We start from the raw sequence: 70253 nt of genomic DNA, 5'->3' as shown, positions 1-70253 counted from the left end.
TAGGGAAAGGATGGCATCACCTGTGGAGATAAAAGAAGAGGATCAGGGATGGAGCCCTGAGGAGCCCTTAGAGGGCAAAGGGAATAGAATTTGCTGGCAAAGAAGGCAGAAAGCCAGAAAAATACCCAGGAGAAGAGAAAATATCGTGAAAGGACGAATGCTCTGACCACATAAACCCTCCTGAAACGCCACCAAAATGTCAGTAAAGGAATAAAACAAGAATAAAGCCACAAGAACAAAGAAAGCAAGAGAAGAAATAAGAGCGGATGAATCTAGAGCTTAACAACATCTGGAAAGTTGTTAACAGAAAAGAGAAGTAGCAACTAAGGTAGAAGGCAGCAGCAGTTGTAGTCAGAGTATGGGGTTCAAAGGAAAGATTTTAAAGTGCCTGGATGAGGTGGAAGAGAATAGGTCCCTGGGGATGAGGAAGACAAAGATCTAAAGTCCAAGAGGTCTGGGGAAGGACAGGTTTTCTGCTAAGAGGTGACATCTCTGAGAATGATGCAGATGATAGCAGGTATGTATGAAATCTGTGATGCCATTTACAGGATACAGACATGTAGATTACATGGAGCAAAGAGTTTATACATTATAGAATATCTGTAATACATGTACTATAGAATATTTATATACAAACATAACGTTTCTGGAAGAACACACACAAAGCTGTTTTTAAAAATTTAGACCCTTCTACATCATAGAGAGTGTTTATCATGGACAAAAAGGATCCTTTTAAAATAAGGCAAAAGTTTTTCATTAGTTCCTCTTGATAGTTTTCATATCAGGACTGTAACATGTTTCTTAGTTATATTTTACATTACATTTGGGGTATTGTTTAAGTTTATAGATTCTGAAGCTTTTGAACACAAAAGTTCCTGTACACCGTCAGTGGGATCTAGTCTAAGAACAACAACAAAAAGAACAAAAACAAAAACAAAAACCATCCAACAAACAAAACCCAATCGTGCTTTTCTTGGAAAAAAAAAAAAAAAACCTATTGTTTTGCTTGTTTCTGAGTCATCTTAAGAGCTTGAATTGATCTTCCATTTCTAAGGTAATGTTCCTTAGAGTGTAGGGTAGGGCAGTTGAACAAGCAGAGGACTCTGGTCCAGGCTTTGTCATTAACTATTTTCATGATATAGGCTGGGCTATTTAATTTCCTCCTCTGCAAAATGGAAAGGACACTCTACCTGCCTCACAGGTTGGATGTGAGATTCCAATGATATAATGTGAAATACTTTAAAAACTACAGTTATACAAATGAAAGATTCTTACTTTTATTTGCTGCTTTTAAACTCTCCTCCTTTCCCCTTTTCTTAAAATTCATACCTTCCTAATGGTTCCAGAAGTGATGGCAGGTCAGAGAGCCTTCTGAGCTAGTCCAGCTACCCAGCTGGTCTGAGATAAGAAACTGGGGAAGTTGGAGAGAGGTAGAACTAACAGCGGAGCACAGAAGAACTAGCAAGGAAATATTGGTTCAGAGTCTCCTTGTGAGAGAAAGAAAAACTGAGGCAAAATGCAATTTCTCTTCACTCCCATAAGAGTAAAACAAATTTACAAGATCTCATTAAAACAATGAGAGACAAACAAGTTCTGAAAATTTCTTGGTGAGTAAGGAATAACAAAGAAAATGAATTGTATGGCACTCATTATTAATTATGTATATGTATGTCCATAATGTCATTGATACGACCTTTATTTAGTGAGCTTGTTACAGAGTCCAAGCTCATACTGCTCACCCCACAACAGGCCAATAAACCAAGAGATGAGGTGCTGGGGCAAGGAGTAGTGCCCTTATTCGGAAAGACAGCAGACCAAGAAGATGGTGGACTAGTGTTCCAAAGAACCATCTTGCCTGACTTAGAATTCATGCACCTTTTATACTAGAAGGGGAGGGGGGGTGGCTGTTTGTTGTAAACTTCTTGGTGCTGGAATCCTTTGTTCTTGCAGCTGTCCATGTAGGCCTGGTCACAATGTTCCTATAAACCTCTAACAAGACGAATGTTATTCTCTGTTCTGCAATTTTTTATCTTGAAATGATGGAAAAAGTGTTATACCTTTAAAGGTCAGAGCCTTGAGAATGGGCTACCATTTCCAGCTATAGGCAACATTCTTTTACAAAGGTGCAGAGCCAGCATGACTAAGCACAGGCAACAGAGTACCAGGGTTAGAACTAAAGGAATAGGTCCAATACGAAGTCAGGTTTGTTCTTCTCTGTTACAGGCTGTTTTATATTAGTGAACATTTTAAAAAATGTACTTTTTTGAGCTTCCCTGGTGGCACAGTGGAAAAAAAAAAAAAAAAAACCTATTGTTTTGCTTGTTTCTGAGTCATCTTAAGAGCTTGAATTGATCTTCCATTTCTAAGGTAATGTTCCTTAGAGTGTAGGGTAGGGCAGTTGAACAAGCAGAGGACTCTGGTCCAGGCTTTGTCATTAACTATTTTCATGATATAGGCTGGGCTATTTAATTTCCTCCTCTGCAAAATGGAAAGGACACTCTACCTGCCTCACAGGTTGGATGTGAGATTCCAATGATATAATGTGAAATACTTTAAAAACTACAGTTATACAAATGAAAGATTCTTACTTTTATTTGCTGCTTTTAAACTCTCCTCCTTTCCCCTTTTCTTAAAATTCATACCTTCCTAATGGTTCCAGAAGTGATGGCAGGTCAGAGAGCCTTCTGAGCTAGTCCAGCTACCCAGCTGGTCTGAGATAAGAAACTGGGGAAGTTGGAGAGAGGTAGAACTAACAGCGGAGCACAGAAGAACTAGCAAGGAAATATTGGTTCAGAGTCTCCTTGTGAGAGAAAGAAAAACTGAGGCAAAATGCAATTTCTCTTCACTCCCATAAGAGTAAAACAAATTTACAAGATCTCATTAAAACAATGAGAGACAAACAAGTTCTGAAAATTTCTTGGTGAGTAAGGAATAACAAAGAAAATGAATTGTATGGCACTCATTATTAATTATGTATATGTATGTCCATAATGTCATTGATACGACCTTTATTTAGTGAGCTTGTTACAGAGTCCAAGCTCATACTGCTCACCCCACAACAGGCCAATAAACCAAGAGATGAGGTGCTGGGGCAAGGAGTAGTGCCCTTATTCGGAAAGACAGCAGACCAAGAAGATGGTGGACTAGTGTTCCAAAGAACCATCTTGCCTGACTTAGAATTCATGCACCTTTTATACTAGAAGGGGAGGGGGGGTGGCTGTTTGTTGTAAACTTCTTGGTGCTGGAATCCTTTGTTCTTGCAGCTGTCCATGTAGGCCTGGTCACAATGTTCCTATAAACCTCTAACAAGACGAATGTTATTCTCTGTTCTGCAATTTTTTATCTTGAAATGATGGAAAAAGTGTTATACCTTTAAAGGTCAGAGCCTTGAGAATGGGCTACCATTTCCAGCTATAGGCAACATTCTTTTACAAAGGTGCAGAGCCAGCATGACTAAGCACAGGCAACAGAGTACCAGGGTTAGAACTAAAGGAATAGGTCCAATACGAAGTCAGGTTTGTTCTTCTCTGTTACAGGCTGTTTTATATTAGTGAACATTTTAAAAAATGTACTTTTTTGAGCTTCCCTGGTGGCACAGTGGTTAAGAATCTGCCTGCCAATGCAGGGGACAAGGGTTCGATCCCTGGTTCGGGAAGATCCCACATGCCACAGAGCAAGTAAGCCCATGTGCCACAACTACTGAGCCTGTGCTCTAGAGCCCATGCTCGGCAACAAGAGAAGCCACAACAAGGAGAAGACTGCACACTGCAACGAAGACCCAACGCAGCCAAAAATAAAATAAATAAATAATTTTTTTAAAAAATGTACTTTTTTTGGCTTCATCCTGCCATATTTTTGTTCCTGCCTCCACATTCCTCATGAAGTGTTTCAGTTTGTCAGCCACATGTTCTCTTGGCATGGTTTTCAGGAACATAAATTTTAAGGTTGGCAAAAGGATACTGTACCACACCCTATCCATCTGAACATGATTATGATGCCACAATATCACTTATTTTCATAATAAAATGTACCATGCTTCTTTTTATTAATAATTCAAGATGAATAGAAATATTGTTATTTGAGTAGAGCGCCACTGTTGTTTTTCTTTAGAATGTTAATTTCCTATCTTGCATTTCCTTCCTCACAGATAAATACAAGGAATATTTTTCTTCTTGGAAAAAGTGAGCATTCTTCAAAGACAAGTAAAAGATAGACCTCAGTGTACATGTTTAGCATAACAGGCACATGTAGTCTATGAAAATTCAGAAATGTTACTTCTTTCCAAACTATGTTTAATGATGGGTTGCATAGATCTCTTGAATTAGAAACTGTGTTTTCCTACATTTAATAAAAACTCAAATGGCTGAGGCTTAAACAAGATAACACTGAGTCTGGAGGTTGGCAGTTTCTAGTATTATTTCTGTGGCTCAAAGGTGTGAGGGCCAAAGTTTCTCAGATTTTTCTTGGCCTTTCTCTCATGATTATAAGATGAATGCTGTGACTCTAACCATCACATTCAAGTTCCAGGAAGGATGAAGGAGGAAAAGAGAAAAGGCAAAGACCAAAAGGCCAAGCCAGCCAAATCTTTCCCTTCTAAAGACCTTTCCTGAAAACCCCATTTACTTCTCTCTGGCCAGGATGGTATCACGTGACCTCCTAGCTGCAAGGAAATTGGGAAATACAGGTTTTTGTTTTTGTTTTTGTTTTCAGCTGGGTATATTGCCACCTCCAGCAAAAGCAGGAAGGAAGAAAGGAAAAATAGTTACTGGTCAAACAACTGGCAGTCTCTACCACATCCTTTTCTTGGAAAAATATTACTTTATTTCAAGATCATGTCTGCAACCCAATGGTTATTTCTTAATTATAAGATCAATAAAGAAGAACCTTTACAAAATTGCCCCACTGCTGCTTTCAGTCCCTAATGGACTGAGTCATAAGTGCTGGTTTGAATTTCTCAATGCTATTATATTACTAAAGCTAGTCAGTTTTTCTTCTCTTGGGGGAATAGCTTCTAATGGAAAAATAAAAGAATTTAAGACACTACATATGCAAAACTGTAGTAAGTGGGTCTTAAGATGATTTTTTTAAAGTATATTTTCACGGCTCATTTGTAATACAGCAGTTTTGGGGAAAAAATAACTACCCATACATTAGAAGCAAATCACCCTTATGACCACTTCAGTGCATATAGTAGTTCAGTAGGAGAACTGGCTTTGAAATTAGACACACCTGTATTTGCAATATGGGTAATTTAAAAAGTGTCTGAGGGGCTTCCCTGGTGGCGCAGTGGTTGAGAGTCCACCTGCCAATGCAGGGGACACAGGTTCGTGCCCCGGTCTGGGAGGATCCCACATGCCGTGGAGCGGCTGGGTCTGTGAGCCATGGCTGCTGAGCCTGCGCGTCCGGAGCCTGTGCTCCGCAACGGGAGAGGCCACAGCAGTGAGAGGCCCGCGTACCGCAAAAAAAAAAAAAAGTCTCTGAAGTGACCTGCCTGTTTCTGCCCTTGCCATTTACAGACCATTCTCACCCAGCTGCAGAAAGACACTAAGTGATGTCAGATCACGTCACCCTTCTCAAAACCCCCAGTGGCTCCCCATCTCAGTCAAAGAAGCCAAAATCCTTACAGTGGTCTCCAAGATCCTCTCCTTCTCTGTACCCACCTCCCCCCGCCATGTCTTTCTGACCTCATTCCTGTGTCTTTTCCTCCTCTTCTCTCTCTTCCAGCCACCCTGGCCTCCTTGCTGTTCCTCAAACATCTGAGCACACTTCGCGCCCCCCTCCACCGCCCCACCGCCCCACCGCCCCGGCCGCGAACTCAGCACTGACTCTTCCCTGCCTGTAGCCCTTCCCCCCCTGATATCCACAGGGCTCACCCCTCACCCTTTCAGGGCTTTTTTGAAGATCACCTTTTCTAACAAGGTCCTTTAAATTAGCAGCACAAGCTTTCCCTCATCTCCCTTAATTTTCTGTATCAGCTGCATTTATCACCACCATCTTTTTATTTCATTTCATTTCGGTGGTAGAAGGGGGGTAAAATCTTTACTCCTAGTCCAATATTTTCTTTTAAATTATTTTTCTAAGTAATACAGTAAAAAAAAATATTCAAACAGTTCAAAAAGTACACAGGAAAACTAAGTCTTGAGAATTTTCTGGGAAGATAGTAATGGTAGCAGTCTAGTGTTTGAATCATCCTGTATCCTCCCATTTAATGACAAGAACAAAACTCAAAACCCTCAGCTAACATCTATAATAAAATCAGGCGATATAAAGAGCCACAGATTCCAAAATGAGAAAACAAGACCCTCGTGGTGTCAGGAAGAATATGAAAGGAAGTACAGAAGCCAAAGGCAATTTTGAAGGCCCTGGGAATCCGAGAACCCTAAAACTACCATCAGGTGTTCTGAGAATTGACAATTGAGCAGGCTGTTCTGAGAACAGCAGCAGAAATCAAGACAGACTCTGCGAGCTCCAATATGCAGTTGAGTATGATGAGACTACAGAAAGGTCTGATAATGCTGAAGTGGTCTGGGGGCCCTGAAATGACCAAAGCACCCTCCTCCCAAAAAAGTCCCACCTTCCCTGGTGGTCCAGTGGTAAAGAATCCACCTTCCAATGCAGGGGAATGAAGTTTCGATACCTGGTCCGGGAACTAAGATCCCACATGCTACGGGGCAACTAAGCCCACGCGCCACTACTACTGAGCCACACGCCTCAACTAGAGAGTCTGTGTGCAACACACCCCAGAGCCTGTGCACCACAACTAGAGAGAGAGAGCCTTGCGCACCACAACTAGAGAGAGAAAACCCACACACCACAACTAGAGAGAAGCCTGCGCGCCGCAATGAAAGATCCTGCGTGCTGCAATGAAGATCCCACGTACCACAACTAACACCCGACACAGCCAAAAAATAAAAATAAATAAATAAAATAAATATTAAAAAAAAAAAAGTCCCACATTGAGGAGAAACTACTATGAGTAGGGATAGCAGAGGCAAAGAAAACAGGAGATCCAGAAAAAAGGTGGTGGGTGAGCAATGTAGAAAATCTCAGAAAGTTCAAGCCCATATTTTTAAAAAATCACATCATACAAACAACAGAGTTGAAAGCTGTTGGGGGAGGCCATCTGACCCAGGCCCTGAGAGTCCATGCACATTCTTGCTAGGTAGGCCAGAAGGCAATGTACTGACCACTCTTTACCTGGGCCATTTTCTCAGGGTTTTGTTTGCCGCAAGCAACCTTGAGGGGTGAAGTAATGTCTTCCCCACCTCCACCCCAAATTACAGTCTTGTTCCCAAATACTATAAAAGTGGGGACTCCCCCAAGCTCAGTGTTTCCCTCCTATAACATAGCCCACTGGGTATGAAGGCATCCATGGGGGTCCCTCTGCATCTCCCCCAAGGAACTTGGAGCCAGCACAAATGACGAGCATGCTGACACTTCAACTACTGCTTTTACCATTAGTAACAAAGTCCTTTGTCTTTGATATAGGAGTCTCATGTCTTCTGTCAACATCCATGAAACTGTGACATGCTAACTTGTTAACTTATAAATATGGTAAAATCCTAGACCCTGTGCAGTTCTTGACAGAATCTAGAAAATCTGTCCTGGGCTCCTTCTCCCTTGTAGGAGTACAGTACAACTCATTCCACTTAAAATATGAGCAAAGGAAAAGGATCACAATTGAATCTCATTCAAAGTGTTTTTCTTGTTTGTTTCGTTTTGTTTTTTAAATAGGAGAACCAGAGAAGAATAATATCAGTTTGGACAATGAAACCATATCAGAAAAACATACCCACAAAAGGAAAGAAAACTATAGCTATCATAATACTTCAGAATTAGCTAAAAGAAAATGATAAAAACTGTAAAGGGAAATGTAAATTACAATGTGAAAAACTCCGAAATAAAGTGACTGAAAAAAGATTTTAAAAGAGGAGTAAAAAACCCAGGAAACATCAGAAAGAAAAAGTCATCTCAAAAATGAAGACTAGAGTGAATAAATACAACAAATAATGTCTTAAAATGAGGAAAATGTGAGAAATAGAAAAGAATTGGAGGGACCTCCCTGGTGGTGCAGTGGTTAAGGCCAATGCAGGGGACACGGGTTAGAGTCCTGGTCCCAGAAGATCCCACATGCCGCAAAGCAACTAAGCCGGTGCACCACAACTACTGAGCCTGCTCTCTAGAGCCCACGAGCCACAACTACTGAGCCCGCACGTCACAACTACTGAGCCCGCACGTCACAACTACTGAAGCCCACGTGCCTAGAGCCCATGCTCCGCAACAAGAGAAGCCACCACAATAAAAAGCCTGCGCACCGCAACGAAGAGTGACCCTGGCTCGCTGCAACCAGAGAAAGCCTGCGTGCAGCAATGAAGACACAACGCAGCCAAAAATAAATAAATTTATTAAATAAATAAATAAGCAACAAGGATATACTGTATAGCACAGGGAAATATAGCCATTATTTTGTAATAACTTTAAATGGAGTAGAATCTATAAAAATATTGAATCATTACATTGTATACCTGAAATGAATATAATATTGTAAATTGACTACAATTTTAAAAATAATAAATTAGTAGTAATATAAGTAGTAAATAAGTAGTTCAAATATTATTTCTAACAAAATAATATTTAAATCATTTCATATCTCACTTAAATAAAAGAATGTTTAAAGTTAAAAGTTTCTTGAGTAATATCCTGTCCTCTGACACTATCACTTGAATACCCTAGTTTACAAAGAGCCTTTCCATATACGATTACACCAGTTCTTCCTACAGCCACCCAAGATGGGTACTATTCCCATTTTTAAAGAAAACTGAAGATTGGTCCTGAAAGCAAGTCCCACACACTGCCCATGAAACTGAGAAGAAACAGAATGGGGAGTAAATCCTTAGGAAGCAAGTTACGTTTTGAACGTTACAATTTGTGGATTGTGTTTCACAGGTTCTCAATAAATTGGAAGGGAAATGCTTTTAATCCATGTGTACTCATTTTGAAGTAATTATAAGTAAAATTAAAAACCATATTCATCTACTTACTCATCCAAGTCTTTGTTAAATACCTACTGTATGTACAATCCTGTGCAAGATATTAAGGACTAGAAAGATGAATTTTTAAGTTGTGCCAACTCTCAAGGAGTTTACAATCTAATGATAGTGACAAACAGTTTAACACAAACTTAGGAAAGGAGTTTATGAGTGAACATTTGCTCTTAATTGAGAAAAATCACCTCATTTTTTAATTTAAGGCATAAATTGCCAGTTGGAAAACACTGCTATTACATACAACTTTATTAGTTCATCGTTTTTAAAGGAGGTTTATTGTTTTTAGGAAAAGAGAACTCTTACCCAATCACATCTTTATGACTGGTTTGAATTTTTAAAACAAAAATTTGCTCAAAGAGCAAAATGATGGATTCATATAATCAAATTAACATCATGCACAGAAAGACAAGTGTGTCTGCAATAATGTGTAAAGAGTTGAGCACAACTGGGTCCCGTATTAAAGGGTCAAATGTGAATTATTCTGGAGACTTGCCTTGAAAAAGTTATTATACACAATTTCATCATATATAAAACAAGGGTGATATTTAATTCCAATTAAGGTTAAAACTCAGATGCTATAATTATTTCCACCTGTCTTAATACACAGGGTTAAAAAAACTAGTATAAAAGCTTTTCTAATAATTTATGTATCAAAAATAAATTGGAATAAAAGTAGGGATAAAAGAGAAAAAGTGATGATGGTGTGGCTAATTTAACAGTAACTCTCTCTTTGGCCTTGGAATTGCCACTTGGAGATTAATTTTTCTCCATTTTAAAATGGGCTTTGGGACTTCCCTGGCGGTCCAATGGTTAGGACTCTACCCTCCCAATGCAGGGGGCATGAGTTCAATCCCTGGTCGGGGAACTAAGATCCTGCATGCTGCACAGCGTGGCCTAAATAAATAAATAATAAAACGGACTTTGAAGCATGTGCCCTTCCTGGGTTCTGCATACCTTTCACAACTGGCTTCTGACTGGTGCAGCAGGTATGGTGTTGCTTTAAGGGTTGCAGACCAGGCTTAGAGTTTCTTTAGCAGTCCAGTCCCATCAAACTTTTAGAAGCCTTCAGGTGTATATTTATCCACACTCAATTGGATGTTAAACTTACCCAAATAACAACTTTTCTTCCTTTTCTTTTTTATTTTTATATTTGAAAATTCTTGACTTTTATTCGTTGGCCTCTATATTCTGACATCCTCCGTTATTTAGCTTAATGGCAGCTCCCTAAGGGCATACGAAACAACAGACTTGGATTTTTCAAAAAAAAAAAAACAGTAACTCTCAGTGCATAAATGAATGTAAATGTGCAAGTTATCTATTTTTTCCTGTTTTATTACTTTTTAAAAATGGCTCAGATAAGAAATTTAAAATACCTAGTAAAATAAGTTTGCAGAGAAAAAGGAGCAAGTAGTATAATTTAAAAATATTTATTCATTCATGCTTTCCAGAACTCTTTTTTCAAACCACAGGCCAATACTCCCCTCTGCTCTCAATGCTAAGCAATTTTTTCCACCCAAAATGATAAAATTATGTATATTTTTATACCTAATCAGTTTGTGACAGCTGTGATTCTCAAACACTTTTTAAAAATAGAAGTAAGATCAAAGTTGCAAACAGACCATATGTAGTAATTTTAAAAACTGAATAGGCAAAGCCTGACTCTAACTGACCAAATGACCCATCAGCTGGATTCGGCCTTTTCAGGCTACACGAGGGCTTTGCTCAAGAGACCTGCACGGGGCTTCCCTGGTGGCGCAGTGGTTGAGAGTCCGCCTGCCGATGCAGGGGACGAGGGTTCGTGCCCCCAGTCCGGGAAGATCCCACATGCTGCGGAGCGGCTGGGCCCGTGAGCCATGGCCGCTGAGCCTGCACGTCCGGAGCAAAAAGAGACCTGCACGTTATCAGACGGGTTTCCATGGATGTCCTTAACACCACAAGTGCGGCTTCTGACACCCAATGCTGCCAACAACATCAGGGGAACAGAGAGGAGACCCTGTCGACTGATTCAGTGTTATTCTTCAACACAATTCTCTTCTCCACTCTCTTCATCAGCTTTACCTGTTTCCTTGCAAGAATCTTGGCTGTTGGTATCAGTAAGATAATTTTCTTCCCCATTCTCTCTTTCTTCTATTTTTTCTTCATTAAAGCTAGAGGAAGAAATTTATCAATCTTTCAAAGGAAAAATGATTTGGTTTAAAGGTAAATAAACCCTCTGTAATGTACGCCATCCTGCAGTTAGTCTTCCTCAAGTGTATAAGCTCCGATTTATCAAGAGAAGTCTATAAAAGTACCAATTGGGAAAGTATTCTTCTGAGAAGTAATTTATTTCAAAACTTGATTGACTCAAACTTCATTTGAAAGCATGTTATTACTTTCATTATTTATGTCAGAAATTTCAATTATTTTACTTTAAAAACAAAATACTTCATCACCGTGTAATACTTTGAAGTGTCAAACATGTTAAAATGTCAGTATATTTTACAGTAGTTCACATGTATTCCATTAGGTAAAAGATCTTTTAAAATATCATAGAACAGAATTTTAGCTTTCCTGCAAGTAGGAATTTTTTCAAAGGTAAACCATTCAGACATCTTATATATGTTACCTTTCTTTATCTTCAGTGAAACTTTTCATCTCTTGATTGCTGAAGTACTCAAATATTTTTCCACTTTGGCCTTTCTTTGAAACAAACTCATCAGATATTCCTAGTGCTTTTAAGGTGTTAGAATAATGCTTTTCTGCTGCCATTCTTGCATTTTTCTATAGGAAAGACAAACCTTTTTAGATAAGAACAAAAGACTTTAAGTTTCCATTACAAATGTACAGGTTAAAAGCTCCAGTGAAAATTAAATTCAATAATCACAGTTGGTTGAAAAATATGCATACCCTCTGACCAGCAATTCCACTCCTAGGTATATGCCCAGAGAAACTCCTACATATCTGCCCAAGGAGACATACCAAAATGTTCAGAACAGTACTGTTTGTAACAACCCCAAACTGGAAACAACCTAAATATCTATCAGCAGTAGGATGGATAAATAAATTGTGACGTTTTCATATAACAGACTAAAATAAAGCAATGAAAATGAACTCTAGCTATATGCCACAACATGGACAGATGTCACAAGCAGCATACCACAGAAGAGTACACATAGTATGATTTATTTACATAAAGTCCAAAAACAGGCAAAACTAAACTATGTTGTTTAGGGATAGGTACAGCAGTGGTAAAACTGTAAAGAAAAACAAGGAAATGCTTATGTCAAAAGTTAGAAGGGTGGCTACCTCTAGGTGAGAGGGTTTTGATCTGGGAGGGGCACACAGGGTTTCTGGGGTACTGGCAATGCTCTAATGCTTTTAACCTGGGTAGTGGCCACATGAGTTTTGATCTATAATTATTCTTTACTCTATACTGTTGCATGACTGTTCAAGGATATCCGAAAAAAATCAGTAAGAAAATAAGTTCCTGTGATAGTTGTCAGAGAGTTCTTTATGTGCCTACTGTAAATTTTACTCTTTACAAGCCATATCTCTAATCCACCAAAGATGATAAAATCATCAATGTTGTTACCTTAATTCTGTAGAGGAAGCAAGGGATACAGCAAGAAGAACATGAATTTAGAACTGGGTTCAACTCTCCAGAATGTTACTTCCTGGCTTTGTGGGAGTTGTGATGACACTCTCATACCTAAAGCAAGTCAGTTGTCACAGTTCCTGAGGCCACAGGATTTACAGAGACTTAAGATGACTGGGGTTCTCATTAATGCCTTGGCTTTAGTCCAATTTTATCTCCTATGAGTGGACATGAACTAGTATAGGGCCAAAAATCGTCATCTGGACCTCAAACTAAAGGAAAGGCCCGAGGAATGGCCCAGCCCCCATGCACCAATGGCATCCCATCCTGGAAAGGGTGTGGAAGAGCACCCAGTCTCACCCCAAATTTAACAAATAAGTAAGATACTCCCTCCACTCTTGCTGAGGTTAAGCGGTTTGCTTAAGGTCACAGGATATAGTGAGAGGGAAAACCAAGTCTCTTAATCCTTTCCTGAGTCTTCTCCACTCCACCATGCTGCTTTCTAAGTGGAAGTGGTTATCCTGGAGTTTGAAGGTAGCCTAAAGCCTGACTTCAGCAAACCAGTGTCAGATATTTTCCTAACCCAGGGATTCCAGCATAAGGAAGGACCATGGAGTCTAGTGTCCCATGGGAGAAACCAAAATGGCAAAGACTGATCACAATGGATAAAACTATCACCAGTTCATTTCCTGACATGCTAGAAAACTGAAAAAAGAAGCACTCAAACTGCTGCTAAAATGCACCCACTGTGAATAATAATAATTTTCAGAAAAGTAAGTAAAAATGCAACCAGAGGCTATGAACACAAACAGACAAGACTTGGGGAACTGAAAGGCACAGCAAAGTGAGATGAGAACTATGCCCCAAAGACTGTAAAGCAGAATAAAGAAACCCCAAACGTAACCCAATATATTAAGAAAAATATATTCTAATTTTAAGCAAATGAAATATAAAAGATTTAAATGATACTAATCAATGTTAGTGCTTGTAAGCCTTCATCTGAATATGGCTTAAAATCCAATTTAACATCTATTCAGTTAATAAATCCTGTGATTTTCAAGAAACAGGAAAACATGGTTTGTTCTGTCCTGGATCACAGGCTTACTCTGCTAGGGGATAACTCAACAGCAGCAAGACCACAATTAACACTTATAAACGGGTAATGCATAAAGTTGTGAGTGAATTTATTAAATAACAGCTGTTAATTAGCAGCAAGAAAAAAAGTCACTGCAAGAAAAAAAGAAGTTCTAATTTATGTTAACAAAACCAAAACAATGGTGAGTCACCCTCAGTCACCCTGTATATAGAATTTATTACCTTTTAATATTTTATATCAAGGTGAATAGTGTGTAATTGTTCCTAATTGAAACAAACATTTCCCCCTTGAATTTCACAATGCAAAAGAATTGTAAAGACTATGAAATAAAAGTAGTTAAAATAACTGCATGGTTATTTTGTTTTTCTATCTAAGACTGCCAAAAGAACAAATTAACTTTGTTTCTTGAGGAAACCAAAATAATGAGTAATGATGAAAGTTTGTCTACAATCACTGCCCTAGTTTGAAGGGGAAAAAACACTTAATTTTTATGAGCCTAAGTTTAGTTTATAGTAATTCTTTCCTTTATTTAATAATAACTGAATACTTATTTTGTGACAAGCCCTCACGGGAGGTAGAGGCTATATGGGGAAAGAGAACAGCATATGTGTGGGCCAAGGGTGGTGGAAGAAATATCAGCTATGAAACTAACCTATGTTTTCAATATTTAACATTTCTTTATGGGTTTAATTTCACACACACCACTTATTTTACCACATTTTCTCTGGTGCTTAGAAAGAGTGGGAATTCACAGCATGGTAAAACTGCTTGTTAATACTGAGGCTAATCACTAGTATTGTCAGGGTAGTGCTCTCAGCGTGGACTAATCCCAGGAAGAAACAGTTCAGTTTGGGTTCAACAAATGTTTCTTAACATCCCCTTTGTGCCATACACTGTCTTAGGTGCTAAGTGCTAGGAATACAAAGATTTGACCAACACCTTTAAAAGTAACTAGCTGAAAGAGAAGAGAGCATTGAACAGATAATTTCCACACAACATGCAGGAGCAAAGACAGAGATGCACAAAAGAGTAATAAAAGAACACAGAGCAGGACTTCCCTGGTGGTGCAGTGGTTCAGAATCTGCCTGCCAATGCAGGGGACACAGGTTCAATCCCTGATCCAGGAAGATCCCACATGCCGCGGATCCACTAAGTCCGTGCGCCACAACTACTGAGCCCGCGAGCCACAACTACTGAAGCCCGCGCACCTAGAGCCCGCGCTCTGCAACGAGAAGCCACCGCAATGAGAAGCCTGTGCACCACAACAAAGAGCAGCCCTTGCTCGCCACAACTAGAGAAAGCCCGCGCACAGCAACAACGACCCAACGCAGCCAAAAATAAATAAACAAAAAGACTGAAACACTTTAAAAAAAAAAAAAGAGGGCTTCCCTGGTGGCGCAGTGGTTGAGTCCGCCTGCCGATGCAGGGTACACGGGTTCGTGCCCCAGTCCGGGAAGATCCCACATGCTGCAGAGCGGCTGGGCCCGTGAGCCATGGCCGCTGAGCCTGCGCGTCCGGAGCCTGTGCTCCGCAAGGGGAGAGGCCACAACAGTGAGAGGCCCGTGTACAGCCAAAAAAAAAAAAAGCCTGCAGTTGGGAGCTGGAGATAACTACTTTGAGGCGAAAGTCAATCACTTTATTCTGAGTAACACAGAACAGCTTAAGATAATTTTTTTCCCCTAAAGTTGAAACTGAGATATGAAAAAAAAACACCATCCCTTAAAATGAAAAGCATTACATAAAATTATATCCAACTCAGTCAGTAAAGTGTTCCCATAACTTTGAGACGCTGTAATATGTAGATTTAACCATAACACACGTCCTTTGTCCTCAGTGAGTCACTGACACGGGCAGTCCTATAAGGACACTCATCTGTCCCAGACACTTGCTGGGAGGAAGCTCCAAATGTAACAGCTTGAAATTCACAACACAGCAAGTGTAACCTCCAGTGATTTTGTCCATTGTTAAACCATGTCACCCATAGGAGCCCCTCCCTCATGGACACAAAGGGGAAGATCGTCTGAAATTGACAAATTACTCTTAAGGGAAAGACTGTAAAACTGAGTATAAATCTAGTAAAATCAGAATTCATTGTCCATAGGATTAAAGTATTTTTTCTGATAAAAAGGAAGTGCTTCTCAGAGACATAGGAAACAAACTTATGGTTACCAAATTGGGGGAGGAGGGATAAATTAGGAGGTGGGATTAACAGATACACACTACTTTATATAAAACAGATAAACAACAAGGTCCTACTGTATAGCACAGGGAACTATATTCAATATCTTGTAATAACCTATAATGGAAAAGAAACTGAAAAAGAATATACATATACACACACATATACAAATATAACTGAATCACTTTGCTATATACCAGAAACTAATACCACATTGTAAATCAACTATACTTCAATTTTTAAAAAAAGGAAGTCCTTTCGGCAATTGTAGATAAGACTAAAAATTATAGACTCACTTAAAAAAACTGATCAACAAAATGAAAAGGCAAAAAAAAAAAAATGAAAAGGCAACCTACTGAATAGGAAAAAATATTTGCAAATCATCTACCTGATAAGGGGTTACTATCCAAAATACATAAAGAACTCATATAAGTCATTAGCAAAAACCAAATAATCAAATTTTAAAATGGGCAAGAGATCTGAATAGACATTTTTCCAAAGAGGATATTCAAATAACCAACAGGTATGTGAAAAGGTGCTCAACATCACTAATCATTAGGAAAATGAAATCAAAACCACAAGGAGATATCACCTCATACCTGCTACAATGGCTAGTCTCAAAAAGACAAGACATAACAAATGCTGGTCAGGATGTAGAGAAAAGGGAACCCTTGTGTGCTGTTCGTGGGAAAGTAATTTGGTGCAGCCATTATGGAAAACAGTACAGAGGTTTCTCAAAAACTTAAAAATAGAACTATTACACAATCCAGCAATTCCACTCCCAGGTATTTATCTAAAGACAATGAAATCACTATGTCGATTCACTGAAGCACTATAGACAATAGTTAAGACGTTGCAACAACCCAAATGGCCACCAAAAGATGAATGGATAAAGAAAATGTGGTATATATATATATATATATATAATGTTATATATATATATATATATACACACACATACACACACACACACACACACACACACACACAATGGAATATTATTCGGCCATAAAAAAAAGGAAATCCTGCCATTTGTGACAATACAGATGGACCTTGAGGGCATTATGCTAAGGGAAGTAAGTCAGACAGAGAAGGACAAATACTATATGATCTGATTTATGCATGCAATCTAAATACACACACACACAACTCATAGAAAAGGAGATCAGATTTGTGGTTACTGGAAGAATTGGATGAAGGTGTCAAAAGGTACAAACTTCCAGTTATAAGATAAATAAGTACTGGGGGTGTGACGTACAGCATGGTGACTACAGCTAACACTGCTGTGTGGCATATTTGAAAGCTGCTAAGAGAGTAGGTCCTAAAAGTTCTCATCACGAGGAAAAAAAATTTTTTTGGTAACAATATGAGGTGATAGATGTTAACTAAACGTATTGTAGTAATCATTTCCTAATATACGTATGTCATTATGCTGTATATCTTAAACTTATACCTGCTATATGTCAATTTTATCCCAAGAAAACTGAAAAAAAAAACTGGCAGAAATAAATCTGATTCAATTAGGCATTTTGTTTCATTTTTTAATTTTTCAAAGACTTCCAAAACTCACCTTAATATTTAGCCAAGTTGGTACTAGCCATTAAAAACAGGTTGTGAAACTATTATTTTGAAAATGATTGGATTAGCAGCATGTTCTTTATCAAGCTTATGAGCTTCATCAAGATTCAATGCTCAGATTTAAGCAAAACTACTTACTTGACTGATGTGATGAAGCTGTCACAGAAATAATACTATCTCAGTAAATTATATAACACATAAGAAAAATGGACCATAAAAATTAGGAGACAGAGATGTTAAAAAAAAAAAGAAAAAAAGCTGACAATAGCTCTCAAATTCCAACAAACACAACCTGAGCAACTCTTTCAAATAGCAGCGGCCTGTTTTTTAATTTTTCTTCTCTTTCTTCTAGTTCTCGTCGGTATTCTCTCATCCTTTCTTTTTCACTCTTTCTAAAATCAAATAAAAGGAATGGAATTTTTAAAAGAAATAAGAATTTGCACATATAACATTTAGCGTAGATGACAAATCAGAAATTAAGTCATGAGCACAGTTTATCACAATTTCTTTCCCAGACTGGTAAATTTTTATGGAATGCAGGATAAAAGTTCTAGGTTCTGAGAGCACACATTTTACATGCCGGGAACAGTCTGGGTACTTTGAGGTTCCTGAAATCTTCAAAGCATAATGGATTCAAACTGGCCTGAGGAGATAAATGAATGTCCTCTTATCTCATTTATAAGTATTTATAAACCAAAAAAGTTTGGTCCAAATTTGGTATCTTCTCTTTAAGGAATTTCTTCTGAAAACAAGACCTTGCTCTTCTTTATTCCCCTAAATGATATCTCCTATAGGTTGATGGCACAGTTAAGTAAATGGGAGCAGGGCAGGGGAGAAATGGGGAGTATGGGAATACCACATAGAGAGGAACAGGAACCAAAATACATAAATTCACAGTAAGTATACTTACTATTTGAACCAGATCCTATAATAAATTAAATTATGCTACTTTCTCTATGTAAAATACACTAATTCTACCAAGATCATAAGACTTCATGGATTAGAAAAAATAATTATACCATAAAATGATAATTATGCTTAACTATACACAATTTAGCATTATGGAAAATACCGTTTACTTTCTAAGGATGACCAGAATATTTCTAACGAATATTTTGCTCAAGTTCATCAAATCAAGCTCCTTCTATCAATGAATTACATTGATACACATTATAAGGAATGTATACATAACATCTGTTACAAAGGAATATAATAATTATTATACATAATATAAATTTAAAAAGGAACACTCATAATTAAAAGCAAATATAGATTTGGGGGTACTTATAAATCAGATTAAAAATTAATAAATCATATTACTTACCCAGCTTTGAGGGAGATATTTTACTACTTAAACATGAACATTTTTATGTCGCAGCATAAAAATGTTCCTCTGGAACACTGATTTTCAAACTTTGTACTGCAGAATTGCAGCATGTAATACATACTACTAAACCCTAACACACGTGTTAACTGACACACCACATAACTGATGTTAACATCAATGTGTTAATTTGTGCTATCAGATTTCATGCAGACCTTAGAACAAAGCTCTCTGACATATCTGTTTATTGAAGAATATTCTGAGATTACATGGCAAGCTGTTAAAAAGAGCTTTATCTGTGTGAATCAAGATTTTTCTCAATATTGCACTGTGCAGTAAAAAATAATATAAAGAAAAAGTTTAGATGCTGATGTAAGATTACAACTGTGAACTATGGCCACAATATGTTTTTCTGTTCATCAACATGGCGTCATGGTCCTGGAGTCAGTATACATGTTGGTTCTCACCACGAAGTGAGTGAGTGAGTGTGAGAGAGAGAGAGAGAGAGAGAGAGAGAGAGAGAGAGAGAGTGTAAGTTAACTATAAGTAACTGATCGTAACTTGAATCCAGAAACTGAAATACTAATACTATTCTTAATTTGTTCATATATTGGGGGTCCACTGATTAAAAAAAAGTTTGAAAACCAATGATCTGGAGGGTCAGGATTCTCTCATGATACCTGAGAGATTTTACTCTGGATTTAGACATTTGAGCTAAACTCTGATGTGAGTCATAAGCCTTAGCCCGGGTTGTCAAGAGTTTCTGCAATTCTTTCATCCTTTGCTTCTGCTTAGTTAGGATCCGATTTCTCTCTTCTTCCAACATTTTCTTTTCCTCAAGTGATCTCCTGAGGGCAACAAACTAAGGCTTAATTCACTTTAAGCCAATGAGAATGTTGTTTAGCAAAGACCTAACATGGGATAATTCAAGGGTTGAAAAAAAGGGGCAACCTTCTGAGCAGAATCTGAGTTGTAATTAGAAAATCAATAGGGTGACTGTAACCTTTTCTATCCCCAAAGATTCATAAAATGGAAAATACATTCATTTCTTAGAAGAACACCCACTGGCAAAATGTTCTATATTATATAGTAAAATATGTTACCAGATAAAATAACATCATATTTTCAAATTCCCCAATACAAAATCAATGGAGCAACCATGAGTCAATCAGTGCTGTATCACTTATTTACCTTGTGGCTTGTTCTCTTCCCCTGGAGGACACCGTGGGCATGGGACGGTTGCAGCTACAAGGCACAGGTTTTGCATTTCTACTTCTTACTGGTGACCTGCGTCTTGGAGACAGATATGGCCAACGTGTTTCTTTTAAATTTTCTTCATCTGCTTCAATATCTGCCAAGATTTTCTCTCTTTCAGTGGATGCATGTGAGGCCGCATGAAGGTCAGATGGTTCACAGACTGTCATGGGTTTTGGACACTTCTGTTCTGAGTAATGTTTCTGATATCTCTCAGGAAGGTCTTCAGAATCAGCAGTCTGGCACCTAAACTTGTGTTTACACTTGGACTTTTCAGCCTGTTCAGGACACTTGGGCTTCCTTGTAGCATAACTTCTGCGAGCTGGACTACAAGGCAGAGGGGATGAATTCTGTAAAAAGTCTTGGGTTCTCTGCTGCGTCCTAATGTTTCTATAGAGCTCTTCTTCTGTTAAGTTGTCATTGATAGTTGAACCATAAGTAGATCGAGGTATCGGTCTGGCTTTAAATTGGTTTGTTTTCTTTTTAGACTTAAAAAAGTCTTTCAGCTGCTTTTCCTGAATTTGCTTCTGTTCCTCCCTTGCAATAAACTTAAATGGCTTTTGCGAGGCCAAAAGAGCTTCTTTGTTCTTCTCCTTCACAGACCTCCTCCGTTCTTCATTTTGCTTGACTATATCATGATAAAGGGGGAGAAAGACGAACGCAGGAACCGGGTTGGCTCGGAATTTTTTCTTACACTCTGATTCTTCTTCTTGTTTCTTGAGCAGTTTGCGTGCCATTTCAATATCTGATTTAGATTTCATGTTCTCTTCTTTTTTCTTCTGCTCTCTAATCATCATCTGAAAAGGCTCAGGTACTGTAATCTTTGGCACCCATTCTTTTGGCTTCTTCTTTTTTTTTTCAAGTGCTGGCAAGTCAGCATCTTTAAACTGAATATAATCTTCAACAGAGAAGTTTATCCACATGTTGTTGATGAGCTCCTTAGCATAGGTCATCATTCTGCTTTTCTCAGAATACTCTTTTTCTACGTTGGGCAACTCATCTTCAGAGGAAGACACAATCAAGGAGGAAGACTGACCTAAATCAGGCTCTGAAATTGATGTCGTTAATGAAACAGGATGATGGGAGCTCTTTTCTGATACAGACCTAAGTAAATGAGAATAATAATTAGGTTACTCTTTCAGCTGCATGTGACCAAATATAAAAATTAAGAACTACATAATTTCTAAGATCAAGGCAAAATCAGTTAGAAAATAGGAGCTGGATAGGGCTTGTGAAAATTATCAATTTTTTTTTTAGAACAGAGCTCGGGAGATGCCGATAAATGATCTAGTTTTACTCCCTCATTTTACAGGGCAGGAACCTAAGACAGCAGAGGCTCCTTGGGTCTAATCACTATTGAATTCTCCACACATTTTCCAGAGTCACCATCTTAAAACATACATCTGATCAAATCACTCTCCTTCCTGAAACTTTCCCATGATTTGTCATTGTTACAAAGTCTAGATTATAGGGACTTCCCTGGTGACGCAGTGGTTAAGAATCCACCTGCCATGGGGCTTCCCTGGTGGCGCAGTGGTTGAGAGTCCGCCTGCCGATGCAGGGGACGTGGGTTCGTGCCCTGGTCCGGGAAGATCCCACATGCCGTGGGGCGGCTGGGCCCGTGAGCCATGGCCTCTGAGCCTGCGTGTCTTAAGGAAACCCCAAAGAAGAAGTAAGCAACACATCCACTCTGGAAAGTATAGTTAAAGCAGTCTTTAAAAACATCACAAGGGGGCTTCCCTGGTGGCACAGTGGTTAAGAATCCGCCTGCCAATGCAAGGGACACGGGTTTGAGCCCTGGTCCGCGAAGATCCCATATACCACGGAGCAACTAAGCCCGTGCGCAACAACTACTGAAGCCCATGTGCCACAACTACTGAAGCCTGTGTGCCGCAACTACTGAGCCTGTGCTCTAGAGCCCACGAGTCACAACTACTGAGCCCACGTGCCACAACTACTGAAGCCCACACGCCCTAGAGCCCGTGCTCCACAACAAGGGAAGCCACTGCAATGAGAAGCCCGTGCACCACAACGAAGACTAGCCCCCGCTCTCTGCAACTAGAGAAAGCCTGTGCGTAGCAACGAAGACCCAATGCAGCCCCACCAAATTTTTTTTTAATTGAAAAAAGAAAAGTCTAGATTTTAAAGCCCTTCAAGACTAGCCCCTGCCTTCCTTTCCAGTTCCACCTCTTGCCTCTCCCTACCCCGTCACCATTCTTAAGTGAGATCCAATCACAGGGGGCTTCCCTGGTGGCGCAGTGGTTAAGAATCCACCTGCCAATGCACGGGACACGGGTTTGAGCCCTGGTCTGGGAAGACCCCACATGCCACGGAGCAACTAAGCCTGTGTGCCACAACACTGAGTTTGTGCTCTAGAGCTCGTGAGCCACAACTACTGAAGCCTGCACACCTAGAGACTGTGCTCCAAAACAAGAGAAGCCACTGCAATGAGAAGCCTGCACACCACAACAGAGTAGCCCCCACTCGCCGCAACTAGAGAAAGCCCGTGTGCAGCAACGAAGACCCAATGCAGCCATAAAAAAAAAAAAAAATCCAATCACAGGGGACTTCCCTGGTGGTTCAGTGGTTAAGAATCTGCCTTCCAATACAGGGGGTCGCGAGTTTGATCCCTGGTGGGGGAACTAAGACCCCACATGCCTCGGGGCAACTAAGCCTACGCACTGCAACTAGGGAACCCATGCACCGCAACTACTGAGCTCACGGGCTCTGGAGCCCTCGTGCCATACCTAGAGAAGCCCGCACACCTGCCACGAAGAAGAACCTGTGTGCCACAACAGAGACCCAGCACACGGAAAAAGAAAAAAAAGATCCAATCACGGGAAGTTCCTCACACACACACGGTGATTTCTCACGGTGCCATGCCTTGGCACACATGGTTCCTGCTGCCTAGAAGCCCACTCCTTGCTTCCTACAACTGCTTCAGCTATTTCTCCTTCAAGACTGAACTCAGATACGACACTCGATGTGCCTGTATCCCTCCACTGACACCTTGACATGATCAACTGCTCTTCCTCTCTCTCCATGACACTCTGTTACACCATGTTGTGTGTTTGGATCTCAGCTAGTCTTTGACCTCCTGAGGGCAGCTTGATTTTGACTCCTCGGTGCCCAAACAAGGTCTGGCACACAGGAGATGCACAATCAGAGCTGACCAACTCAAGTTTCAAAAGAACCAAGTTTATGGCAAAAATGACTATTTTGAAAACTTAGATCTATGTCTTAGCTCTGAACCTTATGTACTATATCTTTACTGAGCTCATATTAATCCACATATTATAAAAAAAAGGGCTTTTCAAGTTAAATTTTAATATTCATCATTTGAAAATGGCCCAGACTAAATATTCTGATACATGTCTAAGAATGGTGGGTCAGAGAGAAAAGAACAAAGGGCCACCAAATGACGCACAAGGCAAGAAGCCACCTAATAGGTTGATAAGCCATCAAACAATCTGAATAAAATCTGACCTCTGTATATCATTAAAAGCACAAAGGGATAATTGAAAGAAAATATTCTGAAATAATTTTGTTCTGCACTTTTAAGTATACATTTTACTTTACAGTCCACAAATAACATTATGTACAAACTTACCTGGAAGAGACACTAGCAGCATCTTCCATGGTGATCGCTGGCTGAATTTCCTTTAAATTTAATTTATTTTGGTACATTTTCTCTAACTTTGCCATAGTTTCCATGTGGGCTGCCTTCAGCTCTTCTAGTTTCCTGAAGTACTCTTCATTAGAGTGGTAAATATCAGAAAGGTCCACAAAATCCTCACAGCTTATACGTTTTTGTTCATTTACCCCAGAAATGTTGGTGTTAAAATCAGCCTGGTAGGAGGAAAAACCCTGTTATATGATGTCTAGAATTGAAAGACAAATTAAGTTGACACTGGTTCCCAATGCTGCTTTTTAAAAAGTCCACTTAAATAGGTTATATGTTACTTGTGGACTATGTACATATAACAGATTATAAGTTACTTGTGGCCTATGCACATTTTCTCCTAATGATATTTTATTAAGAACAAGAGAGAGAGACCAAGTTGCCAGAAAACAAATGTTTAATCCATTTGATAAAGGATGGTTAGATTCCCAGATCATGTACTAACCCATACACTATAGTAGGATCAAGCCAAATCACCCTTTATAAAGAGCCTCCTTCTGGAGGAGCTTCAAGATGGCGGAAGAGTAAGACGCGGAGATCACCTTCCTCTCCACAAATACATCAGAAATACATCTACATGTGGAACAGCTCCTACAGAACACCTACTGAACGCTGGCAGAAGACCTCAGACCTCCCAAAAGGCAAGAAACTCCCCATGTACCTGGGTAGGGCAAAAGAAAAAAGAAAAAACAGAGACGAATAGGGATGGGACCTGCACCAGTGGGAGGGAGCTGTGAAGGAGGAAAGTTGTCCACACACTAGGAAGGCCCTTCGCGGGCGGAGACTGCGGGTGGCGGAGGGGGAAGCTTCGGAGCCACGGGGGAGAGCGCAGCCACAGGGTTGCGGAGGACAAAGCGGAGAGAGTCCCGCACAGAGTGCCGACCAGCACTCCCCAGCCCGAGAGGCTTGTCTGCTCACCGGTGGGGCGGGCGGGGGCTGGGAGCTGAGGCTCGGGCTTCGGAGGTCGGATCCCAGGGAGAGGACTGGGGTTGGCGGCGTGAACACAGCCTGAAGGGGTTAGTGCACCACGGCTAGCCACGAGGGAGTCCGGGGAAAAGTCTGGACCTGCCGAAGAGGCAAGAGACGTTTTCTTCCCTCTTTGTTTCCTGGTGCGCTAGGAGAGGGGATTAAGAGCGCTGCTTAAAGGACCTCCAGAGACGGGCGCGAGCCGCGGCTAAAAGCGCGGACCCCAGAGATGGGCGGGAGACGCTAAGGCTGCTGCTGCCGCCACCAAAAAGCCTGTGTGCAAGCACAGGTTACTATCCACGCCTCCCCTTCTGGGAACCTGTGCAGCCCGCCACTGCCAGGGTCCCGTGATCCAGGGAGAACTTGACCGGGAGAACGCACGGCGTGCCTCGGGCTGGTGCAACGTCATGTCGGCCTCTGCCGCCGCAGGCTCGCTCCGCACTCCGTACCCCTCCCTCCCCCCGGCCTGAGTGAGCCAGAGCCCCCGAAGCAGCTGCTTCTTTAACCCTGTCCTGTCTGAGCGAAGAACAGACGCCCTCAGGTGACCTACACGCAGAGGCACGGCCAAATCCAAAGCTGAACCCCGGGAGCTGTGCGAACAAAGAAGAGAAAGGGAGATTTCTCCCAGCAGCCTCAGGAGCAGCGGATTAAATCTCCACAATCAACTTGATGTACCCTGCATCTGTGGAATACATGAATAGACAATGAATCATCCCAAACTGAGGAGGTAGACTTTGGGAGCAAAGATATATATATATATTTTTTAACCTTTTTCTCTTTTTGTGAGTATGTGTATGCTTCTGTGTGTGATTTTGTCTTTATAGCTTTACTTTTACCATTTGTCCTAGGGTTCCGTCTGTCCATTTTTTGTGTTTTTTAAAATTACTTTAAAAAAATTTTTTCTTAATAATTATTTTTTATTTTAATAACTTTATTTTATTTCATTTTATCTTCTTTTTCTCTTTCTTTCTATTTTTTCTCCCTTTTATTCTGAGCCGTATGGATAGAAGGCTCTTGGTGCTCCAGACAGGCATCAGGGCTGTGCCTCTGAGGTGGGAGAGCCAAGTTCAGGACACTGGTCAACAAGATACCTCCCAGTTCCACATAGTATCAAATGGCAAAAATCTCCCAGAGATCTTCATCTCAACACCAAGACCCAGCTTCACTCAACAACCAGCAAGCTACAGTGCTAGACACCCGATGCCAAACAACTAGCAAGACAGGAACACAACCCCATCCATTAGCAGAGAGGCTGCCTAAAATCAAAATAAGGCCACAGACACCCCCAAAAACACCACCAGATGTGGACCTGCCCACCAGACAGACAAGATCCAGCCTCATCCACCAGAACACAGGCACTAGTCTCCTCCACCAGAAAGCCTACACAACCCACTGAACCAACCTTAGCCACTGGGGACAGACACCAAAAACAACAGGAACTACGAACCTGCAGCCTGCGAGAAGGAGACCCCAAACACAGTAAGGTAAGCAAAATGAGAAGACAGAAAAATACACAGCAGATGAAGGAGCAAGGCAAAAACCCACCAGACCTACCAAATGAAGAGGAAATAGGCAGTCTACCTAAAAAAGAATTCAGAATAATGATAGTAAAGATGATCCAAAATCTTGGAAATAGAATAGAGAAATTACAAGATATGTTTAACAAGGACCTAGAAGAACTAAAGAGCAAACAAACAGTGATGAACAACACAATAAATGAAATTAAAAATTCTCTAGATGGGCTCAATAGCAGAATAACTGAGGCAGAAGAACAGATAAGTGACCTGGAAGATAAAATAGTGGAAATAACTACTGCAGAGAGGAATGAAGAAAAAAGAATGAAAATAATTGAAAACAGTCTTAGAGACCTCTGGGACAACATTAAATGCACCAATATTCGAATTATAGGGGTCTCAGAAGAAAAAGAGAAAAAGAAAGGGACTGAGAAAATATTTGAAGAGATTATAGTTGAAAATTTCCCTAATATGGGAAATGAAATAGTTAAGTCCAGGAAGCACAGAGAGTCCCATACAGGATAAACACGCCAAGACACATATTAATCAAACTATCAAAAATTAAATACAAAGGAAAAATATTAAAAGCAGCAAGGAAAAACAACAAATAACACACAAGGGAATCCCCATAAGGTTAAGAGCTGATCTTTCAGCAGAAACTCTGCAAGCCAGAAGGGAGTGGCAGGACATATATAAAGTGATGAAGGAGAAAAACCGACAACCAAGATATTTTTTTTTTTTGTGGTACACGGGTCTCTCACTGTTATGGCCTCTCCCGTTGCGGAGCACAGGCTCCGGACACGCAGGCTCAGCAGCCATGGCTCACAGGCCCAGCCGCTCCGCAGCATGTGGGATCCTCCTGGACCGGGGCACGAACCCATGTCCCCTGCATCAGCAGGTGGACTCCCAACCACTGCACCACCAGGGAAGCCCCCTCATTTAGATTTGATGGAGAAATTAAAACCTTTACAAACAAGCAAAAGCTAAGAGAATTCAGCACCACCAAACCAGATTTACAACAAATGCTAAAGGAACTTCTCTAGGAAGGAAACACAAGAGAAGGAAAACATCTACAATAACAAACCCAAACAATTAAGAAAATGGTAATAGGAACATACATATCGATAATTACCTTAAATGTAAATGGATTAAATTTTCCAACCAAAAGACATAGACTGGCTGAATGGATACAAAAAAAAGACCCATATATATGCTGTCTACAAGAGACCCACTTCAGACCTAGGGACACATACAGACTGAAAGTGAGGGGATGGAAAAAGATATTCCATGAAAATTGAAATCAAAAGAAACCTGGAGTGGCAATTCTCATATCAGACAAAATACACTTTAAAACAAAGACTATTACAAGAGACAAAGAAGGACACTACATAATGATGAAGGGATTGATCCAAGAAGAAGATATAACAATTTTAAATATTTATGCACCCAACATAGGAGCACCTCAATACATAAGGCAAATACTAACGGCCATAAAAGAGGAAATCAACAGTAAAACAATCATAGTAGGGGACTTTAACACCCCACTTTCACCAATGGACAGATCATCCAAAATGAAAATAAATAAGGAAACACAAGCTTTAAATGATACATTAAACAAGATGAACTTAATTGATATTTATAGGACATTCCATCCAAAAACAACAGAATACACATTCTTCTCAAGTGCTCATGGAACATTCTCCAGGATAGATCATATCTTGGGTCACAAATCAAGCCTTGGTAAATTTAAGAAAATTGAAATTATATCAAGTATCTTTTCCGACCACAACGCCATGAGATTAGATATCAATTATAGGAAAAGAGCAGTAAAAAATACAAACACATGGAGGCTAAACAATACACTACTTAGTAACGAAGTGATCACTGAAGAAATCAAAGAGGAAATTAAAAAATACCTAGAAACAAATGACAATGGAGATACAACGACCCAAAACCTATGGGATGCAGCAAAAGCAGTTCTAAGAGGGAAGTTTATAGCAATACAAGCCCACCTTAAGAAGCAGGAAACATCTCGAATAAACAACCTAACCTTGCACCTCAAGCAATTAGAGAAAGAAGAACAAAAAAACCCCAGAGTTAGCAGAAGGAAAGAAATCATAAAAATCAGATCAGAAATAAATGAAAAAGAAATGAAGGAAACAATAGCAAAGATCAATAAAACTAAAAGCTGGTTCTTTGAGAAGATAAACAAAATAGATAAACCATTAGCCAGACTCATCAAGAAAAAAAGGGAGAAGACTCAAATCAATAGAATCAGAAATGAAAAAGGAGAAGTAACAACTGACACTGCAGAAATACAAAAAATCATGAGGGATTACTACAAGCAACTCTATGCCAATAAAATGGACAATCTGGAAGAAATGGACAAATTCTTAGAAATGCACAAACTGCCAAGACTGAATCAGGAAGAAATAGAAAATATGAACAGACCAATCACAAACACTGAAATTGAAACTGTGATTAAAAATCTTCCAACAAACAAAAGCCCAGGACCAGATGGCTTCACAGGCGAATTCTATCAAACATTTAGAGAAGAGCTAACACCTATTCTTCTCAAACTCTTCCAAAATATAGCAGAGGGAGGAACACTCCCAAACTCATTCTACGAGGCCACCATCACCTTGATACCAAAACCAGACAAGGATGTCACAAAGAAAGAAAACTACAGGCCAATATCACTGATGAACATAGATGCAAAAATCCTCAACAAAATACTAGCAAACAGAATCCAACAGCACATTAAAAGGATCATACACCATGATCAAGTGGGGTTTATTCCAGGAATGCAAGGATTCTTCAATATACGCAAATCTATCAATGTGATTAACCATATTAACAAATTGAAGGAGAAAAACCATATGATCATCTCAATAGATGCAGAGAAAGCTTTTGACAAAATTCAACACCCATTTATGATAAAAACCCTGCAGAAAGTAGGTGTAGAGGGAACTTTCCTCAATATAATAAAGGCCGTATATGACAAGCCCACAGCCAACATCATCCTCAATGGCGAAAAACTGAAAGCATTTCCACTAAGGTCAGGAACAAGACAAGGTTGCCCACTCTCACCACTCTTATTCAACATAGTTTTGGAAGTTTTAGCCACAGCAATCAGAGAAGAAAAGGAAATAAAAGGAATCCAAATCGGAAAAGAAGAAGTAAAGCTGTCACTGTTTGCAGATGACATGATACTATACATAGAGAATCCTAAAGATGCTACCAGAAAACTACTAGAGCTAATCAATGAATTTGGTAAAGTAGCAGGATACAAAATTAATGCACAGAAATCTCTGGCATTCCTATATACTAACGATGAAAAATCTGAAAGTGAAATCAAGAAAACACTCCCATTTACCATTGCAACAAAAAGAATAAAATATCTAGGAATAAACCTACCTAAGGAGACAAAAGACCTGTATGCAGAAAATTATAAGACACTGATGAAAGAAATTAAAGATGATACAAACAGATGGAGAGATATACCATGTTCTTGGATTGGAAGAATCAACATTGTGAAAATGACTCTACTCCCCAAAGCAATCTATAGATTCAATGCAATCCCTATCAAACTACCACTGGCATTTTTCACAGAACTAGAACAAAAAATTTCACAATTTGTATGGAAACACAAAAGACCCCGAATAGCCAAAGCAATCTTGAGAACAAAAAATGGAGCTGGAGGAATCAGGCTGCCTGACTTCAGACTATACTACAAAGCTACAGTAATCAAGACAGTATGGTACTGGCACAAAAACAGAAAGATAGATCAATGGAATAGGATAGAAAGCCCAGAGATAAACCCATGCACATATGGTCACCTTATCTTTGATAAAGGTGGCAGGAATATACAGTGGAGAAAGGACAGCCCCTTCAATAAGTGGTGCTGGGAAAACTGGACAGGTACATGTAAAAGTATGAGATTAGATCACTCCCTAACACCATACACAAAAATAAGCTCAAAATGGATTAAAGACCTAAATGTAAGGCCAGAAACTATCAAACTCTTAGAGGAAAACATAGGCAGAACACTCTATGACATAAATCACAGCAAGATCCTTCTTGACCCATCTCCTAGAGTAATGGAGATAAAAACAAAAATAAACAAATGGGACCTAATGAAACTTCAAAGCTTTTGCACAGCAAAGGAAACCATAAACAAGACCAAAAGACAGCCCTCAGAATGGGAGAAAATATTTGCAAATGAATCAACTGACAAAGGATTAATCTCTAAAATTTACAGGCAGCTCATGCAGCTCAATAACAAAAGCAGTGGTTGAGAGTCCGCCTGCCGACGCAGGGGACATGGGTTCGTGCCCCGGTTCGGGAAGATCCCACATGCCGCGGAGCGGCTAGGCCCGTGAGCCATGGCCGCTGAGCCTGTGCGTCCGGAGCCTGTGTTCCGCAACGGGAGAGGCCATAAGAGTGAGAGGCCCACGAACTGCAAAACAAAACAAAAAAATAACAAAAAAATAAAAATAGAGCTACCATACAACCCAGCAATCCCACTACTGGGCATATACCCTGAGTGAAATTGAGTTATTTGTAGTGAGGTGGATGGACCTAGAGTCTGTCATACAGAGTGAAGTAAGTCAGAAAGAGAAAAACAAATACCATATGCTAACACATATATATGGAATCTAAGAAAAAAAAAAAAGGTCATGAAGAACCTAGGGGCAAGATTGGAATAAAGACACAGACCTACTAGAGAATGGACTTGAGGATATGGGGAGGGGGAAGGGTAAGCTGTGACAAAGTGAGAGAGTGGCATGGACATATATACACTACCAAACGTAAAATAGATAGCTAGTGGGAAGCAGCCGCATAGCACAGGGAGATCAGCTTGGCCACCTAGAGTGGTGGGATAGGGAGGGTGGGAGGGAGGGAGACGCAAGAGGGAAGAGATATGGGAACATATGTGTATGTATAACTGATTCAGTTTGTTATAAAGCAGAAACTAACACACCATTGTAAAGCAATTATACTCCAATAAAGGTGTTAAAACAAACAAACAAACAAAAAACACCTCCTTCTGAGTGTAGGTTTACCTGAGATGAAGAACATAGTTCCTCGGGCTGCAAACCAAGCAACGTAGCCCACAGCTGGGCTCTGCATTGTGGGCCCCAAGGGTGGGTGTTCCAATGGAGAGAAGAGCAGGGAACAGAAAAGTCAGGGGAATGCAGGAATGGAGGGAACAAGGTTCTCAGGGGCTCATCAAGGAGCCAGGGAAAAGCCCTCCAGGATGTCCGCAGGGGTATGGTGTGGGAGGCGGGGTGGGGAGGGCAGGTACCTCAGGAGGGAGTAGGGGGGCCTGGGAGGAGGTGGGAGGGACTTCCGGAATAGCCGCTCCGTGGGCACCAAGAGCAGTAGCTCCCACGGTGACGGGGACTGTGGGGTGACAACAGAACAAGAACACATAGGGTGGGTATTCTATATATATGCCTAGAAGGGCATGACTGATCTTTTCCCCTCATTCCTTTCGCATACCTTTCAAAGTTCTTTTAACTGAGGCAACTAAAGAGGTAAAACCCCATATTCTCCACAAATAAAAAAATTTTATATTTTCTCAGGTGAGAAACAACTGAAATTATTTATGATACTATGCATAAAAGGCTGCTGACCATGGCGTTAAATTTAGCTTAGTGCCTGAAATAGACTCAAAATGGAAAAAGCATATTTGCCAATGGAAAATTAGAGATCCAATCTGATAAGACTCTAGAAAATACATCTGAGTAGTATCTCCCAACAGGAAAATTCAGAAGAGTCAGTTGTATATAATATTTATAGATATAATATTTTAATGGGCTAAAAACAGTGTACAGGAGGCCAGCGTTTTACCACTTGGGATAACTTAGAGAAAACAAAGGAAAACAAGTTTCCTTCAGTAGAAACAGTGTGCAGAAATTTATTGCCAGATAAATTGGAGAATTGCTTTATGAGTCATACAACTCAATTAAGAGAATTTTCTGATATCTTTTGCTGTTCCTGTATGTGTTCTTCACCATTACCTTCTTAGCTGTGGGAACAAGTACTTTGTTAATTTTGTCATTCATTCAATATTTAGAGACACCCAGCACTCAGCTAGCTGCTGAAAGATACAAATCATATGAAAACTCCGCCTTCGAGAAGCTTCCAGCTAGTTTAGGACAGGATATGTAGATAAATAATTGATAGCAGACTCTGGATGAGACAGAACTCCTGATTCCTGCCCACGAGTTGCTCCCAGCTGAGCAGGTAGACAGATGAGTGACCATGTATGTTACAATATCAGAGACAATGAGAGCTCACAGAAGGAATATCTAATTCTGACTGGGGGAAAGAAGAGACAAAATTTGCAGAGGTGAGCTAGACTGGAGACATAAGGCTGGATAAGGACAAAGTTTGCCAGAGCAGGGAAACAGTGAAAAACAGAGAAACTGAGGCACAGTGCTAGAACATTCATCATGTTACTTCATGATGATGCAACTGGCAGGTACTCTGTCCTCAGTGAGGAAACTGAGGCTCAGAGGAGTTAGGTGACCTGCCTACAGTCACACAGCTAGTAAGTAGAGCTGGGATCCAATCCCAAGTCTATTAGGCTCCAAAGACACACCACACTCCTCCCAAGGAGAGGAGAGTTTTTAGCCAAAAGAGGAAGGAACAGGCATGCTGTGCTCGGAGAGAGGGATATAGTCTGAGTGGGGGTGGGGAATAGGGCATATGGAGCACAGGAAGATGGGAAACAAGGTGAAAAAGGCATGTCAAGAGCCCCAGCCAAGGGACTTCCTTGGTGGTCCAGTGGTGGAGAATCTGCCTTCCAATGCAGGGGACGTGGGTTTGATCCCTGGTCGAACTAAGATCCCACATGCCATGGGGCAACTAAGCCTGGGCACCACTACTAGTGAGCCCACGTGCCACAACTACTGAGGCTGTGCTGCACTACAACTAGAGAGAAGCCCACGTGCCACAACGAAGAGCCTGTGCACCGCAACGAAAGATCCTGCGTGCTGCAACAAAGACCTGACACAGCCAAAAATAAATAAATATTAAAAAAAAAAGCCCCAACCAAGAGCACCAAGAGTCCAGGGGGCCAAGCCACAGGCAACAGGAGCCTTAAGGGATGTGAGCAGAGGAGAGACATGGTCAGTAACACTCAGAAGGACTCTCTGGTAGCAAGTGAGGTGGAGTGAAGGGAAGCAAGGTTGGCGGCAGTTCATGGGCTACTGCAAGGGTCCGAGTTAGAGGTATTAAGGGCAGAATTAGGGAACAGCACCAGGAACACAAGAAAGGAGACTACCTTGGGAGATTTAAGAAGCTGAATCATCAACTTGATAATAGCCTGGACTGTGGGCAAGAAATTGAAAAGGTTTCTGTTTGGAGTGCTGTATGTCTAGGTAGATCACGGGGCTTCCTTTCATTAATATAGGGAATACAGGGAGGAAGAGTATTTTAGGGAAAGGAAACTAATCTCTGTTTTAGACACACTAAGTGTGAGAGGATAGTAGGGCAGCCAAATGTATAGGAAACAGGGGGGAAAATAGGTCTGGAGACCTGGTCAGAAGGCTGGGCTGGAGATGGAGATATGGGAGCCAGCAATGCACACAGAAGTACAGGTGCATCCTTGGGTGTGGATAAGGCTGCCTGTGGGCAATGAGAGGCAAGAACCTGAGGATGGAAATGTTGGCAAACACCAGCATCTACATAAGCAGTGACAGGAGGACTAACATGAAATGGACAGTGGTCATGAGAGATACAAAGATCTAGTTGAAACTGAGCAGAACCCTGTGGGGTCCTCCTCGGCACAGAAGTCTTCCTGTGTCCCCATTTCAAAGGGCAGATTCAAACAGTTACTAATTCGAGGAGTGAGGGAATGCAGAAACAAAGGAAAAACAGTCAAGAAACAGTAGTGAAGGAAAGCAGAGGGTCCTGGTTCCTCCTCAAGGGATATACATAACAATCTGATACGAATCTCTGAGTTCTTCTACAAGAACCCCCACCCAGGTGGAGGATGGTAACTTTAGGCTGAGCCTCAGCACATGGCCCCAGACTGGCTGGAACCAGAAGGCTGATGACTGAGATTCCTGGAACACCACCCTGTTACCTCCCCATTAACCAATCAGAGAAAGGTTACACACCCTGCAGCCCTCCCCCCTAATTCTGCCTATAAAAACTCTTCTCCATCAGGGGAGTTTGGGCTTTTTGAGCACAAGCCGCCTATTCTCCTTGCTTGGGGCTGTAATAAACCTTTCTCTGCTCCAGACTCCACTATTTTGGTTTGTTTGGCTTCACTGTGCACTGGGCACACAAACTTGAGTTCAGCAACAAAGTGATAAGGGTATTTAAAAGAAGGGAGCTTTGGTTTGGTTTGAGTTTGGAAGATAAAGGAAGGCTTCCTAGAGGAGGTGATATTTGGGCTGAGTCAACGAATGGAAGAATCTGGAGGATCATAGAAAGTATTATATATGGGGAAAGAGGGAACAGGTACTCCAAAGGAAATGACGTTAGCAAAAGTGTTGGGGATGGGAGGGTGGTGCGTGGTGGAAAGCAACGTGCACACAGCTGCAGGCTAAAAGGAAAGTAAAAATGCATAAAGCAATTTTGGGAAGCAAGCCTGGAAAGGGAAGTTAGGGCAAGCAGGCGGTGGTTTCTGTTTCTTGTCTACCACTGGCTCCTGACCACTCACGGGTCACCTGGTTTCAGCCCCTTTACAACCCTTCAAAGCTGAAAGGGTCTGATGAAAGTTAAGTAACTTTTCAGTTTGGAGCGTTCTCGTGGCATAGGGAAAAGATTACAGACTGGTGTCAGCATTCTCATTCATGCCTTGGTTCTGCACTTCTTAGCCATGTGACGTGGGCCCTAGCCTTTTGAACTTCAGCTTTATGATACATAAAGTATGTGAGCCAGGTGTCTCGGCTCCAAAGCCGTGCTATGTGATGCTGGGCTTGGGACTCTGCAAACCACATTTCCGCTTTGCCAGCTGCTTCCCACTAGACTCTGCTAACAGTGGGGCTACAGGGAGACTGCAAGGCTGGAGGAGGAAGCAGGGACTTATTCTTTCCTGTTAGTTCTCCATCTGCTAATCCGCTTGTACCGCCCCAGCAGGGTTCCTCGTCCATCCTGGCGGCACGAGCTCGTACTAGCAGAAGCACTGATTCCAGTTTGCAGTTTTTCCGAAGCTCACAGAATCAGCAAGATCACTTCAAGGGCTTACTGTTCCCTCTCCCTGCCTCCAGATATCTGAACAGCCCACCTGGTCACTCCTTCAGACCTTCACTCAAAATGTCATCTTCTCAGCAAGGCCTTCATTGACTACCCTGTTTGAAATTACAGCCTCTCCCCTGACTCACTGTCAGCCTCCCTTTGCTGCTTTCTCTCATAAGTACTCACCACCAACTGATATCTCTGCTGATTTGTGTACTGGATGCCTGCCCCCACCAAAAAGTGAGCATCACAAAAGCAAGCGTCTGTGTGCTTCATTCAGTTGTGTCCCCAGTGCCTAGAAAAGTGCCTGGCCAATGGCAGATGCTCAATAAGTATTTGTTGGATGAACGAATGTCCAGCTAAAACAATATTAGGTTTCTCCCAAGGGAAGAGGACAGGTATTCCCTCATAAAGACTGAATCAAAGAAATACTGGCTGCTCAAGAGTGATATCCTACTGAGTATTAAGGAAAGGGCTTATTTTCCAAAAACTACCATTGAAATAGAGTGGATATTCCAAAGACTCGCTTTTAGGCAAAAGCATCCACGTGCTCTCCATTCATTCTTTTAGAACATTCCTTAAAAGAAGGCCTTATAACAATCATTTTCACAGAAAGGATGAAGTTTATTTGAACCTGGAAAAACTGAAAAAGATATAGAAGGATGAGTAGCTTCTGAAGAGATGTGGCAAATGATAATTATACTTATGCACTGACTTTTGCACAGTATCCATTCCATTTCAGCTTAATACTGGTAACACTAGCCTGAACTTTTCGGATAAACTGATATCACAGTGTTTTACCCAAAACAGATAAATGGTTAATAAGCAACTTCCAACTCTAATTTCATCTTAAATTGTCTCCACACAGAAGGAAACATTTAGTAGTTAAAATAATCTAGGCCAAGGACATTATTTTCCAAGAGCCTAAAATAGCACCCTTTCCCTTTAATTGTTGAGCTTTCTGTGGAATGTTGTACAAGCAGCCACTAGATTAGAGGATAATCTTCCCTAGATTGGCTTGACCCATTTAGATGATGTCTCCTTCCAACACATGTTGCTTCATTAGTAATCAGCACTCATAATTATTTGTGTTATAGTCGATCTACTATCATCTACAATTATGGAATTTTTATTTAAAAATTTTTTTGCATTAAAGGGATTTGTAAGGAATGAGGCAGATCTAAATGTACATAAGAGAAAAAAAGCAAGTGGCAGAACAATATGTATCTATAAAATGCTACCATATATTAAAATATTATGTACACAGGAGACAGGAAAAAGCCCAGAATATATATCAGTTTCAAAACATTGGCTACTGATGAGGAGGGAGGGGGGAACCAGATTTTCTTTTTGAGGGGAGAAGTGTTAAAAGGGCCTAAGCCTTATTTATAACATTTTTTTTTAACATCTTTATAAAAATATGGAAGACTTCACTAATTTGCATGTCATCCTTGCGCAGGAGCCGTGCTAATCTTCTCTGTATCATTCCAATTTTAGTATATGTGCTGCCGAAGCAAGCACGATATAACATTTGAAATTTTAAAAGGAGAATGTGTTCATGTATTACTTCTATAATTAAAATGTAACTTAAAAAAAAAGAAAAAGAATGTTTTGTGAATATTAATACTAAATTAAAAAATGAACAATTTCTCAGGGCTACTTGGTCTGCCTGGCACCTCCCGTGCTCCTTCTGGAAGTGGCTCTCACACTGCCCCAGAGATCCTGCCTACCTGTCCCTTGCTCTTCTACCTGTTCCCACCCCGACTCCCAACTGCTCATGATAATTCCTTTATTTCTTCAGTAAAAAAAAAAACCATCAGGGCTTCCCTGGTGGCGCAGTGCTTGAGAGTCCGCCTGCCGATGCAGGAGACGCGGGTTCGTGCCCCGTTTCGGGAAGATCCCACATGCCGCGGAGCGGCTGGGCCCGTGAGCCATGGCCGCTGAGCCTGCGCGTCCGGAGCCTGTGCTCCGCAAATGGGAGAGGCCACAACAGTGAGAGGCCCGCATAACGCAAGGAAAAAAAAAAAAAAAAAAAAAAAACCATCAGAGGGAAGTTCCCTCATCCTCCCATCTACAAAACTGCCTGCCTTTGTGCCCCTTTGCTCCTTCCCTCCTGCTTCGGGGATGAAATGTCCTTCTCTTAGCAGCATTTGCCCCTTTCCCTTAGCACTGAAACCAATGAATTGGAAACTTCCACACCCCTGCAATAATTCTTCTACCACTGTAGCTGGTCTTAATCTCTTTTGCCCCCTTTTTCTCTACCTGATAAATGTCAAGCGTTTTAAGAATTCTATACTAGGCCCCTTCTCTTCTGTCTCTGAAGTCTCCCCTTAAGTGACTTAATCCAGTGCTTCAAAAATGCTGAAAATTCCCAGATGGAGATTCTCCATCCCACACCCAACAGGACTACAGTTTCATAGGCACAACTGCTTCCTACATCTTTCCACTTGGTAGTATCACAGGTATCTCAAATTTACCATGTTCAAAACTGAAACCTTGATTCCCACCCAGCCCCTGAATCTATTCCTCCCCAAGTTACCCACAATTCAGTAAGTGATGTTATCTTCTATGCAGCTGGTCAAACCAGAAACGTGGGAATGAGCATTCTTGACTTCTTCCTTGGCCTTCACATGCAATCTAATCTAAGTCCTATGCAATCTGTCCATTTCTTGCCATCTCCCCTGGGCTCTAGGTCCAAGCCGCCACTTCTGGCACCTGAGTTACTGCAGAAGCCTCCTACCCAGTCTCCTTTCTTTGTCAAACCCCCCAATCATTCTCCACAAAGCCATCAGAGTCATCGTTTTAAAATGTAAATAGGAACATGTCAGATCTCTTAAAAGTCTTCAAAGACCTCTCACTGCACCTGCAATAAACGCTAAACTCCTTACCTTGGTCTACAAGGCCCTCCTTACCTCTCCAACCTCATCCCCTCCCCTCTCCCCCTCTCTCTTCTCCAGTCCCATTGGCTTTCTTTCAGATCCTTAATCACACAAAACTCTCTCTCTTCCTATCTTTGGGCCTCTGCATTTCCCGCTCCCTCTGCCTGGAATGCTTTTCCCACCCCCACTCTTCAAATGGCTGCTTTTTCTCATCGATCAGGCATTGGCTTAAATGTTAACTCACTGAAATAGGTTCCTTCCTATTTCTTTTTTTAATTATAGTAACCTGTTCATTTCTTTCCCAACATTTCCTTTTTTTTTTTTTTTTTGCGGTTCGCGGGCCTCTCACTGTTGTGACCTCTCCCGTTGCAGAGCGCAGGCTCCGGATGCGCAGGTTCAGCGGCCATGGCTCACGGGCCCAGCCGCTCCGCAGCACGTGGGATCCTCCCAGACCGGGGCACGAACCCGTGTCCTCTGCATCGGCAGGCGGACTCTCAACCACTGCGCCACCAGGGAAGCCCCATTTCCTGTCTTATAATCACTTGACTGTTCATTTTTTATTGTCTAACTTCCCCATCAGAATGGAAGCACTGTGACGACATGAGCTATGTCTGCTTCATTCACTACTGAATAGTCTGTGACTGGCACTTAATAAATGCTCAATATTGTTGAAAAAGAGAAGGCCATCCCATTAGGAAAGTCAGTGAAATTTTAACTGTGTATTATAGAATAGTGCTTTACCCATGTCATCATCAACCCCATAGCAAGGTCTATGAACTGATATCTCCAACTGAGGCTAGATTGAAGAAATATGACTTAGTGCCCTATATGGGCACGGAGTCCTGCAAGGGGTGTACATGGAGCCGGCGGCGGGGCGGGGATTGCTTTGGCAAACCAAAGGACTTAAAGGGGCCTATTGTGACAGTTGGTTCTCTAATCAATTTTGTGTGGTGATTCTGGTAAGCTGAGTTTACTCCATCTTATAGATGACGAAGTTGAGACAAACTAACCTTTAAAAAACCAAGGTGGAGGGACTTCCCTGGTAGTGCAGTGGTTAAGACTCTGTGCTCCCAATGCAGGGGACATGGGTTCAAGCCCTGGCCCGGGAAGATCCCACATGCCACAGAGCAACTAAGCCCGTGCACCACAACTACTGAGCCCATGTGCTGCAACTACTGAAGCCCGCGCACCTAGAGCCTGTGCTCTGCAACAAGAGAAGCCACCACAATGAGAAGCCCGCGCACCGCAACAAAGACCCAATGCAGCCAAAATAAATAAGTAAATAAAACAAATAAATAGAAAAATAAAAAACCCAAGGTGGAGACCAAGCCAAACTGTGAAGAAGGCAAAGCTTGGCTCCTGCACTCTCTTTCTTGGCTTTTCAGTGCTTTGTCTGCCAACCCCATGTCCTCTGACCATCAGGCCTTCTACAGTGGCAGCTTATCCAGATTTGCTTTTGGATCCTTCAAGTACAGTGGTCTCAAAACAGTGTCAAACTCCAAACTTAGCTTCCTTTTTTTTTTTTTTCCAGTAGGACCATGCCCCTTGGAAATTAGCTCATTAAACTAACCTCTCCTAAAGTGATGCTTCTCATACAGATCTGCAGTTTACCAGGACACTCTGGAAGTATACCTGTGACTACAGAACTGACTGCTTCCTCCACCACAGCAAGCCAAAGTAGAACTTAATCTTTGCGAAAGTTGTTCAAATAACAGTCCCACTGGCAGTTGTTATTATTATTACTAATTTATACAAACTGTCCTTTAGCTATGACATACTCTCTCATTTGGTTATCATAATAGCCCAGTGAGACAAGAAAGAGAGGCAGTTATTATAGTTCTTTTACAGATAAGAAAACCGAGATTGAAGGAAGTTACTTCTGAATATCAACTAGCAAATGAACAGATCCTAGCCTGGGACTCCAAATCCTTTTTCTCCATTCAAATCTTTTTCCAACATCAGTTTGCCTCCTTCGTTGGCTCCTGAAATTTGTGTTGAGGGGAAGCTTTATCATGAATGAGTCTGGCCCTAGGTCACTGTCCCTGGTTCATGTTCAGGGTCTCAATTTGCCTTACTCTGGATAACCTCAAGTAGTTTATCTGTTGGTAAAATACTGCCCATAAAAGGTGTTGCTACAGATTTTCTCATTAACAGTTTTAGTGTAGATTAAAGAGATTAGAATTCCAAAATATCCAGTAATTTTTATTAGCCCTAGACCACAATGTTTTGAATCTGAGAAGCTTTGGACAAATGGTATTAAGAATCTTTAACTGGGGTTAGTTAAGGAGGTTTATGTCTGCAGATTGCTAGTTAAAATTCAAGGTTCCCATCTTTTAAGTGAACAGAGCCGATGGCAGACTTGACCCTCTACCTGGTAGACTGGTGGTCACAACACATTTGACACTGAAAATTGACCAGTGAAAAAGCTGTCTCACCCCACCCTTAAGAGCCAAGTGGAAACATTGGAACCTCAGTAATTTGTTTCTCTGGAGGCTTAACTATATCTGTCTGATTTACCCAGCGAACTCTTGCTGGTTTTAAACATCATCTCTCATGTTCTGTATTAAAATGCACTAATAGGGCTTCCCTGGTGGCGCAGTGGTTGGGGGTCCGCCTGCCGATGCAGGGGACACGGGTTCGTGCCCCGGTCCGGGAAGATCCCACATGCTGCGGAGCGGCTGGGCCCGTGAGCCATGGCCGCTGAGCCTGTGCTCCGCAACGGGAGAGGCCACAACAGTGAGAGGCCCGCATACCACACACACAAAAAATAAAATAAAATAAAATGCACTAATAACCAAGACATCAAGATGACAACAAAACACACCTGACAGCACAGCTGATTCACTTGCGTTTTATGGGTTATCCTCTATGGATAGAACAGTTTTCCTCAAGTTGAAACGAAAAAGAAAAAAAAGAAAAGCAAATATCTACTCCCAACAGATGCTGGGGCATAAGGAGTAAAGCTCTGTACTTTTCACTCTGTAGAAACAGACTAACGTAAATGCTCTCCAAGACATTTTTACAACAATCTCTTTAGTTAAAGTTAAAAGACTTTTCAACGCCTTGGTTTTGAGTATTTTCCGTGGGAGCACAGAGAACGTGGTGGGCCAGGCTCACCGGTAGGGAGGGATCTGGACCGGGCGCGCGTTTCCCAGCCCGCGCCTCACCAGCTAGGTCGCCGACCAGCCTCCAGCTGCACCCCCGCGGGGCCTAGCCCCAGCCCACTTCCCGCCCCTGCATTACCGGCGCCCGCGCCGGCCCCGCTGCCTCTTCCTCCTCCTCCAAGGTCGCTGCCGCCGCCGACAGGGACTCTACGGGGTCTTTGCGTTCGTAATGGGTGACCCGCGCTCCGGTGCTGGGATTGACCGGGGTTTGGAGACTGCTGGCCGCCAGCTTCGCTGCTCGGTGCGAAGCGGCCATCACCACGCCACCGAGGCCTGAGCGCCCGCGCTGGCCCGGGGCGTGGAAGCCGGCGCGGCCGTAGGCGCCCGATGGCTCCTTGCTTGGGGAGGTGGTTACTAGGGGTCCGGTAACTAGGGACGCTACAGGTGCCGCAAGGGGCCAAACATCACTCAAAACCGGCGCATGCTGCGGGAGGCCCGAAGTGGGGGGGCCTCCTGGATAGCGGGAATCAGTATTGAATCTTTGCTCGTTTAGAGGGCTGGTGGGCAGAATAGGGCACCTCTTCCCCTCCTTCGCGCTTCACCGCCTAAACGCAGGCTTCTCACATTATACTAATGAAACGACACGTTTTGTGAGTGAAAAAGCGCATTTTTATTCCTTGAAATAACCTGTTAGGAGGAGACGGCGGCGGCAGAGGAAAGCTGGGGATGTTACTACGTTGCGGTCTCAGGACTGGAAGGTTTGCGTGCCGCTACCCAACATGGCTCCCCCGGAAGCCAGAGAATGGGAGTCCTGTACATTCTGCTCTGATTGACTTGAGAGCTAGCAGAAATCGACCAATCCGGAGGAGGCTGCTAGCTATCCCTCTCGGCTGACCAATAAAAGCCCAGAGTTGGGTGGAGCCTGGTCCACCCACCAGTGAGCGAAAGTGCAAGTGTATGGACCGCGTGTTTGCTCCTTGGGTTCCTCAGCTTTATAGTGGTGGGGGTCGGAGGGCGAGAGCGCCCAGCAGTAGCCACAGACAAGTGTCATCTCCATCTCACCCCCATCAACATCTCCCACCTGGGATGTGGGTGCTTCAAATGACGCCTTCCCTCTACACCACGCGCCTGGAAGAGAGGCCTAGCCTTAAAATAGCAGGCGTGGTGCAGTCCAGCCACCTGCTACCTAAAGCCCCTACCTCCTGAGGCTGAGGCTGCAGCAACCTTCCCCTCCCTATTCTTCAACTTCCTCCCACTCCCTGCCCTACAACCTGCAACCACCACCACAAAGGTAGAGTATGCAGCGCGCGATGTCTAGAACCTTTCTCTGAGATCTGAGCCCTTTATACCAAGTCTCTCTTGTTCGCTGGTCTGGAGTGTGAGCACTTGCAAAATCCCCTATTCCCTCACCTTCTTCAGGCTGCTCTTTGTTTTTTTTTTTTTTTTTGGACTCGTAGGTTTATTTTACACTTTGGATTTTGATCCAATAAATACTTTATTTTATTGTTCAAAAGCTTTGAACATTGGGACATCTTTCGGTTAGTTCCTGTGTCCATTTGACATACCTCCATAATTGTAAGGGATTTTTTTCTTCTTTTTTTTTTTTTTTTTTTTGTTTTTGCGATACGCGGGCCTCCCACTGCTGTGGCCTCTCCCGCCGCGGAGCACGGGCTCCGGACGCGCAGGCCCAGCGGCCATGGCCCACGGGCCCAGCCGCTCCGCGGCACGTGGGATCTTCCCAGACCGGGGCACGAACCCGCGTCCCCTGCATCGGCAGGCGGACTCCCAACCACTGCGCCACCAGGGAAGCCCTGCTCTTTGTTTTGACTGAGCATTTGCTTCGACCACTGGAACAGATGCTGGCTGGATTCTGAGCAGAAGCCAGAGTTGGAAGCCCATGAGGTATGGATGCCCCAAATGACTGGAGAAGGGACTTCTAGTCATTTGCATGCAGCTAGTTCTGTGAATGCACGTCCCCCTCTTGGGATTCGTTTTAAGTCCAACCCCAAACCAGCAAGACAGGTCTATGTGCTGAAGCACTGCAAATGGAAGATTAGGCTAGAATAGGATAGAAGGAATGAGTGTGGAGGACACATTGTATGTGTTTATAGAAGAGCAGAAAAGCTTCCACTCATCAGCAATATTCTAAATTTGCAGATATATTTTTTAAATTGTTTTAATTGAAATATAGTTGATTTACAATGTGTTAGTTTCAGATGTACAGCAGTCATTCAGTTATATATACATAAATTTGCAGATATCTAATAATATAGCCTCAAAATACATACAGCAGAAATGGACAGATCTACAAGAAGAAAATGACAAATCTTACATCATCATAGGAAGAATTATTTTTGCACTTTTGTATTGAGATGTAACATACACAGTGCAATGAATAGATCTTAAATGTATAGTTGGGGAACCTGCCTGGACGTTCAGTGGCTAAGACTCTGCTTCTAATGCAGGGGGCCCGGTTTGATCCCTAGTCAAGGAACTAGATCCCACATGCTGCAACTAAGAGTTCACATGCCACAACTGAAGATCCTACATGCCGCAAGGAAGATCCCATGTGCCGCACCCAGCACAGCCAAATAAATAAACAGATTTTTTTTTAAGTGTACAAAAAATTATATAGCTGGATGCGTTTTGACAAATGTGTACACTCATGAAATCATATTAAGAGTATAGAACATTTCAGTCATCCCGGAAAGATCCCTTGTGCCCCTTCCCAGTCTGTTCCCCATTCCACATTCCCTTGACTGTTATAGAACTTCATATAAATGGAATCATACTGTATGTACTCCTTCTGCTCTTAACTTCTTTTGATCAGCATACTGTCTTTTGGGGATTCATCCATGTTGTATATATGAGTAGTCTGTTCCTTTTTAATTGCTGAATAGTATTCTTTGCTGAGATAATAGTTTTCCAATACTGGAAGAATTTTCCTCATTATTTTGTGCTATTCATAATGTAACAGTTACAGTCAAGGCATACTCTTAAATTTAATCCGTGCCATTAACATTGTCTTTATCACTTTCTTAAGTTTATTCACTCGTCTATTGTTTCCATTTTTTCAGCTGTCAGTTTGGGTCCTTCAGGAAGATGATACCAGGAAGGAGTTAGAAGTGAAAGAGAGTTATTGGGGGAAGTTCCTGTGAAAGATAAAGGGACGGGAGTAGGAATGTTTTCAGGACAAGATATATTCTGACACCTTAGAAAAGAGAGGGAAAGGAGAATAATTGTGTAGGTGAAGGTTGAAACTACAGTGAAGGTCTGAGAAAGTCTCAGCCAGGTAAAAAGAGAACTCCAGGACAAAGATTGCTCATAGAGCAGACATGGCCAGACCCTACCAGCCCTGCCATCTGAATCATTGGCTAGCACTCCCTCTGAAGAGCAAGTTCTCAAATGGAACACTGTGAGAAAACCCTGAAGTGCTGTGGTTGCCGGCTGTTAGCCAGTGTTATGCTGGTAAATGTTTGATGACTGGCTCTCTGGGAGAAAGTGTGTGTGTATGTGATTGTACTTATAAATTTTAGTAATATAAAGAATTGTAGCACACAACTTATAAATAAAACATACTCTTTACTGTAAATCCCTCACAATTGATTCTCCCAGAGTACTTTCATTGGTTTTTGCTGAACTCTTGTATCTATAGCCAACCTATGGTTGCAACTGGTGAATGTAGTTCCAGCATGAATGCTGGTTGATATTTTTGTTTATATTAATGACTAAGATGAAAGTGAAACAACCAACATGTATGTCAGAATTTCACTTGTCTGCCAATGTTGTAACTTTTTTGCTAGAATAGATAAATAATTTTCTAATACTAAAAGAATTTTCCTTAAATTTTTGTGCTCTTCACAATGTGACAGCTACAGACACCACACACTAAGTTTTTTCTGTATTATTAGCATTTTCCTCATTGTTTTAAGTTTAAAAGCCAACCTGTAGCACTCGCTGATTTCCATGATGTCAGTACCCTCGCCAAGGCCAATTTCAAATAACCAGTGTGACATCACTGAACATGAACTTGGGGAATGATGCCCAATAGGACACCATTATATAGTTTTTCCACCATACAGATAGAGTAGATGCAAATAATCTTGAGAGCCTAAGTATAAGTAAAATGTAGTAACAGAAGAGGAAGTGAAGAGTTTTGAGAAATTATCTTTGTTTTGAATATAATTTATTTAATTACAATTTAGCAAAACTTAATTTTTAATAATGGCTGTGTTTAACAAACAGTTTGCAAATACCCTGAAATTTTTACAGTCAGGTCTTTAAAGCCAGTACTAACAGGCCCCTGCACACTGCTGTGTCAATTGACTTCACTCCTCACAGCAGAGCCTGTCTTTAAAGGAGATCTAAGCAGGTAAGCTAGTTGACTGCCACATTTGCTATTGTGAATAAAGCAGCTATGAACAGTCCTGTGTCTTTGATACATTTGTGTATACATGGAGGGATATAGAAGATTTGAACAGCACAATTATAATTAGGTAACATATGTCTATTAGAAAATACATTTTTTCTAATATGTATATAAATATATTTTATATATTATATTATAGAAATAAATTTATATAAATATATATATAACAATTGGAGAATATATATTATCTTAGGAACATTATAAAAAGAAACCATAGCACTCAGCCATAAAGCTAGCCTCAATAGACTTCAAAGGATTAATATTATACAGTTAACATTCTCTGATCACTTAATGCAATTGTTAGACATTAATTTTTTTAAAAAACTAGAAAAGGCTTTCAGTTTGGAAACTCTAAAATACTTCTAAAAACAATTTATGGGTTACAGAAGAATTCATGACAGAAATTATAAAATATATAGTAAGTATATATATGTAAATTATATATGAAATAAATATATTTATTAATATATTAATATTATGTTCCTTAGAAACCACTTAAATGTATATTAAATAAATAGAAACCATATATTAATTATATTTAAATTTACATATTAATGTACAAAATGTAATATTATATAATTATATTCATTTGTGATAGTATATTAATGTATTTAATAAAATATTTTAAGTGGTTTTTAAGCCATGTGTTAGAGTAAATTTTTGGTGGGGAGGGCTGCTCTGCATGGGCTGTGGGATCTTCGTTTCCCAACCAGGGATCAAACTGGAGCCCTCCGCATTGAGAGCACAGAGTCCTAACCACCAGACCGCCAGGGAATTCCCTGGAGTAATTTTTTTAATGCAGAAATAGATAATTTGAACACTGGATTATCAGATAGCTTCCAAAATGCCTCAGATGATTCTAATCGTTTACAGGTTGGAAAACCAAGGCTCTAATTCTTCTCTAGGATACCTATTTGCTCAGTTCCGTTTGCTCTCTGGTCCTCTGGCTCGCTGCTGTAGTAGCAAAGTAGCATCTCTTGTTCTAAAGCAACACTGCCTACACCCACAGAGGCTCTCGCTACTTACACCACTTCCAGACTCAGATGAAGCACTGAGCTTTTGCGCTTCCGCAGCAGCTGACTGGAGGCACTGGGCAAGGATCAACGTGCTAGGATAAGCTTTGACCAATGAGAGATGTGAAACTGGCAAATATATTTCTTTCCCTTCCTTTACCTGATAGACTCTTCTACGGCAGGATGATTCTATGGAGACTGTCTGGGCAAGTCAGTGATGACAAGAAACTGATCTTTTTTTTTTTTTAAAGAAATGGCCAGCTTAGTAATTCATACCTTTGTATTTGTTTTCCATCTTTTGCTGTCTCATTTCCCTTTCTTCTACATTCTTGATGTCCTGGGGTTGAATGACCCAATAAAATATTAGTAGATTTTTTAAAATAATAAAATAAAAAATAATATTACATAAAATATATATATGTAACATATAATATATATATATTTATATATATAAATATATATATTTATATAATGTATAAATTAATATATAATTGTATAATTATAATATAGGTGGCTTCAAACCACTTAAAATGTATTAAATACATATACGTATGTGTGTGTGTATGTATATATATATACACACATAATCTCCCATGCACCTTGGGATAGGGAGTATTCTCAGAGCAATATGACTGCTGGATTCTTCCACAGAACAAGTGCAGGATAAGATCATTGGTTCAGCAACAAACAGAAACTACTGAAGTAGCTGAAATGTGCAGAATGCTTAGAAATATAAGGCAGACATGAGAAAAATAAATTTTGAGTTTCAAAAGCCTTGGATAACAAAATGAGTTACAGAAATCCTTGGGTTTAAAGAGAATGTTATGGGACTTCCTTGGTGGTGCAGTGGTTAAGAATCCACCTGCCAATGCAGGGGACATGGGTTCGAGCCCTGGTCTGGGAAGATCCCACATGCTGCGGAGCCCACGCACCACAACTACTGAGCCTGCGCTCAAGAGCCCGCGCACCACTACTGAGTACATGCGCTGCAACTACTGAAGCCCACACGCCTAGAGCCCATGCTCCGCAACAAGAGAAGCCACCGCAATGAGAAGCCCACGCACTGCAACAAAGAGTAGCCCCCACTAGCCGCAACAATGAAAACCCAACGCAGCCAAAAATAAATTTATTTTTTAAAAAATAAAGAGAATGTTATGACTGAGTTTAGTCAACCAACTGGAAGTGAAGGGCTGAACCAAGATGGAAATTATTCTTTGCATCTGAAATGTAGTACCATCACCTTATTAGGTCACAACAGAGTGACCCAGTGTGGCTCTGGCCCAATTCTCTTGGCTGTTTTTGGAGAATCCAGGCTCTGAAATGATGCGAATCAACCAGACTGGCGTTTTGAATGAAAAAAAAAAATTCTACAGTTTATGGGAGAACTGTGGCCCCTCCACAAGAAAATATCGCTGGAATCCCTTTCACTTTCCTAGACCTGAAGAAAGAAGAAAGGAAACAGACAGATTGAAGAAAAATTGCCACCTGTGAAAAAAGCAAGACAAAGAAAAGAGAGATAAAGAAGAAAAAGAAAGCAGTAGAGAGAAAAGGTAGAGATCTTGAAGTCCAAGAAGACTCCAGTCCAGATCTCCTACCCTAAAAGACAATCCTGCCCAGTCAGGACAGAGAGAAAGCACAGTCATGTTCAGCCTTCTCATCAAAGAACCAAGAGCCAGAGTCCTTCCTCTGCTCCAGAAAACAACACTCCAGCACTCCCAGAACCTTCAGTACAAGTGACCACTTCTGACACTTAGTGATATCCTGAAATTTCCCCAGCCTGAAACTGTACCAAAGCTAAAGGACCTTCTCTGGAAAAAAAAAAAAAATTCCAAAAAACAAAAGGAAAAGGAGAAGAATCAACCAAAATCTCACGCTTCTTCTCATACTTGATCTTGCTGGCACTACAGATCCCATCAAGATCATATTCACCTAGAAGACAGCTAAGCCCAAGGAGGCAGCCATCACCTGGAGGAAGAACTCCACCAAAGCATAGATGGAGCAGATCTCCAGTGAGATGAAAAAGGCACTCATCAGCATTCTTGTCTAGGAGTAGTTCATTGTCCACTTTGTCTTGTGTCGGGTCACTGACAAAGAAGTCTCCCAAGAGGACCTTCAGCCCCCTTGAAAAACTGGTAGTGAAACAGGAGGGAAGGAGGCAGGGCACAACCTTTAAAAGAACGGCATAGCCCGAGGATGTGACATAAACTGATTAGAACCAAATAGGTCCAAGATGGTGGATGAGTCGACTTCCACTTGACCTTGAGCCTCAGTATACGCTCATTGTAACACATCAGCAAGCTAAATGACACACCCACAGGTGCCATGACAGTTCCAAGGCCAACCATAATGGTCAAAGAATGGGAGGTGGCCCAATTCCTGGAAATTCCCACCCCTTCCCCCCAAATAGCTGGACCACTTCTCCCACTCATTAGCCTATGAAATTACCCACCCCTATAAAAACTAACACCCCCATACCCTGATGCCACTCTTGCCTTCTGAGATGGCCCACACTCCATCTGTGGAATGTGTTTCTAAATAAATCCACTTCTTACCTATCACTTTGTCTCTCACAGAATTCTTTCTGCAGCAAGACATCAAGAACCTGAGCTTCGTTAAGTCCTGAGACCAGGTGTGTGATCTCAGTTAAAAGACTGTGGGTTCAAGTCCCAATCTGAGTTGCATGGTTTCAGCAGGTTATCTCCTTCAGCAAGTCTTCCAAGGCAAAAGCACCAAATATCACCTACAGCAACTCTACCACCAGGAATTCATCATTCCCCAGCAGCCAGCAGCAAAGCCCTACAAGAAGGAGTTGTATTTCTGTTTCTCCAGGGAGAACTTCAGGTAAGTGACAAAAAGTGATAGAAGTGACAAAAAGTGATAAAAGTACTGAGAATAAAATAGAATACTACTCAGCCATAAAAAAGAATCTAAAAAACAACAACAAAGGAATGAATATAACAAAAAAGAAGTAGACACAGATAAAGAGAACAAACTAGTGGTTACCAGTGGGGGGAGGAGGGGCAATGTAGGGGTAGGGGAGTAGAAGATACAAGCTATTGGGTGTAAGATAGGCTCAAGGATGTGTTGCACAACATGGCGAATATAGCCACTATTTTGTAATAACTGTAAATGGAAAGTAACCTTTAAAAATTGTGTAAAATAGGGACTTCCCGGATGGGCCAGTGGCTAAGACTCCATGCTCCCAGTGCAGGGGGCCCAGGTTCGATCCCTGGTCAGGGAACTAGATCCCACAAGCCACAAATAAGAGTTCATAATAAGAATTCACATGCCACACTAAAATATCCTGCATGCCACAACCAAGACCCGGTGCAGCCAAATAAATAAATCAATAAATATTTTTAAAAAAATTGTAGAAAATAAAACAGAAAAAGAAAGTACTGAGGAAAGAGGCTCCCTCATCTAGAAAGGTAGAGTTCTCTGAATCAGAGGACAAAGGTGGCAAAATGGCTGCTGCCTTTTCTGTGCAGCAGAGACACCAAATCAGATGACAAAACCAGCTCCTCCTCAGATGATGATGGTGATGATAGACCCAGAAGTCCTACATGAGAAATGGTGAGGTAGGCAGGTGGCAATTCAGAATGCCTCTCCATCACCACAGAAGTGCCAGAAAGAGATTTTCCCTTTTAGAGAAGTCCCTCCCCACTACCCACCAGAAGGCACGGTTTTCCTTCTCTCACACCTCACTTCTCCTCAGCTCATGTAGCCCATGACACCACCATCATTAACCCCTTAACGACCATATCATTTGCAGATATTTTCTCCCATTCAGTAGGTTGTCTTTTAGTTTTGGTGGTGATTTCCTTTGTTGTGCAAAAGCTTTTAAGTTTAATTAGCCACCATTCTACTTTCTGTCTCTATGATTTTGACTAAGTGCCTCATATAAGTAGAATCATATAGTATTTGTCTTCTTTTGTGACTGACTTATTTCACTTAGCATAATGTCCTCAAGGTTTGTTTATGTTGTGGCATATGCGAGAAATTCCTTTCTTTTAAAGGCTGAATAATAGTCCATTTTGTGTGTGTGTGTGTGTGTGTGTGTGTATCACATTTTGCTGATCCATTCATCCATCAGTGGACACTTGGGTTGCCTCCACATTTTAGCTATTGTGAATAATGTTGCTACGAACATGGGTGTACAAATACCTATTTGAGACCCTGCTTTCAATTCTTTTGGGTATATACCCAGAAGTGGAATTGCTGGATCATGTGGTAATTTAATTTCTGAGGAACTGTCATCCTGTTTTCAACAGTAGCTGTAGCATTTTACATTCCTACCAACAATACCCACGTGTTCCGGTATCTTGTTTTGTTTTTCTTTTCTTTCTTTTTTTTTTTTTTTGTTGGCTGCGTTGGGTCTTTGTTGCTGCACTCAGGCTTTCTCTAATTGCTGCTAGTGGGGGCTACTCTTCATTGTGGTGCACAGGCTTCTCATTTGCAGTGACTTCTCCTGTTGCAGAGCACAGGCTCTAGGCACACGGGTTTCAGTAGTTGCAGCATGTGGGCTCAGTAGTTGCGGCACGCGGGGCCTAGAGCACAGGGTCAGTAGTTGTGGTGCATGGGCTTAGTTGCTCTGTGGCATGTGGGATCTTCCCGGACCAGGGATTGAATCCGTGTCCCCTGCATTGGCAGGCGGATTCTTAACCACTGCACCACCAGGGAAGTCCCTCTTTTCTTTTTTTTGTTTTGCTGCGCCATGTGGCTTGCGAGATCTTAGTTCCCCAGTCAGGGATTGAACCCATGCCCCCTGCAGTGGAAGTGCAGAGTTCTAACTGCTGGACCACCAGGGCATTCCCGTTGTTTTGTTTTTCTGATAGTAGCCATCCTAAAGGGTATGAGGTGATATCCTGTAGTTTTGATTTGCATTTCCCTAATTATTAGTGATGTTGAGCATCTTTTCATGTGCTTATTGGCCATTTGTATATCTTCTTTGAAGAAATATCTATTCAAGTTCTTTGCCCTTTTTTTTTCTTTGCCCATTTTTAAATTGGGTTGTTATTTTGTTGTTGAGTTTTAGTAGTTCTCTCTATATATTCTAGGTACTAATCCCTATTAGATATGGGATTTGCAGATATTTTTTTCCCTTTCTGTGGGTTGCTTTTTCCTCTGTTGATAGTGTCTTTTGATGTACAAAACTTTAAAATATTCATGAAGTCCAATTTGTCTATTTTTTCTTTTGTTTTCTGTGTCTTTTATGTCATATCTAAGAAGTGACATTGCCAAATCCAATATTGTGAAGATTTTGTTCTATGTTTTCTTCTAAGAGTGTTATTGTCTTAGGTCTTTGATCCACTTTCAGTTAATTTTTGGATATGGTGTTAGGTAAGGGTCTAACCTCATTCTTTTGCATGTGGACATCCACTTTTCCCAGCAGTATTTGTTGAAAAGACTGACCTTTCCACATTGAGTGGTCTTGGCTTGCTTGTCAAAACTCATTTTAACATATTGTGTTTATTTATTCTATTTCACTTGTCTAAATGTGAGTCTTTATGCCAGTGCCACACTGTTTTGATTACCGTAGCTTGCTGTATAGCTTGAAATCAGGGTGCATAATACCTCCAGCTTTGTTCTTAACATTGCTTTGGACATTCAAGGTCTTTTGTAGTTCCATACAAATTTTAGGATATTCGTTCCAGTTCTGTGAATAATGCAATTGGTACTTTGATAGGGATTACATGGAATCTGTAGATCACTTTGGATATATTGACATTTTAACAATATTCAGTCTTTGAATCCATGAACATGGGGTCTTTTTCCATTTATTTGTCTTCTTTAATTTCTTTCAACAATGTTTTGTCATTTTCACTGAGCAAATCTTTCATTTCCTTGGTTAATTTCTAAATATTTTATTTATTTTTGATGCTATTATGAATTGAATTGTTTTTGTAATTTCCTTTTCAGATTGTTGTTAGTGTATAAAAATGCAAATGATTTTTGTGTGTTGACTTTGTATCCTGTTACTTTGCTGAAATCATTTATTAGTTCTAACAGCTTTTGTGTGTGTGTGTGTGTGTGTGTGTGTGTAATCTTTGGGGCTTTTTACATGTAAGATCATATCATCTGCAGATGTAATTTTACGTCTTCCTTTCCAGTTTGTATGCCTCTAATTTCTTTATCTTGCCTAATTGCTCTGGCTAGAATGTCCATACTATGTTGAATAGAAGTGGTAAAAGTGGGCATCCTTGGCTTTTTTAAAGAAAAAGCTTTCAGTCTTTCACCATTGAGTCTGATGTTTGTTTTGGGTTTTTCATATATGGCTTTTCATTATGTTGAGGTAGTTTCCGTCTGTTCCTTTTTTTTTATCATGAAATTGTTGCAATTTGTCAAATGCTTTTTCTGCATAAATTGAGATGATCATGTAGGTGTTCTTTTTTTTTTTAAATAAATTTATTTATTTATTTTTGGCTGCATTGCACCTTCGTTGCTGTGCGCGGACTTCTCATTGTGGTGGCTTCTTTTGTTGCAGGGCACGGGCTTTAGGCACGCAGGCTTCAGTAGTTGTGGCACGAGGGCTCAGTAGTCGTGGCTCACGGGCTCTAGAGCGCAGGCTCAGTAGTTGTGACACATGGGCTTAGCTGCTTCATGGCGTGTGGGATCTTCCCAGACCAGGGCTCAAACCCATGTTCCCTGCATTGGCAGGCAGATTCTTAACCACTGCACCACCAGGGAAGTCCCATGTAGGTGTTTTTCACTTAATTTTTTTTGCATTGATTAATTTAATGATATATTGCATTGATTAATTTTCACATGTTGAAACATCCTTGCATTCTAGGAATAAAATTTCACTTGGTCATGGTGCATAATACTTTTACTATGCTGCTAAATTTGGTTTGCTACTAGTGAGAATTTTTGTATCATTGTTCATAAGGAATATTGGTCTGTAGTTTTCTTGTAGTGTCTTTGTCTGGCTTTGGTATCAGGGTAATGCTGGCCTTATAGAATGAATTAGAAAGTGTTCCTTCCTCTCCAATTTTTTGAAAAGTTTGAGGAGGCCTGGTATTAGTTCTTTAAATGTTTGGTTTAATTCACCAGTAAAGCCAATGGGTTGAGTCCAGGGCTTTTCTTTGTTGGGAGATTTTGATTATTGATTCAATGTCCTTACTGGCTATAGGTATAGTCAGATTTTCTGTTTCTTCATGATTTAGACTTGGTAGGTTTTGTATTTCTAGGATTTGTCCATTTGATCCAGGTTATCTAACTTGTGAGCATACAAATTGTTCATTATATTTTCTTATAATGCTTTTCACGTCTGTAAAATTGGTAGTAATGTCCTCACTTTCTTAGCACTGCTTTTGCTGTGTCCCATAGTTTTGGTATGTTGTTTTCATATGCATTCATCTCTAAGTATTTTCTAATTTCTTGTCGATTTTAGTAATTTTTCTTTTTTTCTTAATCCATTTAGCTAAAAAGTTGTTAATTTTATTCATCTTTTCCAACAAACATCTTTTAGTTTCATCAATTTTCTTTATTGTTTTCTATCCTCTATTTCATTTCTTTCTGTTCTAATCTTTATTTCCTTCCTTCTGCTAGCTTTGGGTTTAATTTGTTCTTCTTTTTCTAGTTCTAGTTAAAGTTGTACAGTTAGGTTGTTTTGAGTTTTTAAAGTAAGCGTTTTATAGTTATAAATTTCCTTCTTAGCACCGCTTTTACTGTGTCACATAAGTTTTGGTATGTTGTGTTTTCATTTGCATTCAACTCTAGGTATTTTCTAATTTATGATTTCTTCTTTGACCCATTGGTTGTTGAAAAGTGTGTTGTTTCCACAATTTTTTGAATTTTCCACTCTTCCCTCCGTTATTGATTTCTAACTTCATCCTGTTTTGGTCAGAGAAGATACTTTGTATGCTATCTATCTACCTTTTAAAATCTATTGAAACGATTTGTGGCTTAACATATGGCATATCCTGAAAAATGTCCCATGTGTACTTGAGAAGAATATGTATGCTCTTATTGTGGAGCAGTGTTCTGTATGTCTGTTATACCTAGTTGGTTTATTGTGCTGTCTTCTATTTCCTTACTTTCTTGTTTTGTCCATTATTGTGAGTGAGGTACTTAAGTCTCCAACTATTATTTTATATCTCCCTTCAATTGCCAGTAATGCTGCTTATGTATTTACCTTTATTGAGATCTTTATTTCTCCATACAGCCTCGTTACTGTCTACTGTCCTTTCACTTGCATGACTGATGATTTTTGCTTCACAGTATTTTGATGTCCTGTCATTGGGTGCATGAACATTTCTAATTGTTATATCTCCACAATGTCTTTTGTTTCTTGTGACTTTCTTTAGGTTCTATTTTGTCTGTTATCAGTAGAGCCACTCCTTTCTTTTGGTTACTATGCGCATGGAATATATTTTTTCCATCATTCCATTTTCAATATACTTGTCTTTGATCTAGTCTTTATAGACAGCATATAGTTGGATCATGTGTTTATATCCATTCTGCCAATCTCTGTTTTGATGAGTTTAATCTATTTACATTTAATTACTTGTTAGGAGAAACTTACAACTGTCTTTTTCCTATTTCTTTTCTATATGACTTATAGGTTTTTTCATCCCTCATTTTGTGATTTACTGTCTTTTGTGTTTAATTTTTTGTAGCGAATTGTTTAAATTCTTTTCTCATTCCCTTTTGTATATATTCTATAGTTTTTGTGCGCGTGTGGTTACCACGGGGATAACATTTAATATCCTAAAGTTATAACCCTCTAATTTGAATTTATAGCAGCTTAACTAACTTCAACAGCATACAAAAACTGCTACTTCATAGCTTTGTTCATACTGCTTTCATTTGAGGTCACAAAAATTCATCTTTATAGACTATGTGCCCCAAAACATAAACTAATAATTCTCTTAAGTGCATTACTCTCTTAAACTATGTAGAAAACAAGATTCGAAGTTACAAACCAAAGTTTGTAAAACTTAGACTAATTTTTTTTTTTTTTTTGCGGTGCGCGGGCCTCACTGTTGTGGCCTCTCCCGTTGTGGAGCACAGGCTCCGGACGCACAGGCTCAGCGGCCATGGCTCACAGGCCTAGCTGCTCCACGGCATGTGGGATCTTCCCGGACCAGGGCACGAACCCGTGTCCCCTGCATCGGCAGGCGGGCTCTCAACCACTGCGCCACCAGGGGAGCCCCTAGACTAATTTTTTTCTTTAAATATATCACTCTCTTAAAACATATAGAAGACAAAAAGTAGAAACTGTTGTTACAAAAACACTAGCTTTTATATTGCCCATGTAATTACCTTTATTGAGATCTTTATTTCTCCATATGGCTTTGAGTTACTCTCTATTGTGCTTTCACTTGCATGACTTGATTTTTTTTCATATTTTGATGCCCTTTCTTTTTAAAATTGAGATGTAGTTGCTATACCATGTTACATGTGTACAATATAGTGATTCACAAATTTTTATAAAAGCTATACTCCATTTATAGTTATTATAAAATATTGGCTGTATTCCATGTTGTACAATATACCTTTATAGCTTATTTTATACCTAATAGTTTGTACCTCTTACTCCCCTACCTCTATATTGCCCCCGCTTCTTCTCTCTCCCCACCGGTAACCACTAGTTTGTTCTGTGACTGTTTCTTTTTTGTTATACTCACTAGTTTGTTGTACTTTGTCAATTCCACATATAAGTGACATCAGACAGTATTTGTCTTTCTGACTTATTTCACATAGTATAATGCCCTCAAAGTCTATCCATGTTGCTGCAAATGGCAAAATTTCATCCTTTTTAAATGGCTGAGTAGTATTCCATTGTATACATATACATCTTCTTTATCCATTCACATTACTGATGATTTTTGATTGAATACCAGACATTGTGAATTTTATATTATTGTATCCTTTTAGAGTTTTAAGCTTTGTTCAGATGCACAGGTATGTTGCTTGGGATTGGTTTGATCCTTTAAAGAAATCCTTTGCTATGAAGAGTCCACAGCAATCTTTATGGCAAATTTAGCCTCACTACTAAGGCAGAACCCTTCTGAAGGCTCTATTCAGTCCTTGTATATTGCAAGGTTTCTCCAATTTGGCTAATGAGAATTTAAACTATTCCTAGCCTGTTGTAAACTTCAGTCTACTGCTTTTCACTGGTTGTTCCTTGAACTCTAGTTTTACCCCCGACACAGAAATAAGTACTCAGCCAAATACTCAAGGCTACACCTCTACACATCTGGGAACTATTTCTGTAAAGCTTCCTGTTTTCTAGTACTTCATCCCACAACTTCTAGCCAACTCAGTCTTTTGGAACTTTGATCCCTAACTCAATTCAACAAAACCGATGGAAGAAACATTAATCTGTACCTCTAAAAACCTCAAGAAAACTGAAGGGGACCAAACTTAAGACACGATAGTCAAACTGTCAAAATACGAAGAATCTTTAAGTAGCAAGTGAACAATTTGAGCAAAATCCCAGTTCCACATTTGTGTCATTTCCTCAAAAGAAAAAAGCAAACACAGGGACTTAATTCCCTGGTGGTCCAGTAGGTAAAACTCTGTGCTCCCAATGCACAGGGCCCGGGTTTGATTCCTGGTTGGGGAACTAGATCCCACACGCATGCCGCAATCCTGCAACTAAAGATCCCACGTGCCACGACTAAGAACTGGCACAGCCTAAATATTTTTTAAAAAAATTAAATGACAATTTAAAAAAAAGCAAAGACAGAAAAATGCATCCATCTGAATCAAACTGCCCAATAACATACAAAACCACACACTTATACCTCAAAATACTGAGACACCAATTAACTCTTATGAGCCACACTCATCACATCAGTTATTACAACTTTGTCACGTTTCAGATAACCCTCCTTCTACTACTTTGCGATGACAGTAGCTCCTACTTCCGACAGCTACTTCCACAACTTGAGGTGTTTCCAAGTGGCATATTTAATATACTATGCAGTTGTTAACCATTTTAGCATCTGTAAAACTGTTTTATCAGGTTCCTTTTGTGTTGCTGATTAAGTTTTGGGGTTGCGCCTCAACCGCATTTCTGTAAGCCCTGTGATTTCTACTGCACAATTTTGCACACAATGATTTTTAGTTATACATGTTACAGAACTGACTTTATGGCAATATGCCTAAGTAGTTAAATTTAGGTGGAGGGTATACAGTGTTCATACTATTCTTTGAACTTCACTGTATTAAAATTTTTTCATTTTAATGAAGAGCTGAGGGTGGGAATTCCCTAGTGGTCCAGTGGTTAGAACTTGGTGCTTTCACTGCCTAGGCCCGGGGTTCAATCCCTGGTCAGGGAAATAACATCCTGCAAGCCTTGCTGCGTGTGGCCAAAAAAAAAAAAAAAAAAAAAAAAAAAAAAAAAAAAAAAAAAAAAAAAAAGGGGGGGGGGAAAAAAAAAAAAAAAAAAAAAAAAAAGACAAAAAAAAAAAGAAAAAAACTGAGGGTGAGGAATAAATAGTACTCAAGAGGAAAGAAGTATGCAAAACCTTTGCCTCATTAGGATAGGCATCCTTCTTCATTGTTAAAAGCATACCTTTTAAATATTTAACAGGATACATTTCCCTTTCATTACTTTAGAATTATTTAACTGTATCAAACAACTATTTTGAATTTTGTCATTTGGGCTTCCCTTTCCTAAAACATAACTTATTTTATAAACTGTTGTAAAACCTGAGTCAAACCCTAAATAAAGTAGTTAGTGGTTTAATTTATATCAAATTTAACAGAATGACTAGGAAACGTTTGTCTCGTTACCGAGTTCCCTTTACAAGGCTTTAAATATAAACTACTCATATACTTAGATATATAGGTATACCCTAAGACACAGACACACGTAAGGATGCTGAATAACTCAATTAAAAGTTCCAATATAAATAATTTTGGTTAAAGTATTTTCACTTAAGAATATTTAGGATAGGGCTTCCCTGGTGGCACAGTGGTTAAGAATCCACCTGCCAATGCAGGGGACACAGGTTCGATCCCTGGCCTGGAAAGATCCCACATGCTGCGGAGCAACTAACCCCATGCACCACAACTAATGAGCCTGCATTCTACAGCCTGTGAGCCACAACTACTGAAGCCCGCATGCTCAGAGCCTGTGCTCCACAACCAGAAGCCACCACAATTAGAAGCTCGCGCACCGCGACAAAGATTAGCCCCAACTCGCTGCAACTAGAGAAAGCCTGCGTGCAGCAACGAAGACCCAACGCAGCCAAAAATAAAAGTATTTAGTATATACATAATTCAGTTGTTTTATGGTAGCTATTTTTTTTAACAGCAAGCTCCTAATACCCACTAAAATGATAATTATTGAATTATTAAATTCCAGACTATGCAAAGACTTATCTGAATTTACCATTTACCAAATTAGTCATTTTAATTAACCACCGGAGTTGTCAGACACAACCAAGCTTCAGGATGGTCTGCTGAAGTTCTTTCTCCAGATGTGAAGGAGCTCCCTGCAACTGCTTTCATAACACTTTTGTGAAATACACAAAAGAAAGATGGTTGAGTGTGATTCCAGATTACAGAGGCTCAATTTGTGGTCCACCTTAAGGGTTTGGCCTTCCTCCAAAGGCAATCAGAAGTCATGAAAGCTTTTTTAAAGGAGTGCCTGACAAGTTTAAAAAGATCACTAGCTATATATATAGTGTATGCAGAATTGACTGGAATGTGGCTAAAGCAAAGATGGACACTAGTTAGATTTTACACCACTCATGGTGCAAGACAATGCTTCTTGATCAGGGTAGAGGCAATAAAGATGTTTTAAACCACTGGAAAAAGACTTACTAGTTATGAATCCTTCTTGTACAAGTAAGATCTGCTACATTTTTATTTTTAGAAGGAATCCCAATTAACACAACAGTGGTTATTCTTGGAGAAAGGGGTTAGCATGAGAAAGACTTTCATTTTTCACTTTTCTTCTGTATTGTTAACTTTTCAAACAGCATATATATTATTGTAAGCAGGGATTTATCAGGGTGATGAGCATATTGGGCCATTTTTCCTTCTCAATACTTCTGTTAAAAAACTAACAGAAAACTTAAAAGTACCCAGGATTAAGCCTGTAAGGAAGTTTAACAGGTAAGTGCAAAGTCTTCTTTCCCTTCCTATACAGATTTCTCAAGAGGATCAGAGGTAACAGAGGTTGTGAGGGCAGGGCAGTGGGGGTAATGCAGGAGCGCAATCAATTAATCTGCCCTTTGAAACCATATTTTTAATGTTTTCATCAAACTGTGTCAATACAATTTGAAGCAAATGCCAGCTGGAAAACCAGGTCCAGAAATTCATAAAGGAAACAATCTTCCAAACAACGGGGAATGCCAAGGTGCTCTTCCACTCCAGCTGCGCTATTAGTGGCCATGATGGTGCCAGTCAGCCAGTGTTATCCATGTTACCGACTGTTTACCTGAAAAGAGAAAAACTTAGATTTCAAAACCTGTAAGGACAGAATTTTAAGGATGGAAGATGTTTAAGGTGGTTATCCAAATCTCCGTATTTTTATAGGTGAAAAAAGACTAGAAGTATGAACTGTTTTCACCCTGACTAGCAAAAAATTCATAAAGGAAACAATCTTCCAAACAACGGGGAATGCCAAGGTGCTCTTCCACTCCAGCTGTGCTATTTAGTGGCCATGATGGTGCCAGTCAGCCAGTGTTATCCATGTTACCGACTGTTTACCACATCATCAATTTTCAGAATGCTCCGGACAGTTTCAGTTGCTAGAGTCAGTGCACTGACTGAAACCAGCAGAGGCTGGACAACCAGTTCCTCCAGTATGTTGGAAATACCACCCTGCAAACCAGTACAAGTTGCTTTTAGTGTTTGTAACTGATCCATATCACCAACTACAGTTACCAGTAAACCTCAAGGCCTCTCAAACTTAGTTTTCCCTTAGTCTAGTCAAGAGTAAGATACTCTCTAAGCTCTTCTCTACACTGTAGCTTGTATTTCAACTAAAATTTGGAAAAATTGAATTCCAAGCCTAACTCCAAAACAACTCCTTGTAAGCATCTTTTAGTTAAAAATACCCTGGCAAAGGGCCTTTCCTCGTGGTGCAGTGGTTAAGAATCTGCCTGCCACTGCAGGGGACATGGGTTCAATCCCTGGTCCAGAAAGATCCCACATGCCAGCCCGTGCGCTACAACTACTGAGCCTGTGCTCTAGAGCCTGCGAGCCACAACTACTGAGCCCACGTGCTGCAACTGCTCAGGCCTACGCCTAGAGCCCATGCTCTGCAATGAAAAGCCACCACAATGAGCCCGCGCACTGCAACAAAGAATAGCCTTCGCTCGCCACAACTAGAGAAAGCCCACGTGCAGCAATGAAGACCCAACACAGCCAAAAATAAATAAATAAAAAATAGGGGCTTCCCTGGTGGCGCAGTGGTTGAGAATCTGCCTGCTAATGCAGGGGACACAGGTCCAAGGCCTGGTCTGGGAGGATCCCACATGCCGCGGAGCAACTAGGCCCGTGAGCCACAACTACTGAGACTGCGCGTGTGGAGCCTGTGCTCCGCAACAGGAGAGGCCACGATAGTGGGAGGCCCGTGCACTGCAATGAAGAGTGGCCCCCACTTGCCACAACTAGAGAAAGCCCTCGCACAGAAACGAAGACCCAACACAGCAAAAATAAATAAATAAACTCCTACCCCCAACATCTTAAAAAAATAAGTAAAAAATAAATTTATTAAAAAATAAAAATATAAAGAGTATCCTGGCAAAAATTATGTAGATGATCATAGTTATTAAAAATTATGAGATCTGTTTGCTGTACACCTGAATCACAATATTATAAATCAACTATATTCAGTTAAAGAAAAAAGTTATAAGATTTTAAATTATCTGATTCCCAATTCTGAATTTGGCCATGTCTGCTCTACACCCTGCCTTTACATCATTCTCACTTCCCACTTTTTGATTCCTACTGCCACTATCCTAGTCACCTTTATCCTAGGATTACTGGTGATGGTCTTAACAGGTGAACCTGTCTCCATTCTTCCCTCCTTAAAATACTCTTTTCAGCACCTTAGCCTCTTGGTTAAAAAAACTTTAGTGGCTCCCAACTACTGGAATTAAAACACAAAAAAACACAAACACCCATGCCTGTCTCAACAACTTAAAGGACTCCTCATTCTAGCTTTTATCTGATCTTTCCAATCTTAAAGTCCACTGTATGACCATCATATAACCTCTGCTCTAGACAAAATGAGTAACTTCTTGGTCCCTCTTACCTGTAAACCACTGCTTCCCCATCTGAAACTTTTTCATTCCCTACCAACCAAGGCTGCATGCAGCTTCATGAAACTTTCCCTAACCAGGTAGTGCCCGCCTTTGAGTTCTGTAACCATTCCAAAAATATCATCTTGGATTGTCAATTTTTTTCCATTACATATTATTTGTCATCTCAATAAAAGGAGACATAAAACATTAATACAAAATGGGAAATTATTATTGTTCTATATGTTTACCCTATACAACTACACTAGGCTGGTGCTCACAACAGCAGCAATGGTTGACTATACACCAGGCATCTTTGTAAGAACTTTCTAATTAGTAATCCATTTAATCCTCACAGGCCTATGAGGGAACTATTAATAGTCCCTGTTTTTACAACCAATAAAACTGAAGCACAGACTACGTAACTTGCTAAAAATTGTACAACCATTAGATGGCAGACTTAACAATACTTCTCACTTAAGGCATCATCTTCATTCTCACTAGATGGCATACATTAATTAACCTGCAGGTCTTATACTTAAATCCAAGGTTAACTCTATTTTTAATCACAAAACCTTTCATTTGACAATTATGAAGCTTTTAGTATTTTACAATAATCAACATTTTCTGCTGTAACTAAAGATTAAATTATTACCTTTCGGACATTAATGCCTGTAGTTTTTTCTCCTTGGGCATGCCTGTTTCTTAGTTCTGTTACTGTAGAAATGGGATTCAGGCCAGCATTTTCAGCTAGTGTAGATGGAATGACTTCCATAGCATCTGCAAAAGCACGAACGCAGTAGGATTCCATACCACTCAATGTTCGTGAGTATTCAGTTAACCGCAGGGCCAACTCTATTTCTGGAGCACCACCTCCTGCAATAAGAGCCCTGAAATTCACAAATATATTTTTAGCTTATTTTATCCAACAGAAAGCTATTTTTTAAAAGTAATAACTTAGTATTTATACCTTAATAATAAAAATACTCCAGTTTTTATGTTCAAAATGTTACATGGTAATTTAATATTACCTCTTCTTCACTAAACAGCGAATAACACATAGGGCATCATGAATGGAACGCTCAGCTTCTTCAATCACCAATTTGTTAGAACCACGAACAACGATTGTAACTGTTTTTCCAGGGCTTGCACAGCCTGTAATCTTTAGTAAACAAATTCCTAATTAGGTATTTGAAGGATTAAAACAAATAAAAAAAAATAACAGGCGAATAGAAGCTTAATTTTAATATTGTTACCTTGATCAGTTTGCCAGAACCATTTAAGCTGACCTCCTCAGCTAACTCAGCCGATCCCAGCATGTCAGCAGTGAACTGGTCAACATGAGCAACTGGTTTGGTTCCAATAGTCTGAGAAAAATAGTGATATACACAAATTGAGAAGTCTGAATAGTGAACATTTTCACACATGCAGATACTAAGAATATTTTACCTTACAAATGAATTCAATGTCTTCTCTTTCAATATCCTTAACCACCATAATCTTCATTTTGTTCAGGAAATGTAATGCAAGATCACTAAGAGCATCTCTAAAATACAAAATCAGTGATTATGTCAATACTAGGTTAGAAAAACACTTTGCTGTTCAACTCCTTTTTTACGGTTTTAGTAATTTTACTGTTGTTTAAATGGCCAATGATTTAAAAAATTATTTGTGAAGGAAGACGCTTTAAACAGCTTACCAAGTTTATGACCTCAAAATTCTTAAATAAGATTTCTAATGAATATTTAAAACATATCCCAACGACACGATTTGTAAAACACACAATAAAAACTATGTCATCATTTTTCTTAATACTAAATAAGTATAACTGATAATTAACAATCGATGCTTTATGAATTTAGAAATTAAGTATGATGTAATTCAAGACTCCACAAATTTATACACTTTTACACAAATTACCTGCAATGATCCTCCTGACAACCCTTGATACTGAAGGGCAGATATTACTATCCTTGTTTTACAAATAAGCACACTGAGCTTTGAGAGCAGTTTATTCAAGGTTACTAGCTATTACATAACTTGTATTTAGAACCAGGTATTCCAACTTTTCATCAAGGTTTCTATATCAAGAGCATCCATAATACTTTCTGGCATAACATATTAATATAGTACATGAGAATGTGTCTACCTATTAGAAGAAAACACTGAAGACAAACAAAAAAGGGATCAGTTCAAACTTTGGAGAATTCTTCCAATCCATGGACTATCCAGCATTCCCCCCAAAAGAACTTCTAAAATTTCAAGGCAAGCTATTGCATGGACCTTTAAATAAATGCCTCTAAAATTTTAGCTAGCTAATTAATTTTAGACTAAAGTTAGCTTTTTACTTGAGAGTGAGGATCTTGGTCTAGAAGGATAATATATCCCACATTTAAATGATCATAACAGGAAGAGAACTCACTTTAGATCATTTACCAGATTACAACAATACCCTAAAATGCAGATTCATTCCAGATTTCTAGTGCTTTACCCACCTCAAATGTTTCTTAAAAAATTGCTAGAAGGGATCCAAAATCAATTATCATTAAGAGGTGAACAAAATAAATAGCCCCACACCTTAGAATAGACTTCTGTATGAGAAGAACATTACATCCTGTTTTCTTAATTTGCTTCACTAAATTTAGAATATAGGCTCTCTCCTCTCGAAGTACTCGGTCCATCTGGACGTAGTCAGAAACTACTATTTGATTGTCCATCTGTTCAGAAAAAGGACGTATTAAGAATTTGCATTTTAAGAGTCCTTAAGCAAAAAAGTGAGACTTTTAATGAAAATATTATGTATAGTATAAATTCAACCAAAATCATACAAGAAATTATATAGACACGCACAGAAAAAATTCAGAAAAAGGAATATACACAAAACTTAACTCAGGTTTTTTACTTTCATCTATACAAATTGCTGTCTTATTTTTTACAAGTACGTTTTTGGTGATCTTAAAACATAAGAATGATTATCCTATTTCGTGAATGTCAGTTCTTTTCATATGAATTTATGCATTACTGAAATATCAATAATTTCAGTTGCAACCTTTTTACTCTATGAATTGTTAAAAAAACTGGTATGCTGAAGGGAACTACGAAGGACAAATACTGTTATACAAAGACCTACAAAACAACGTTTTTATGTGGGTTAAAATCTGGGAAACAAACAACTCAACAGGAAACTTGTATGCCAACACAATGTAAAATGAGAGCAAACCTGAATGAGATGACAAAGATCAACCACTCCTTCAGGGGATGGTACTTATGACTGATAGATATGGGAATAATAAAAAATCGTGGTTTTCGGAGTATGGGTAATAAACTGGTTTTAAAGTTCCATTGTGCAAACATAAAGACAAAAGATCTGCCTGCTAGGGAAGGATGGGTAAAGGTTTCTGTTCTCAGAAAGCTAGAAAGAATCTGAAAAGTCCATTTATACTATCACTTTCACATAACCTATTTTTATTGTTTCATAGACATCCCTATCATTATTTGTCTTCATCTGTGAAGTGAATGCTCAATTTCAGTAAATAGCCAACTGAGATTACAGATTTATCATGTGTGGCATCCAACATTTTCTACTTTTATCTAAATTTTACTAATTATTTTTAGATCCTTGCTTTTTATCACTGGTATCAGCATTTTCTATTTTTATAAAAAGAAAAATTTCATTATTAGAAAGTCAAACACCTAAGGAATCATTTCATTTGGTTTTACTTACATCTGTTTTGGGAGCAGATAAGCAGAACTGAATAAGCCCAATCTTAGCCTTTTCAACCCTGGTTATACCAGAATTTGCCACCTTTTGAGTAAGAACCAGACCTTCCACCAACTCACAGTCATCAATTGTCCCACTAAGAAAAAAGAAAACGAAATAGTTATGAAGGGGCGGAAATCTTCAAGTTTAAAAGATTGCTAACAGATTAAAAATCATCAGTCTGATAAAATGTGCTTCAGCCTCACATTTATTAGTGTCCCATTCCTGAACCTCTCCAATCACACCACTGCCCTACCATCATTAGGGAATATAAACAAATTCTTGAAATTCCCACATTAACACAAGTTGTCATGAAAACAAAACAACCAAATGTATGTGACTTCCACCTATGTACTTTTCATTTAACTTATTTATTTTTGGCAAGAGCTTATGTTTACTTTCAAAATTAATTTTTATTAAAGTTATAATTAGAGATGCTTACCCAAGTTTCTTAACTATTTTAACATCTCTAAGATCTACACTAGTAGCTGTGGCTGGGTCAATCACTTTCATCACTGCATTTACACTCATTGGAGAAAGGAGACTTGAATATTGAGAGACAACCTAGAATTATTAAAAAAGAAAATAAAGTCAGTGTCGTAACACAAAAAGTCCTAGTTTTTTAATGATAAAGATATTCAAGAAGTAATCTCAATCATTTTTTTGGCTGGGGTGGAGAGCATATGAGAAAACATTCCATATAAACTGTCTTTTCCACTCAGGTTTGTCAGTCACCATATAAAAACATATGCCTGTGTTCCTCTTTTATTAATACAGTAATCAGGACTGACTAGATTACTAGTAATCCAAAAGAAATCCAAAAGAACATGTTAATTTTATGCTGAGGTTTCCTATCTAAAATGAATTTATGATCAGATGTTATATATGTGCACCCCTATTACTGAGGGGCTGACAAAAATAGCTAATGGTTAACATTTATTGAGCACGTATTATATGTCAGGCAGTGGTTTTAGCACTGTACATTCATATATTCATTCAACCTTCAGACGAAAAACCTGAAACAGCTTAATTAAGTGGAGCCAGCATTAAACCCAAGCAGTCTAGGTTCTATGACCAATGCTTGTAACCACTATGATATTCTGTCTATATTAGTTCTGGGGACATTTATCAATAATATTACTTAATATCACTAATACTATCTAGCTTTCCACTTAATATATAAATAATGCTGATGAGAAGGAAAAAGAACGGGGTGGGGGTGTGACACACAACATAACAGAAAACAGGTGACGTGAGTTCCCAAGAAATTTAAACTTACATCACTTCTTTAAGTTTCGTAAGAAAAGCAGCATAGATATTAGTAAGAGATGGACCATGATGGGCAGCCCTATCTTGGGTTCAAATCACGGCTCTACCTCTTATTAGTGGGTCTTGGGTAAGTTATATAACTTCACTAGACCTCTTTTCCCATCTGTAAAATGAAGATACTACAACTTACCTGAAAGCCTTGAAGGAGTAAATTTTACTTGAACTAATTCAGTTACACAAATTAGCTACCTAGTCACTCTTGAGTTAACATTTATGAACTGTACAGCATCAAAAATCACAGTGTAGGGACTTCCCTGGTGGTGCAATGGTTAACTGAGCCCACGTGCTGCAACTACTGAAGCCTACGCACCTAGAGCCCATGCTCCTCAACGAGAAGCCACTGTAATGAGAAGCCCGTGCACTGCAACGAAGAGTAGCCCCTGCTCGCCGCAACTAGAGAAAGCCCGCAGACAGCAATGACAACTCAACACAAAATAAATAAATAAAAATAAAAATCACAGTTGTGCTTCTTAATGAACCTTAAACTGTAATTTTACAATGATCCCATAGTGCTTGTCTCACCTTTGAGTTCAATGAAGTGGCTGCACTATTTAACAAAGTTTCTCTGTCACTCAGTTCCACAGGTCGAGACATGTCAGTCAAGATTTCAACACCCTTTTCCAAAGCCTTCTGGAATGACTCAGAAATGATGGTGGGATGAATCCCTGCCATTTGTGAAAGGTGAGTTATTTAATTGTAACAGATAAACTTCATATTTGATATGACTTAAAATTTCTCTGTTCATTAAAATTTCAAAGTAGTCATAAATTTTAAATTAATCTTAAATAATAATGGTTTGAATAACCTTAACCACTAATATGTCTAATATTTTTTAAATTTCCATTTAATTTGGAATAGATCAATTACATACTCCTATGATATTTAAGACTAAAACCAATTTTTCACTTTTCAAAACTCTACAAATCTACATAATAATTAGAATAAGTGACTGGCGAGTCACTATGACATTTAGGCACCATTTACCAAAGCAGGAACCCATACTTTTTCTCCTAAATCACAGTTCTCATCTATATCTTAAGTTTAGTACACCACCAACCAGTCATTTTTGAAAAGGAAAATTTTATCAAGTTCCATTCAAAAGGAAACCTAGCCAAAACAAAAACAAATAAGAACAAACAACCCCCCACAAAACCAAACCCAGAAGCAAAAAGAAAAAAATTTCTAATTCATATGGTAAATATACCAAAATTTAATCTAAAAATTCCTGCTTAAAAAATTCTGCTCCAAATTAAATTGTAAATCTCATTTTACTTAATATCTTTTTGCCTTTATTCAGTAATAAAGCATGTCCTATGTTCTACCCACCTTTCTGAAGAAGCTTGGTACAGGAATCTAAGAGAGAGCCAGCAATAATGACCACTGATGTCGTGCCATCTCCTGCTTCTATATCCTGAGCCTTAGATAGCTCCACCAGCTAAGTGAACAGAACATGTCAAATTGCTCAATGAGAACTATGAGAACCCAGTAACATCTAATTCAAATATAACATCAATGACCTTCACCATGAGGTTCACATATAGAATTTGATTATCAAAACTGTAAGATTCAATATACTTGACTTCTGATTTGCTGTCCACCTTGGTCTCATTTAAAAATGACGACCTATATAGTTGTGGCATGCAAAATTCTACTTACATACTTTCTAACAAGCTATATTATGATTTCCAGTTCAGACTAAGGCTTGTAAATTTTTTCTTCCCAGTACTTAAGAGAACTATGGGTACCCTGTAGACTCAGAAGCTATGAAATGCAGCATTCAGATGAGAATACTGTCAGTTTGAAATCCCTGGCCAAGTTCATCTATGCATGAAGCATAATCTGATTCATTTTCAGTCATCTTTAACTAATTAAAAGAGACTTTTTAACAGATAGGAACTTCTAAGGAATTTGTTTTTGCTGATATGGTGACTTCTCACTTGACACTGCAATCACTATTATGATCTGTAGTTGAATTAGAAACTTTTAAATAATAAATGTCAGTGCAAGTTTAAACACAAGATTTATTTTGCAAACAATTAAAATGATTTTGCTCTCTTTCAGTTAACACCCATTGAACTAATAATTTGTACAATTTCATGTTTTTCTCTCTTCCTTCCTCATATGTGTGGCACACTGCTGTGAACAAAGACAAGGAGAGTCCTGTTTTATTACAACTTGCAATGGAGAATATAATGCTAGACATACAATGTATCCTAAAAATATGCCTGTTTAGCATAAAAAAGGAAAAATTTTCACTATGTTTTAAGCAATATCATGTGATCAAATAAGAAAAATTTAACTGTTTACCAAATATCAAACAATACACTTAAACCCCCCCCACAAAACCCTCACCTAAAAATTATACTTACCATTCTGGCTGCTGGATGTAACACCTGCATTTGTTTCAGAATGGTGGCACCATCATTTGTAATGGTCACATCACCTTTTCCATCTTGAATCTACAAAGTTTGATTTTTTCAAAAGAAAGTTATATTTCAAAAATTGTTTTCTTCATCCAGTATTGATGTGAAATCCTAAAAGCTCTACTAAATTGAACACTTCTTGTACAAAAGTTAACTTATGTTTGCACAGTGCTTAACTTCAAATTGTTTTCCCTTACATTGGTATAATGATTTAAGAATACGCAGTAATAGTCCAGCTTTGCAAATGAAATAGCTGGCTTTTTTCCTACTTAAAAGTGAAGGAACTGAGACACCAAAAAAGGGATAGAAACGATATTATAAAGAATCATTATCATAAACAAAATATGAATTATAGTTAGGTCCCATTCATCCCAAAGTAATCTACCCCTTTCTGAACTCTCAAAGCTGTTTACTTTTTAAACAGCACATCTTAACCCTCTACAGAGCGCTTGCAGTATGAACAGCAGCACTCAGTAAGTAATGAATGATCGAGCCTTTCACCATTTTATCCATTCCTTTCGGTCCAAGGCTTGTTCTAATAGCATCAGCAACGGCTGTAAACAGAAGAAAAAAATAAATCAAGACCCTTTAAAGAGCATTTCTACCCTCAAATAATCATTTTGGACTTATTAGAATATGGTGGACAATTCACCATGTTCACTAAAGAAAATTCAATGTCTAATAATAATCAACTG

At 39.8% G+C, this 70253-nt stretch overlaps 2 protein-coding genes across 5 annotated transcripts in view; both read right to left on the bottom strand.

The window, feature by feature from the left end:
- Window positions 1–11058: 11058 nt before the first annotated feature.
- Window positions 11059–41711, bottom strand: FAM161A (FAM161 centrosomal protein A). 2 transcript variants are annotated; one of them, XM_007464134.1, is made up of 7 exons: window positions 41535–41711; window positions 23663–23901; window positions 19990–21156; window positions 19479–19646; window positions 17767–17866; window positions 11653–11807; window positions 11059–11194 (listed from the first exon to the last, which is right to left on the bottom strand). In XM_007464134.1, exons 1-7 carry the CDS (start codon window positions 41709–41711, stop codon window positions 11059–11061), a joined length of 2142 nt encoding a protein of 713 aa, XP_007464196.1. The 2 variants fall into 2 exon arrangements, with proteins under 2 accessions (XP_007464196.1, XP_007464197.1); XM_007464135.1 differs by lacking the exon at window positions 19479–19646.
- Window positions 41712–60029: 18318 nt separating this feature from the next.
- The window catches only part of CCT4 (chaperonin containing TCP1 subunit 4), a 14072-nt gene continuing 3848 nt past the window's right edge, over window positions 60030–70253 (bottom strand). The window contains exons 2-14 of one of the 3 annotated variants that reach the window (XM_007464132.1): window positions 70060–70112; window positions 69505–69594; window positions 68462–68570; window positions 67658–67800; window positions 66249–66370; window positions 65771–65903; window positions 64624–64763; window positions 63496–63592; window positions 63303–63413; window positions 63078–63208; window positions 62702–62936; window positions 60509–60622; window positions 60030–60236 (exon numbers count right to left, since the gene is read on the bottom strand). In XM_007464132.1, the coding sequence (XP_007464194.1) occupies window positions 60222–60236; window positions 60509–60622; window positions 62702–62936; window positions 63078–63208; window positions 63303–63413; window positions 63496–63592; window positions 64624–64763; window positions 65771–65903; window positions 66249–66370; window positions 67658–67800; window positions 68462–68570; window positions 69505–69594; window positions 70060–70112 (1493 nt within the window). In that variant the 3' untranslated portion in view covers window positions 60030–60221. Of the gene's footprint in view, window positions 60237–60493; window positions 60623–62701; window positions 62937–63077; window positions 63209–63302; window positions 63414–63495; window positions 63593–64623; window positions 64764–65770; window positions 65904–66248; window positions 66371–67657; window positions 67801–68461; window positions 68571–69504; window positions 69595–70059; window positions 70113–70253 lie in introns of those variants that run through there. The other 2 variants (XM_007464131.1, XM_007464133.1) reach the window with 2 other exon arrangements.

Source organism: Lipotes vexillifer, unplaced genomic scaffold (assembly GCF_000442215.2).
Source record: "Lipotes vexillifer unplaced genomic scaffold, Lipotes_vexillifer_v1.1 scaffold311, whole genome shotgun sequence".
NCBI classification, from domain to species: Eukaryota; Metazoa; Chordata; class Mammalia; order Artiodactyla; family Lipotidae; genus Lipotes; species Lipotes vexillifer.
Note: the sequence above shows the minus strand (reverse complement) of the source record. Positions and strands in the feature narration are given on the sequence as shown.

Coding starts and splice junctions, on each gene's coding strand:
- FAM161A (XM_007464134.1), bottom strand. CDS start 41,711: ATGGCCGCTTCGCACCGAGCAGCGAAGCTGGCGGCCAGCAGTCTCCAA. Junction 21,157..23,662: donor GCTGCTAGTGTCTCTTCCAG/GTAAGTTTGTAC, acceptor TCATTTACTTAG/GTCTGTATCAGAAAAGAGCT. Junction 11,808..17,766: donor TATTTGAAAGAGTTGCTCAG/GTTGTGTTTGTT, acceptor TCTTTCCTATAG/AAAAATGCAAGAATGGCAGC.